This window comes from Leucoraja erinacea, chromosome 30, assembly GCF_028641065.1.
Source record: "Leucoraja erinacea ecotype New England chromosome 30, Leri_hhj_1, whole genome shotgun sequence".
Lineage (NCBI taxonomy): Eukaryota > Metazoa > Chordata > Chondrichthyes > Rajiformes > Rajidae > Leucoraja > Leucoraja erinaceus.
In genome coordinates, this window is record NC_073406.1 from 25,227 (window position 1) to 97,315 (window position 72,089).

Below are 72,089 nucleotides of genomic sequence, written 5' to 3' on the forward strand. Positions count from 1 at the left end.
AGAGCTGATAAAGATGTACAAAACAGTCAAATTAATAAACCACAAATATTAAACTCTACTTCCACATAGAAACATATAAAATATGTGCAGGAGGAGGCCATTCGGCCCTTTGAGCCAGCACCGCCATTCAATATGATCATGGCTGATCGTCCCCAATCAATAACCGGTATCTGCCTTCTCCCCATATCCCTCGATTCCACTAGCCCCTAGAACTCCAACTCTCTCTTAAATCCATCCAGTGATTTAGCCTCCACTGCCCTCTGTGGCAGGGAATTCCATAAATTCACAACTCTCTGGGTGAAAAAATTTCTCACCTCGGTCTTGAATAACCTTCCCTTTATTCTAGGACTGTGGCCCCTGGTTCTGGACTTGCCCAACATTGGGAACATTTTTCCTACATCTAGCTTGTCCAGTCCTTTTATAAGTTTCTATAAGATCCCCCTCATCCTTCTAAACTCCAGTGAATACAAGCCTAGTCTTTTCAATCTTTCCTCATATGACAGTCCTGCCATCCCAGGGATCAATCTGGTGAACCTACGCTGCACTGCTTCAATCACAAGGATGTCCTTCCTCAAATTAGGAGGAACAGGAGCCAACTACAATTACTTTAACCAGGGAACACGGCTCGGTCTAAAGACAAAGTGCTGGAGGCATCCAGCAGTTCAGGCACAATCTGCCTGACTGCAAGTGGAATGGACAGATGACACCTCAGGTCATCAGCCTTCCTCAGACTGATGAAAGAGTGAAATGAGGCAGAGGCATGCAGAACAAAATCGGCAAGTAAATAGGTGGCACATGTGAGGCGTGATGAGCATATGGATGGAGTGAGTGAGTGCCAAAGGCTCAAGGTGAAAGGGACAAAATGCCAAATAAGGACAGAAATATGAAACTAGGAGAGATGGGTGGAAGGGATAGAGGGAATATGGGACTCCTGGTTGAGAGATGAGTGTACAGTGGAAGGGAAAGGACTAGTGTTAGTTGGTTAGTTAGCGAGTTCATTAGTTAGTCAATTAATTAGTTAGTCAATTAGTTAGTTAGCACACCAGAGTGTTTTGGGGGGGGGGGGGGGGGGGGGGGTGGGAAGTACACTCATCTCTCAACTCCTTGTCCATATTTCCCTTTTACCTTCCCAACCCACCTCCCTCTGGCTTTACATTTCACAGTTCTTGTCCTTATCCAACACGTTTTATCACTTTCACCTTCAGCCTTTGTCACTTACTCCCTCCACCCATCTACCCATCACCCACTCACCTGTATCCACCCACTCACCTGTCAGGCAGTGCCCCACCCCCACCTCATTTCCAGCTTTCTCCCGTATTTCAGTCTGAAAGCTCCCGACCTGATTAGTCATCTGTCCATTTCTTCAGAGATTGTCAAACCCACCAAGTTCCTCCAGCACTGTTGTTTATGCTCAAGATTCCAGCGCCCCGAATTGAAAGAACCGTGAATAAAAAATAATTAGAGATAGTGTGGAAACGGGCCGTCTGGCCCAGCGAGTCTGCACAATCCAGTGATTACCCCGTACACTAGCACTATCCTACACACTAGGGACAGTTTACTAAAACCAATTAACCTACAAATCTCCGAGCCAGCCTGCAGATGCTGCCTGACCCATTGAGTTCCTCCAACTCTGCTTTTATTGTTAAAGATCCATCATCCTGAATTATAAAACCCTTGACCAAAAATAAATAGGAAACCCCATTGATTATCTTTCAAAAACTTATCCCCACTGAAACCAAAAGAGGGGCCTTACCCTCACACCATCTCCATGAAGATCAAATCCAGATAGACTGGATAAGGTTGCAGGAACGTTACAGGGCGAGCAGCAGTTCACAATATCAGAGGAAACCCGACCGCAACAGACCAGACTCTACTTTAACCGACAAAAACATTAAATGAGACGCGTATCAGGAGAACAGCAATGGGGAAGAAGTTTATTCCATCTCACACCAACATTTGGCAGAACGGGAAGAGACAGTAACCCCAGTAGACACTTCCAGCAGCACAGGTCCAGTCCTTGGAGATCTTGGGTGGAAACAAACACAAATTATTCAGAGCAAACAGATTGCAGCAACACAGACACTCGCCAAACCAAATATAGATTTACACCAACTCTAAATAACTACAGTAGGGTGAATGGAAGGGGCAGGATTAGTAAATTGTAATAAGACTCAAGAGCCATGACTATTAAACTCACTTTCCCTCAGATAACTTTAACCAAGGAATAACTAGGTCAGAAACAGTGCTGGAGGTACTCAGTGGGTCAGGCACCATCTGCCCGACTGCAAAGGAATGGACAGATGTTTCAGATCAGGACCTTTCTTCAAACTGATGGAGTTCGGAGAAAGCTGGAAAGAGATGGGAGCAGGACAAAGCCTGGTGAGTGATGCTGGATACAGTTGGGGGCTGATTAGCAGATAGGGGAGTAGTGACAAAGGCTAGAGGTGAAGAGGAGACAAAGTGTCAGACAAGAAGAGGTGTGACATGCAAAGCCAGAGAGGGATCTGGGAAAGAGGGGAATGTGGGACAGGGATGAGCGTACATTAGAGGGGAAAGGAGTAGGGTGTTGGAGTGTTGAGTGAGGTGCACCAGGGTGGGGAGTGTAGGGAAGGAGGGGGTGTCCCTTCATCAGTACACTCATCCCCATCTCCAAATCACATTCCGTTTTATCCCTTCTGGTCCCATTACACCCGGATACCCGGCCCATTGCACCCGGCCCATTGCACCGGCATTCCTCGCTCCAACTTTACATTTCACACCTCTGGAATGTTTTGACATCTTTTCACCTCTAGCCTTTGTCCTTTTCTACACCATCTGCCCTTCATCCCTTCACCTGTATCCACCCATCACTTGCCAAGCTTTGTCCCATTTCCCTTTTCCAACCTTCTCCCACTACTCCAATCTGAAGGCTTCCAAGCTGATAAGTCATCTGTCCATTTCCTCCACAGATGTTGCCTGACCCGCTGAATTCTGCCAGCACTGTTTGTTCCATGCATGGTTAAAACCCAGAATAAATCCCTGTTAGGATGAAGGCCAAAACAATGAGGAAGTGGGGAGCCTAATGAAGACAAGTGGATTTGGACAAGGGTAATGATCTCATGGGTCAGACCAAAGTAGCCGTTCCCCAGACAAGACCTCAGATTGGACGAGTCTTCAGGCCACTGTATCCTCAAGCACAAGTACACACCATGCAAAGTCCAGAGACAGAAGGCAGCGCCGTCCAGTCAAGTGGTGTCAGGAGAAGGTGATCACTGGTATCATGCTGGTGGAGGGGAATACAACACATTGGCATGTGGAACCAATATCTCACCCCCCCCCCTATATATCCCCCTCACTGTCCATACACCCCCCCCCCCCCCCCCCCCCATACATCCCTCTCACTGTCCCCTCCTTGGAAGGTGATCACTGGTATCATGCTGGCGGAGTAGAATCCACCACATTGGCCAGATGGAACCAATACCTCGCCCTCATACATCTCCTTCACTGTCCCCACCCTGACCAACAGCCCCAGGTACAGGCAAAAACTCACTACTAGAGACACATACCAGTGGTCCCTGTTAAACTCCTTCAAGTAGGCGCAGACAACTTTAGTGAATAAACCCTAATTAGAGGGGGGGGGTGGAGGGGCGCAATGTAATCTGTAAACTAAAGTGGCCCCAAGCCGGGACAGGCTGAGCCCAATTAGAGAAAACTATTGTTGATCTTTCCCAAACCTTCATCCAGATTGAAGCCCAAGAGAAGGTTCTAAACAGTTTGTACCAACTCCATAACCATATTCACATAGACCAAGTTATATACAAAACAAACCAATGTCACGTTAGTGATTTGAAGTCTGCTGACATCCTCCTTCTCACTGGACACCTAGAGAGGAAGAGATTCCAATTGAAATTAAATGTCATGAGACACAGGATTGAAAGGATTGTAGTGAACCCTACAGGGTAGCAGAAACATTGACTACTGTAATTCACTGGCACAGCAACATGCCAGCTTTGTTGAAGGACAGCACAGTGGCACAGCAGTAGAGTTGTTGCCTTACAGTGCCAGAGACACGGGTGCTGTCTGTACGGAGTTTGCACGTTCTCCCAGTGACCAAGTGGGTTTTCTCAGAGATCTTCACTTTCCACCCACTATCCAAAGATGTGCAGGTTTGTAGGTTAATTGACTTGGTATAAATGTAACCTTGTCCCTAGTGTGTGTAGGATAATCTTAATGTGCAGGAATCGCTGGTCGGTACGGACTCGGTGGGTCAAAGGGCCTGTTTCCGCGCTGTGTCTCTAAATGTGAAACTTACCATATCACATGAAGTGTTCTCCCCAACACTGCCCCTGATACCATACCCTTTACCATGGACATTGAAACCCTGTGCACAAACAGAAACAGAGGAGCATACAGGCAGTTCAAATATCTGGAGAAACACACCATGACAAACCAGATACTACTTTAACCGACAAAGAAATACTTTGAATTAAATGAGACGTACAAGTAAAGGAACAGTAGTGAAGTTTGGCCCAGTTTATGCAACGTTTGGCAGAATGGGGAAGATAGTCTAACCCTGGCAGACTCTTCCAGCATCAGAGGACCCAGTCTTTGGAGATCCTGGGTGGAAACTAACACTAATTGGTCACCCCTTTAGAAAGGAGCAGAGAGGAGAGGAAATTGATTCTGGCAACACAGACAAACATACTAAACCAAATATAGATTTAGACCAATTCCAAACAAAGCTACAGTTGGGTGAATGGAAGGGGCAAGATTACTTAATTGTAATGAGTTAAAAACAAGTGTCATGAACATTAAACTACTTTCCCTGCAACAGGAGGTAACTAGGATGACTTTAACCAGGGGATGTAACCTGGTCTAAAACAAAGTGCTGGAGTTACTTGTCAGATCAGGCACCATCTACCCGACTACAAAGGGAATGGACAGATGCTGTCGTTTCCTGTTGGGACCCTTTCAGACGGATGGAGTCAGGCAGAGAAAGTGGGAAAGAGGTGGGAGCAGGACAAAGCCCGTTATGTGATTTGTGGATACAGGGGAGAGGGTGTGATGGTTTGTGACATTGGCTAGAGGTGACAAGGAGACAAAAGATGCAACAGATGAGATGAGTGAAACGTAAAGCTGGAGGGAGGGAGACGGATACGGGTGGAAGGGGATAGAGTGAAATATGAGACGGGTTTGGGAGGTGAGCATAGAGAGGGAAGGAGCAGAGTGACCAAGGTGTTGAGGGAAGTGTTCACACCAGGGTGTGGGGGGGGGATGCAGGGAAAGAGGGGGTTCCCATCGCCAGACCCAACTCGGGGAATGTAACTAGGTCTAAAAACAAATAGCGGGCGGTACTCGCAGATGAGGCAGCATCTTTGTCACCACAAAGTGAATGGACAAGCATCATTTAGATCAGGACCCTTCTTCAGATTGAAGATGCAGATGGGAAGAATGCTGAAGAGATGAGGTGGGCCAAACCCTTGCAACTGGTAGATGGATATAGGCACTTTGTACCTATCCACGTTCTCCACAGATGCTGCCTGACCCGCTGAGTGACTCCAGCACTGTGAAACGTCACATAGAAACATAGAAAATAGGCGCAGGAGTAGGCCATTCGGCCCTTCGAGCCTGCACCGCCATTCAATATGACCATCCAACTCGGTATCCTGTACCTGCCTTCTCTCCATACCCACTGATCCCTTTAGCCACAAGGGCCACATCTAATGCCCTATTAAATATAGCCAATGAACTGGCCTCAACTACCTTCTGTGGCAGAGAATTCCACAGATTCACCACTCTCTGTGTGAAAAATGTTTTCCTCATCTCAGTCCTAAAAGATTTCCCCCTTATCCTTAAACTGTGACCCCTTGTTCTGGACTTCTCCAACATCGGGAACAATCTTCCTGCATCTAGCCTGTCCAACCCATTAAGAATTTTGTAAGTTTCTAAAAGATTCCCCCTCAATCCTCTAAATTCTAGCGAGTACAAGCCGAGTCTATCCAGTCTTTCTTCATATGAAAGTCCTGACATCCCAGGAATCAGTCTGGTGAACCTTCTCTGTACTCCCTCTATGACAAGAATGTCTTTCCTCAGATTAGGTACACAATACTCCAGGTGTGGTCTCACCAAGACCTTGTACAACTGCAGTAGAACCTCCCTGCTCCTATACTCAAATCCTTTTGCTATGAATGCTAACATACCATTCGCTTTCTTCACTGCCTGCTGCACCTGCATGCCTACTTTCAATGACTGGTGTACCATGACACCCAGGTCTCGTTGCATCTCCCCCTTCCCTAATCGGCCACCATTCAGATAATAGTCTACATTCATGTTTTTGCCACCAAAGTGGATAGCCTCACATTTATCCACATTATACTGAATCTGCCATGCCTTTGCCCACTCACCCAGCCTATCCAAGTCACCTTGCAGCCTCCTAGCATCCTCCTCACAGCTAACACTGCCCCCCAGCTTCGTGTCATCCGCAAACTTGGAGATGTTGCATTCAATTCGCTCATCCAAATCATTAATATATATTGTAAATAGCTGGGGTCCCAGCACCGAGCCTTGCGGTACCCCACTGGTCACTGCCTGCCATTGTGAAAAGGACCCGTTTACTCCTACTCTTTGCTTCCTGTCTGCCAGCCAGTTCTCTATCCACATCAATACTGAACCCCCCAATACCGTGTGCTTTAAGTTCGTATACTAATCTCTTATGTGGGACCTTGTCGAAAGCCTTCTGAAAGTCCAGATATAACACATCCATTGGTTCTCCCTTATCCACTTAGTTACATCCTCGAAAAATTCTATAAGATTCCTCAGACATGATTTACCTTTCATAAATCCATGCTGACATTGTTCAATGATTGAACAATGATTTCATTACAAATGTGCTGCTATCCCTTCTTTAATAACCGATTCTAGCGTTTCCCTACTACCGACGTTAGACTAACTAGTCTGTAATTCCCAGTTTTCTCTCTCCCTCCCTTTTTAAAAAGTGGGGTTACATTAGCTACCCCCCAATCCTCAGGAACTACTCCAGACTCCAGTCACCTATCCATGTTCTCCACAGAAGCTGCCTGACTCACTGAGTTACTCCAGCACTCTGTCTTTTGAGCAAGACCATCCAAATATCTCTACAACAGTCTGTCCAGTCCACAGCTCAATGAATGACCACTCCACACATCATTCCTTTCACCTGAAAGTCCTTCACAAGAACTCATAATAAACAAGCTGTGATTAAGGTAGTTAACATTAACCATTTCACACCAGTGGTTAACAACTAGTTCACATTAACTTTCCTCAACCAAGTACAATGTAGATTCCACTTTAAATTCTTCGCTGTCTTCTTAATCATAACAATTAGTTGTCAACTGAAAACCAGTCTTCATAAAGTGAGTGCCCCAATTAAAACACAATTGGACAACTATCCAGGAGACAAATTCATTCTTGCCACTGCCTTCATGAAGTAAATGGAACCACACCTAGAAATCAGTCTGAAGGCACCCAACCCAAAATCTCACCTGCCCATGTTCTCCACAGATGCTGCCTGACCCGCTGAGTTACTCCAGCACGTTGTGTCTTGTTTTGTCAACCAGCACCTGCAGTTCCTTAATTTTCACCCCAAATCTTCCCTGGTTTCAGGGCTTTTACTAAGTTCGGCATCTGGGCAATGGGTGCATTACGGGTAAAGGGTCACACAGCAATAAAGAAGCATTCGCAGTAAAGAGCACAATATCTAATTTGTAGACAGCGCTCCCAATGTGCAGTGAATGCACACAACAGGTCGTTCCAATTTGTGGTCAACACTACCACCATGTGGTGATCCACCGTACTGCAGGACCGTCCAATTTGTGGTCAACACTCCCACCGTGTGGTGATCCGCCGCACTGCAGGCCCGTCCAATTTGTGGTCAACACTCCCACCGTGCGGTTTAAGAAAGAACTGCCGATGCTGGAAAAGTCGAAGGTAGACAAAAATGCTGGAGTAACTCAGCGGGTGAGGCAGCATCTATGGAGAGAAGGAATAGGTGACGTTTCAGGTCGAGACCCTTCTTCAGACTACAGTTGGGGTGGGGGAAAGAAAGGAAGGGAAAGGCAGAGACAGAAGGCTGTGGGAGAGCTGCGAAGGGGAAGGAGGGAGAAACCACTGAAATTGGAGAATGGGAAGGGGAGGCCAGTGGTGGGATCCCGTTGGAGGTGGCGATATGTTGGAGGATCATCTGTTGTATGTGACATCTGGTAGGGTGGAAGCCAAGGACATGGGGGAATCTGTCCTTGCTACGAGTAGGGGGATGGAGTAAGTGCGGAGCTGTAGGAAATAGAAGAGACAGATAAGAGTGCTGGAGAAACTCAGCAGGTCAGGCACCATATCTGGAGGAAAAAGATGGGTGATATTTTGGGTAAAAACCCTTCTCCTATTCCATCCTAAAATCTATTGTTTCTCCAGAGATGTTGCCTGACCCACTGAGTTACTCCTGGAATGTGTCGATCTTTGGTATAAACCAGCATCTACAGGTCTTTGTTTCCACATTTACATCAGCCAGATTCAGTTGTGATACAGTTAGGGTATCATAACTTTAGTAAACATAGAAAAAAAGTGCAGGAGGAGGCCATTCGGCCCTTCAAGCCAGCACCACCATTCATTGTGATCATGGCTGATCGTCCCCAATCAATAACCCATGCCTGCCTTCCCCCCATATCCCTCGATTCCACCAGCCCCTAGAGCTCTAATTCGCACTTAAATCCATCCAGTGATTTGGCATCCACTGCCCTCTGTGGCAGGTGATTCCATAAATAAGATTTCAAAGCTACATCCTTTTATTCTGACACTGTGCCCTCTGGTGCGAGACTCTCCCACTAGTGGAAACACCATTTTAGTTCTGAGATACAGCACAGAAACAGCACAATTCCAGTTGCACCAGAAAAAATACTCATTAAAATCCCTGGAGACTTAAAATGACAACAATTGAAAGGAAAATTCAGCAGAATTAATCAAAGAAGCAAACACAATTCAGTAGAAAGCTGTAGTGTTCTCACCAACCTCATGCCCTGGAGATGTAGATCCATATCAGACACAAGGGGAGACTCCCTGTCTCTAACTGGAGCTCTGCTCCCATCCACAGCCCAGGACCACTGCTCCCATCCATTCACAGCCCAGGACCACTGCTCCCATCCATCCACAGCCCAGGACCACTGCTCCCATCCATCCACAGCCCAGGACCACTGCTCCCATCCATCCACAGCCCAGGACCACTGCTCCCATCCATCCACAGCCCAGGACCACTGCTCCCATCCATCCACAGCCCAGGACCACTGCTCCCATCCATCCACAGCCCAGGACCACTGCTCCCATCCACAGCCCAGGACAACTACACTCAGACACTTCCCACAACTCCGCCTTTTATACACAGCAGCTGACAATTTCCTAATCAGCTTCAATCAAGCCAATTACCACATTAACCCTTTGCCCACCAGTGGCCAATCAATGTGTGTTGCACACATCATGATATCCACCTGGGGCAGTAGTTGTCTGCGGGACAATAATTGCCCTCCGACTCATTGCTTTTTGCATAAAGTGGCTGCTTGCATTTCATTAAGTCAGAGAAGACCATAACACACAGAGTCAGAATTAGGCCATTCGGCCCATCGACCATTCAATCATGGTTGATCTATCTCTCTCTCCTAACCCCATTCACCTGCCCATAAACCCTGACACACATACTAATCAAGAATCTATCTATCTCTGCCTTAAATATATCCACTCACTTGTGGCCTCCACTGCCGTCTGTGACAATGAATCCCACAGATTCACCACGCTCTGGTTGAAGAAATTCCTCATCTCCTTCCTAAAGGAATGTCCTTTAATTCTGAGGCTGTGCCCTCTGGTCCTAGACTATCCCACTAGTGCAAACATCTTTTTAGTTTAGTTTAGAGATACAGCACGGAAACAGGCCTTTCGGCCCACCGAGTCTGTACCACCCAGCTATCACCCCGTACACTAGCTCTATCCCACACACTAGGGACAGTTTTACAATTACCCAATTACCAAAGGCAATTAACCTACAAACCCGTATGTCTTTGGAGTGTGGGATGAAAACCACTAAGGGTCAGTAAAACCACTCCGTTTAGTAGACATGTGTTCAGTGTTATTCACAGCTCAGACTGAGAGACGTGACCCTCTCACTCCCTCTTCTTGCAGAGACTGACTGAGGCACTCAACACTTCTGGGTTTTATAGTCCCTCTGGAAGGGGCATGGCCTTCAGGAGAGAGAATCTCAACATTTTTTAAACACTAATAACTCTTTTATTTTTCATCGATGGGAAAAATCATCTTGTGCGCAGCGACGAGGGACTTTGAGTAAGATATAATTATGAATATATGCTTATATAAATATAATTGTCTTTATGGTTTATGTACATCATGAGAAATAAGATGAAGAGAAATAGGAGAAATAAGATGAAGTTTTATATATATATATTCCCTAAACTGTTACCTTACACCGTTAATGGGATGTATTTAAGTTTCAATGTGGCAAAGTATGAAGTCATTAAATTATTCACTCATGTAATCTCTTTCTTTGCTGAAACATTTCTCCTTTTTGTCAAAAAATAAATGTAAACTCCCTGATTTAGATATTACTGCACAGTTTCTCCCCGTCATTAATACCCTTTAAAGTATCTCAGTTTTGCCACTCCGCAGATTTTAGTGACATTGCATTAGCCAATGTTCTTTACATAATGCCTTCTTCTCTCGAGATGAATTTGGTAGATGAGCTTTATCGCTCACACATACTGTTCCCCCGCAACGCTGATTACACTGCAAGAGCATAACGGAAGTCAGGTCAGGTTTCCCAAAACCATCTTGCTCCGCTCTATCATCTTTGCCTTGCGGTGCTCCTGTGCTGAAGGTTTGCGGGTCCGAGATGTGCTTTCCCAGCCTGACATGCTGCTTCCTGTATGTTAGGAAGCTGGTGATCCACTGACAGAGGGGTTCGGTCACAGTAAATTTGGAAAGTTTGGAGTGTAGTAGCTCTGGCACAATGGTGTTGAATGCAGAGCTAAAATCAACAAACAAAATCCATGCATCGATCCCCTGGCGGTCTAGGTGCTGGCGGACAGAGTGCAGGCCTAGGTTGACTGATCTATTTGCTCGGTATGCAAACTGTGGAGGGTCCAGCAAGGGGTTAGTGATATTTTTCAGCTTGGCCAGCACGAGTTGACCCTCTTACCTTATAGCTAATCTCTGGAATATCTGATATTTATATCCTAGGTAAAAGGCTCTCAATGTCCATTCTATCTATGCCTCATAATTTAAGTATTTCTATCAGGTCTCCCGTCAACCTCCACCATTCGTGATGTTGAGCAATTATGAAAAGATTACGGGATGTAGGATGATTTTGCCCTGCCCTGTCCCACCTCGCACTCCCCCTGTCCAGTCCCACTGGATCCTGCCCTGCCTCCCCCCCCCCAATTGCCCATCCCAGCCCCCTCCCTCCCCCCCCCCCCCATTGCCCATCCCAGCCCCCTCTCCCCCCCCCCCCCCCCTGTCCAGCCCTCTCTCTTCCCCCCCCCCCCATTGCGTATCCCAGCCCCCTCTTGGTTCTTGGTTACTTGGTCCTCCAAAATATTCAAAATGGAATTTAAACTGGAGGTGGTGGAGGGAGGACTTAAGCCGGAAAGGGTTATTGGGATGAAAGAGATACTTTAAATGTAGTTGCATCTGGTTGGATAACTATAGTAGGGTGGAGATTATTCCATGCTTTAATTGTGCGGGGGAAGAATGAATTGCTGTACACATCTGTCTTTGTAGCTGGGATCACAAATTGGATCGAATGCCCTCGTCTGCTCCTAATTGGTTTGGGTTTGGTGTAGGTCTTGTAATCTATGTCTAGCTGACCATTTAACATTTTGTAAAAACAGGTCAAACGGTGAGCTTCACGTCTGTCTTGGAGAGGGTTCCACCCCAGAGAATTCAGAAGTTTGGTGACACTCGCTTCTCTCTCATAGGTGTTAGTAACAAATCGAGCTGCCTGTCTTTGGACACGTTCGATGGAAGAAATGTTTTTATTTGTGTATGGGTCCCACGCTGCAACTGCGTAGTCCAAATGAGGTCTAACGAGGGTGAAGTATAGCTTCTCCTTGACAGAAGTTGAACAATGATGAAAGTTGCGCCTCAGAAAGTTTAGGACACCTGTTGCTTTCACCGTTGCATGATGAGTCTGACCATTCCAACGCAGATCATTCTGCACTTTGATGCCAAGATACTTGGTTTGTTTGGATTGTTCAAGGGTGGCACCAAGTATATTGTAAGGTTTCACCTGGATTCCTCTTTCTGGTGACACGCATAGTTTCACATGTTGAACTGCTGCCCCATTGTTGACTCGACCATAGTATTGACATCCTTTTGGAGATAATCTTCATCATCAGCTGCCTCCATTAGACGGTGCAGCAAACTCCCGCCCTCCATTAGACGGTGCAGCAAAACTCCCGCCCTCCATTAGACGGTCCCCCCTCCCCCCCCCCCCCCCCCCCCCTCCTGGTCGCGCGCTGTCTGAGATCAGTTGGTGAGGCTCGAGCCGGTCGGCTCAGTGACGAGGACGTTGCCTTTAAGAGCGCGCGGGCCCTTTAAAGAGCGGTGAAGATGGCGGCGGCGACGCGGTGATGGGCGCGCGGGGCCCGGACCCGAGGCCGAGTGGACCTGAGGCCGGAGCCTGAGCCTGGGTCTGAGCCGCTCCCGGTCCCCGCTCCCCGCTCCCGGCCTCAGTCACAGCCGCGGCCCGGGGCCGGCCCACGATGCTCAGCAAGTATTTCCTGATGGGTCTCCGCAGCTTCGTGTGGTTCACGGCGAAGGTTTGGAGCGTTTGTGTGGAGGCGGCGCGGAGGCACGGCCGCTCGGTGAGTGTGGGGGAGTGTGGGGGTGAGTGGGGGGGGGGGGGGGGTGGGGGGGGTGAGTGAATGTGGGGGGGTGATGGGGGGGTGAGTGGGGGGGTGGGGGTGGGGGGGTGAATGTGGGGGTGAGTGTGGGGGTGGGGGGGGTGAGGGTGAGTGGGTGTGAGTGTGGGGGTGGGGGTGAGTGTGGGGTGGGGTGGGTGTGGGGGTGTGGGGGGGTGGGGTGGTGAGTGAGGGGTGTGGGGGTGGGGGTGAGGTGAGGGGGGGGGGTGAATGTGGGGGGGTGGGGTGAGGGGGGGTGAGTGTGGGGTGGTGGTGAGTGGGGGGTGGGGGGAGAGTGTGGGGGGGGTGAATGGGTGGGGTGAATGTGAGTGAGGGGGTGTGGGGGGGGTGAGGGTGGGGTGGGGTGGGGGTGAGTGTGGGGGTGAGGGTGTGGTGAGGGTGGGGGGGGGTGAGTGTGGGGGTGGGGGGTGAGTGGGGGGGTGGGGAGTGTAAGTGTGAGGGGGTGGGTGTGGGGGTGGGGGTGTGGGGGGGGGTGGGTGTGTGGGGGGGTGGGCGGGGGTGTGGTGGGGGTGGTGTGGGGGTGGGGGTGGGGGGTGTGGGGGGGGGTGGTGTGGGGTGGGGGTGAGTGGGGGGTGGGGGTGAGTGTGGGGGTGGGGGGGTTGGTGTGAGGGTGGAGATCTGGGGGGTGGAGGGGGATCTGGGGGTAACATCTGCCGGAAGGTAGGAGTTCGAACAGTCCATTACAAGGGTGTGAGGAGTCTTTGTGGATGCTGACGGCCTTCCTGAGGCACCGTGTGTAGTAGATGCCCTCCAAGGCTCGTAGCTGTGTCCCAATAATCTTCTGCGCTCTGTGGACGACGCACTGAAGAGCTCTCCTCTCCGAGATGCCATACGTTAATATGCTCTCTGTGGTGCAGCGGTAGAAGGTTGTCAGCAGCTGTTGGGGCAGACCAGTACTTTTCAATGTTCTCGGGAAGAGCAATCGTTACTGTGCCTTCTTGACCATCGCAGCGGTGTTGGTGGACCATGCGAGGCCTCTGAGATGTGTGTGCCCAGAAACTAAAAGCTGGACACTCTCTCCACATTGTCCCCGTAGATGGAGATTGGGGCCATTATGTCCTCCTGAAGTCGATAATCAGCTCCTTGGTCTTGGAGGTGTTTAGTGACAAGTTGTTATATGAGCACGAGTCCGCCAGGTTCTGCACCTCCGCTCTTTGCATGGTGACTTTGCATGGATGTAAATCATCAGATATTATACTGTTAGATGTCCCATTTACCCTTTTAATATACTTTTTCTTCCTCATCCATTGTTTTTCTTGAAAGAAAGAATATGCTCCCTCAGCCTCTCCTGCTGCAGGAGCCATTTACTCCTCTAATTGCTGCGAGTCTAAATTTAGCTCACTGCCAGCGTGCTTTTAAAATGCTGCAAGGCACATTCACTTTGCCAAAGCTGCTGCTACTTGCAGGTAGCAAGTACATGGAGCGAAGGAAATAGGCAACGTTTCGGGCCGAAACCCTTCTTCAGACTGATGTGTGGGGGGGGGGGGGGTAGAAGAATGGAAGAGGAGGAGCCAGACGGCTGAGAGAGAGCTGAGAAGGGGAGGAGACAGCAAGAGCTACCAGAAATTGGAGAAGTCAATGTTCAAGCCACTGGGGTGCAGACTGCCCAAGCGGAATATAAGGTGCTGCTCCTCCAATTTCCGGTGGTGTTCACTCTGGCCATAGAGGAGGCCCAGGATTGAAACATAGAAAACATAGAAATTAGGTGCAGGAATAGGCCATTCACCTCCTCGAGCCTGCACCGCCATTCAATATGATCATGGCTGATCATCCAACTCTGTATCCTGTACTGAGGTCGGATTCGGAATGGGAGGGGGAGTTGAAGTGCTGAGCCACAGGGAGATCAGGTTGGTTAATGCGGACCGAGCAGAGGTGTTTGGCGAAACAACGCCAAGCCTACGCTTGGTCTCACTGATGTAAATCAGCTGACAACTAGAGCAGCGGATGCAATAGATGAAGTTGGAGGAGGTGCAGGTGAACCTCTGTCGCACCTGGAACGACTACTTGGGTCCTTGAATGGAGTCGAGGGGGGAGGTAAAGCGACAAGTGTAGCATCTCCTGCAGTGCTCCATCCCCTACTCTCAATTCCTCTGCCTACGCCGCTCTGCTCCCAGGATGACGTGTTCCACAGCAGGGCATCGGAAATGTCCTCATTCTTCAGGGAACGGGGGTTCCCCTCCCCTACTATAGATGAGGCTCTCACCATGGTCTCTTCAATACCCTGCAACACTGCTCTCTCTCCCCATCTCCCCCACTCAGAACAAGGGCAGAGTCACCCTAGTCCTCACCTTCCACCCCACTAGCCGTCACATACAACAAATAGTCCTCTGTCATTTTCGCCACCTCCAACGTGACCCCACCACTCGCCACATCTTCCCATTTGTGGAAAAGTAGCTGTTCTCGAAACTGGAGGTACCAGCTTTCAAGCATTTGTATCATCTGCCTGACAGAAGGGGGGAGAATAATTAGATGATGTGGTGGGGGAAGACTATTGGGCGAATAGAAGATTGGGGGGGGGGGTGGGGGTGCAGCATTAAAACAAACAAAGATCAACACAAGAACAGGCCCTTCGGCCTACAATGTCCATGACAAACATGATGCCAAACCATCTCTTATCTCTCTGTGCATTATTCATACCCCTAATTCCCTGTCCATCCATATGCCTATCCTAAATCTCAACTGCCACTTTCATATCTAGCCCAAACATCAACCTTGACAGCACTTTCCAGGCACTTATCGACTTCATGTAAAAGGAAAAGCTGCCCCGCACATCTCCTTTAAACTTTACCCCTGTCACCTTAAATCTCTGCTCTCTGGTACAGTACAGCCAGGGGTAGAGTTGCTGGGGTCGGAGCTACAACCGACGGCGGCCGGACGCCCGCAGCCCCAGCTCCGCGATGTTGGCAGTCGGCGGCCACAGCGCTCCAGAGCTTACTGCACGGCGACCCGGTAAGGCATTGCCCGCTCCCCGCCTCTCCGACCAGGTAGGAGACTAAGAATTAAAGTTTCCCCCTTCACCCCCCCCCCCCCCCCCCCCCCCCACATAAAAGCCCTCCAAACTAACTGACTAACATTTAAGCAATGATTTACAGATGTTTAAGTGTCTCCCCGGTCTCCAGAGAGGAGGCAGCCGCTACAGTAGTACAGACCTGGGTTCACCGTGGGTCATTTCGGGTCAAGTTTGGCGCCAAACGCGAGGTTTGGTGTGCAGACGACATCCTGGAAAAAATGTCCGGTTTTCGGAGCTATTCGGTTTCCGGAACTCTGGATAAAAGGTTGTGCACCTGTATATGGCAGGCAGACAATGAGATCAGTTTAATTTAGCATCATTTTTAACACAAACATTGTAGACCAAATGGCCCATTCCTGCACTGTGCTCTATGTTCTAAGTCATGCTGGAAGTAATGTAGGAATAATAATGCCTCAACAGAGGTAGCATTTTGTAGTGCACACTTCTGAGAAACAATTCAACATTGGAAGGAGGGGAAAAAAGAGGGATAAATTGAATTCTGCTTCATTCTGTTGCAGTATGTGTCATGCTGAAATAATTTACCATTATACTTTCACTTTCTGAGAGTTACATTCAAAGTTTATTTGCTGCAGGTAGAATGAATGGAACAGAGTAAATTGCATTTCAACATTTGAAGTGATCAGAAGACCTTCTATCAGAGGTCCCCAGTGAAAACATTTTTAAAGAAGAACCCGTAACTTGCATCTGAAATGTATAGTTGTGACTGAGGGATTGATTGTTAATCTTTGCAGTGATATAAATGGTGCTTTGCCTTTCCTCTCGCAATGTACTGAAAGCATGTAGATGTTATGCTGCCTACACTATTTTGACCAATTTAGTTTAGTTTAGTTTCGAGATGCAGCGTAGAAACAGGCCCTTCAGCCCACCGAGTCCGCACCGACCAGCGATCCCCACATCCTATCACTATCCTACACTCGGAACAATTTTTACACTTGTACCAAGCCAATTAACCTACAAGCCTGTACGTCTTTGGAATGTGGGAGGAAACCGAAGATCTCAGAGAAAACCTATGCAGGTCGCAGGGAGATCGTACAAATTCTGCACAGCAAGCACTCGTAGCAAAGTTTGAACCCGGGTCTCTGGTCTAGTAAGCACCAACTCTACTGCTGTGCCACCATGCAGCCCCTAATTTTATTTGAACTTCTGAACTTGCTATGGAGGTTCAAACCATCTGTTCAAAGTCAGTGCAGAATGCTGTATGGTATGAAATGTACTGATTGCTGCTAAAACATTTTACTGTTGTTTAGGAGAATGAGAGGCAATTGCATTAAATTTTTAAACATTATTGAAGGACTGAACAGGCTAGGTGCAGAAAGGATGTTTCCTCTAGCTGAGGAATCTAGAACTCAAGTGCACAGGTTTGGTATAAGGAGCAAGCCATTTAAGATTGAAATGAGGAGAATGTTTTGAGTTGGAGTGGTGACTCAGTACATTCGAGTGACAACGCAATAAATCCTTGGATATTAAAGAAATTGTGATATGGGGTTAGTGCAGGAAAATTGAGTAGTGAAAATATCAGTCATGATCCTGATGAATGATGGAACAAGATTAAAGTGGCAGATGACCGACACTTGTTCCTTGTGTCCTTATGATCTGGCTGAACCGACGGCATGTGCATTGGCTGACAGGTCTATTTTTTAAGGTATATTCTGGCACAGAGAAGCCAACATGGCAACCATTTTTATTGAAATTGAACTGCTGTGGGTTCTGCATTCAACCACATTGGGTTGTCAGTTCTGGCCTTACACTGTTTTGATTAAGCCATGTGGACTTTTATTGATTGTTCTGCTATCCTGCTTTGGACCATTTAATATTGCTCAGCTGCGATCTTGTTTAATGACGGAATGGGCTCGAGGCCACATGGCCTACTCCCTGCTCCTATTTATGTTATGTTATCTAAATTTAAAGTAAGTGTAGTTACGCAGAGTGAAGCAACTGTAAACTGGTGGCCTGTCAGTTACTGGCATGTTGTATGTTATGCTCGTTTGGAACATAATCAAACCGTTAGGTACACTAACATATGGGCTAACCAATTTGAACCTGACTCTTGGACCAGAATTAAGCACCACCCCTGTCTACTAAATCATGATTTGTTTTTTTTTGTAGAAATTGACATTGGTTTTGGCCCTCAGGCTGTGGAGAGACTTGGGCACTGAGGTGACAACGTGTATTTTTTATAGGTCAGGATTGGATTTGATTGGCATGAGGCCTAATCTAATAACTACCTGAAAAGAAGAGGGTATGATGGGAAATGCAGCTCCATTCAGAGGGCAAAACGGCAGACATGCGTACAATTTCACAGCTTGCCATTCGGGCATTCTCCGATTGCAGTCCGCCTGTCATGACTCGTAATGATGCTTCGCCTTTATGTCTGAAAATTAGATTGCATTGAGGACTTCCAACGTATTATTGGATTTTTCTCATGGTAATCTGTGTGTGACGGTATTCTAGCACAATTATTACCAGGAAGAATGAGTAAATGAAAGCAGGGGTATCCGGTATCCATCTTAACTAATGTTGCTAATTTTGTCTTGTAGATAATCCAATACCAGACAGTTCGCTATGACATTTTGCCTCTATCTCCTCTTTCCCGCATCAGAATAAGTAAGTACTAATCCAGTGATCCAGTTATACTGTTTGTCGAGCTCAAGTAAAACTTTTTATGTGTCTGCAGATTGAGACATGCAAAACTTCATTTTAAAAATCTGTATGTTTTCTGCACAGCTTGTGACTCTTGCATATTGGCAGGCACAAGCAGAACTTGTCCACAAGTTCAGTTGTAAGAAGCATAGAGTTGAGTTGGGGAGTGTAGGAGAGTGACGTTTGAATAATATTTGGATTGGATATGTTGGCAGTCTGTTCCGGAGATTGAATATTACTTGATGAGTACTTTATTTGCATAATGCTTGGTGTTAAATCGTATGTTTGCTCGCATTTAGAATTTTGATTTTCCATATGCTTCGAACATGTCTTATGAGTTGAATTGAAAGATACAGCATAGAAAAAAGCCATTTGGCCCACTGAGTCCATGCAGATTTACAGTGGCCAATTAGCCGTCAAACCTGCATGTCTTGGGATGTGGGAGGAAATGTGAGCACCCAGAAGAAACCCACGAGGTCACAGGGAGATCATGCAAACTCCACACAGACAGGACCTGAGGTCAAGATCAAACCTGGGTTTCTGGGACTGAGGCAGCATTTCTTCCATCTGCACCACCGTGAGCATGAATGATCTGAAAGTTTTTTTCTTTCTCTATGGTTGCTGTCTGAACTGTTGAGTATTTTCAGCAATTTCTGTTCATATTTGAGATTTTCTGTATCTTGGAGAGAATTGAAAGAAAATGGGCTAATTAGGGATAGCTAGCACAGCTTTGTACGCAGCAGGTCGTGTCTCACTAACTTGATAGAGTTTTCTGAGGAGGTGATAAAGGGGATTGATGAAGGTAGGGCAGTGGATGTTGTATACATGGATTTTAGTAAGATTTTTCATAAGGCCCCTCATGGTGGTTTGATCCAGAAGATTAAGATGTACAAGATTTGCGATGACTTGCTCATATGGATTCAGAACTGGTTTATTCATGGTAGACAGAGGGTTGTGGCAGAAGGTAGATATTCTGCCTGGAGGTCTGTGACCAGTGGAGTTCTGCAGGGTTCTGTGGTGGGACCTCCATCGTGTTGGAGGTTGAGGGGAGACTTGATTGAAGAATATAACATTTTGAGACGCATAGATAGAGTAGACAGTCAGAACCTTTATCCCAGGGTGGAAATGTCCAGTACCAGGGCATAGTTATAAGGTGAAAGGGAAAGTTTAATGGAGATGTGCGAGGCAGCACAGAGAGTAGTGGGGGGGTCTTGAACACACTGCCAGGAGTGATGATGGTGGAGCCAGATATGATAGTGGTGTTTAAGAGGCTTTTTGATTGGCAGTTAATAGAGGATGTGGATCATGTACAGGCAGATGGGATCAGTTTGTCTTGGCATCATGTTCAGCACAAACATTGTGGGCTGAATAACTTGCTCCAGTCCTGTTCCGTGTGTGATTTTGTATTGTTCTATTTTCTCTGTAGGGTCTTGGGTTGTTAATGTGAGTGCTGAGAGTGAATGTTAGCAGACAGTTGGTTGATTGTGTGATTTTTAACCTGGTATTATCTTGGAATCTTGACTGTTGGGAAAGATTGTGCTATCATTATTTTTCATTACAATATAACAGGAGCCCAAAAATAAAGGAATATATTAATCTGAACAGATGGGGAAAGGGCAAAACTGGATAAGTAAATTAATTTGAGGCAAGCTACGGTATTAGAATGTGGATTATTCATCAGCGAAAGTTTATTGGTCACGGATGACTAATTATGGAAGTTCACAGATAAAAGTACAAGGATAGTACATCGTAACTGTGGATGAAGTAGAATAAAAATTAATGATTTAAAGGAAATTGAGGATGATAAGGAGATCAAGAGTTGCAAAATTTGTACACTAATTGCTCATGGCAACTATTTGAATGTTATCCAATCATTTAGAATGCTGTGTGTGTGATGTATTTGTTTGCATGATAGGAAAGATTTGATATGGAAGACTTTTGTTTCCTGTCAATTGAATTTTCTTGTTATATGAATTTTTGGAATATAGATAGATAAAGCTGAGTTTGATTAGAGAGCTCGGCTTCTATGCCAAGGTGATTTGTGTTCATCTAGACATTTAAAAGCTGTCAGCCACCCTGCTTCCTTTATTTTCTCCAGGTACTCGACACTCTGGGTGAGAGAGGCCTCTCTGAGATCCTTTCTAACTTTCTTACCCTTTGTGTTCCCTAGTTTTATCTTCCTCTTGTGAAAAGGTTTCATTCAGTCTACCCTATCTATACCCCTTAATCTCTGCCATGTTAGAGAGAGAAAAGGCTTAGCCTGTTGAGTCTTTTGTCATAACGAAAATGCGCCATTTCGAGCAACATTTGTCTAAAGAAGTACCGAATGAAAATTTCATCTATATTTTCTTCCACAGATGCTGCCTGACTCACTGAGTTCTTCAGCAGTCAATTTTTGGTTAAGACTCTGGTGAATCTCCTCTGCACTCTCCCACACTTAACATGTTTTTTTTCTTTTCACATATGATGAAGGAATGGGTGGAACGTACTTCTATTCACTGGAATTTAGAAAGATGAGAGGGAATCTTATAGAAACATAAAATTCTGAAAGGATTGGACAGGCGAGATGCCGGAAAAATGTTCCCGATGTTGGGGGAGTCCAGACAAGGGATCACAGTTTATGAATAAGGGGTCGGCCATTTAGGACTGAGATGAGGAACAACTTTTTCAGCCAGAGAGTTGTGAATCTGGAATTTTCTGCCACAGAAGGCAGTGGAGGCCAATTCACTGGATGTTTTCAAGACAGAGTTAGATTTAGCTCTTGGGGCTAAAGAAATCTGAATGATCATATTGAATGGCAGTGCTGGCTCGAAGGGCCGAATTGCATACTCCTGCACCTATTTTTCTATGTTGCTAAGGTGTAGTGAGCAGAACTGCATGCAGTACTCCAGCTGGGATATGACCAATGTTTCATAAAGTTGGAGCACAACCTCCTGCTCTTGTATTCAATACTGTCCTCGACTAATGAAGGGCAGCAATGATATGGGTAGACAAAAATGCTGGAGAAACTCAGCAGGTGCATCAGCATCTGTGGAGCGAAGGAAATAGGCAACGCTTCGGGCCGAAACACTTCTTCAGACTGAAGTAGGGTGCAGGGGGGTGGGGAGAAGAAAAGAGAAAGGAGGAGGAGCCAGAGGGCCGAGGGAGAGCTGAGAAGGGGAGGAGCCAGGCTACTGGAAATTGGAGAAGTCAATGTTTATGCCGCTAGGGTGCAAACTGCCCAAGCGGAATATGAGGTGCTGCTCCTCCAATTTCCAGTGGTGCTCACTCTGGCCATGGAGGAGGCCCAGGACAGAAAGGTCAGATTTGGAATGGGAGGGGGAGTTGAAGTGCTGAGCCACAGGGAGATCAGGTTGGTTAATGCGGACTGAGCGGAGGTGTTCGGCGAAACGATCGCCAAGCCTACGCTTGGTCTCACCGATGTAGATCAGCTGACATCTAGAGCAGCGGATGCAATAGATGAGGTTGGAGGAGATGCAGGTGAACCTCTTTTGCACCTGGAACGACTGCTTGGGTACTTGAATGGAGTCGAGGGGGCAGGTAAAGGGACAAGTGTAGCATCTCTTGCGGTTGCAAGGGAAAGTGCCCGGGGAGGGGGTGGTGCGGGAGGGAAGAATTGACCAAGACGTTACGGAGGGAGCGGTCTTTGCGGAAAGTAGATGTGGGGGGGGGGGGGGGGGAGGGGGAGGGGGGGGGGGGGGGGGGGGGGTGGGGGGGGGGGGGGGGGGGGGGGGGGGGGGTGGGGGGGGGGGGGGGGGGGGGGGGGGGGGGAAGATGGGGCGAGTGGTGGGGTCACGTTGGAGGTGGCAAAAATGATGGAGGACTATTTGTTGTATGTGACAGCTAGTGGGGTGAAAGGTGAGGACTAGGGACTCTGCCCTTGTTACGAGTGGGAGGGATGGGGAGAGAGAGCAGTGTTACAGGGTATTGAAGAGACCCAGGTGAGAGCCTCATCTATAGTAAGGGAGGGGAACCCCCGTTCCCTGAAGAATGAGGAAATTTCCGATGCCCTGGTGTGGAACACCTCATCATGGGAGCAGATGTGGCGTAGACGGAGGAATTGGCAGTAGGTGATGGAGTCCTTACAGGAAGCAGGGTGGGAAGAAGTGTAGTCTAGATAGCCCTGGGACTCAGTGGGTTTATAGTGGATGTCGGTCAGATGTCTATCGCCTGCAATGGAGATAGTGCAGTCAAGAAATGGTAGGGAAGTGTCGGAGGTAGTCCAGGTGTATTTTAATTCTGGATGGAAGTTAGTGGTGAAGTGGATGAAGTCAGTCCGTTGTGTGTGGATGCAGGAGGTAGCACCAATGCAATCATCGATGTAGTGGAGTTGGAGGTCAGGGATGGGGCCCTGGTATGTCCCGAACAAGAATTGTTCGACATACCCTACAAAGAGGCAGGCATAGCTGGGGCCCATACGCGTGCCCATTGCTACACCTTGTATTTGGAGGAAATGGGAGGAGTCAAACGAAAAGTTATTAAGGGTAAGGACCAGCTCTGCTAGGCGGAGGAGAGTATCTGTAGAAGGGGATTGATTAAGCACATTATTTACCTGTGCTCCTTCAAGGATCTTTGGACTTGTACATAGAGGTTCCTCTGTTTCTCAATACTCCCCAAGGCCTTACCATTCATGTGTAGGAAGGAAGTGCAGATGCTGTTTTAAACCGAAGATAGATTAAAAAAAATGCTGGAGCAACTCAGCGGATCAGACAGCATCTCTGGAGAAAAGGAATGGGTGACACTTTGGGCCGAGGCCCTACCATTTGTGGTCTATATCTAAACCTTGCTATACTTCCTAAATTCAATACCACACATTTTATCTAGATTAAACTCTGACTGACATTTTTTTAGCCCATTTCACCAACACCAATATGACTAAGTATATCATCTATATTATCAGTAGCTCTACCGATCTTCGTTTCATCTGCGATTTCAGTGATCATGCCTTCTGTATTCACATTCGTCACTTGCATATATTATAATTCGTATGGGTCCCAGCACTGGTGGGTATAGAACAGCACTAATTATCAGAATCAGAATCACACTTTATAGGAATCCAATCATGAAATGTCTTGGTGGTGAATGATTGAAGGATATTATTTTCTAGACTGAAGTTCTTTCACCCAACTCTTTGCAGATCAAATGAAAAAGAAGATTCTTGTTTTGGATTTAGATGAAACATTAATACACTCGCATCATGATGGCGTTTTGAAACCAACAGTGAGGCCAGGAACACCACCAGATTTCATGCTCAAGGTGAGGCAACTTACCTCATTAGAAATTAATTAATCCAATTAGAAATGGATGCAGATTTGTATAAATAGTTTTGTTGTTTAATGTCTGAATATGTACACCCCAGTTTTGATGAGAAACTAGCTTTGTACTGCCATGTTTTATTTTGGCTTGATTTTTGATTCCATTAATTTCTAGAGAAATGTTTTTAAGTCACTTGTGAAGGATAATTTAAGATTGCATGAAAAGTTAATGGTTTCTATGACGAGTTGGTATCTGAATTGGTCCCTCTGTGTTAACAGATTATTACAGCTGATTTTTAAAAGGTCCATTGAGTAATTGTTATGGACTTAGACAGCACAGAAACGGGTCCATCAGCTAACTCATCCATGCCAACTAAGTTACTTTAATGCGATACTCCCACATGCCTGGGCCGTTCCATCTACCATCTAAATGTTGTTTTAAATGTCATAATTGTACCTACCTTTACCACTTCCTCTGGTTGTTAATTCTATGTATGCACCACCCTCTGTGTGGAAAGAGTTGCCCTTCAGACCCCTTTTAAATTTTTTTTTTTGTCTTCCACCTTAATCTGTGCCCTCGCGGTTTAGGAGGATGCGAGTCAAACAGGAGCAGGTGGGACATTGGTCGGCATGGGCATGTTGGGCTGAAGGGCCTGTTTCCATGCTGTATGACTGACTATATGACTATTATACTATCCCTTTAAAATGGATTTCAATAATTTATCCACCACTGAGTAATGATCTCATTTCTCTTTTAAGCAGTGCAACCAAGTTAGCACTTATCATGAAGAATTGGAAAGAACTGTACTAAGAGCTTCTCCAATTTCCTCACTTGCAGCTTTTAATAGCCTAGAATGCATTCCCTCTAACTAGTTAACAAAAAAAACCGCAGCTGCTGCAATCCGTCTGAGGAAGGGTTCTAACCCAAAAAAGTTCTGTCCATTTCCTGCCACAACACACTGCCTGATCTGCTGAGTTCCCTTGGCAATTTGTTTATTGTGCTAATAATATAACTATTTAGCAGTATTGTAGCAACATTTGAATGGTGTAATATTTTTATTGAACAAAGGGAGGATTTTTCTTGTCGGCAGGTAACAACCGTGCACAAAACTGAGAGACAGAATACCCAAAGGATGTCCCCAACTAAATTCCATTCTTATTTCCTGATTTCAAACATAAGATTTTGATGCAAACAAGACAGTATAGGAAGGGTTTTGGACTTGAAATATTATCTCTATTTTTCTCCACATATGCTACCTGACCTGCTGAATGGTTGCAGTGATTTCTGTTTCTGCAATAGTACAAGGGGCCACATTCCACAGCACTTGCAACAGGCAGATATGGGAAGGACCAACAATAAATATTAATGTGCAGAGCATAAGCTGCTGCTTCCTGCCTTTTTTTAGTTGTACAACATTTTAAAACTTTGGAAAGTCAATTGCCTTGAAGAATTCAGCCCCAAGTTCAGAAATATAATATTTAAGAATAGAGGAACTGCAGATGCTGGTTTACAAAAAAGGGCATAAATTGCTGGTTACACAGTGGGTCAGGCAGCATCTCTTGAGAACATGGATAGGTGATGTTTCGGGTCGAGACCCTTAAGATAAAGAAGGATCTTGACCCAACACGTCACCTATCCATGATCTCCCGAGATCCAGCCAGATCCACTGAGTTACTCCAGCATTTTGTGTCTTTATTTGATATTTGAGAATGTTTTGTTTCAGATTATTTGGGGTTTGCTATAACACAAATGGATATGTTCCTAATGGCCGGTTCTCACGGTGCGACCTGACGCAAGATGTCACCAGAGTGAAGTGGTCGTGGTCCAGCACGAGTTCCGCACGATATAACGGGGGGTAGATAAAGAGTTCCCACGGTACTCGGCAATTCTGTCATTTGTGCAAGTGACTTGTCCGTCTCCCGATCTTTCCCGTTAATTGTGAACGAACATTGTGGACTGTATAGTTAATCACGTGGCACAAATGATGTCACTTTTTTTCACACACTCTATAAATATCCTCCGTTCGTAGAATTGGTTCATTTGCAGACATGCCTATACAAAGTTGGTTCGAGTACAGGCTGGTTGTTATTTTCATTGACGCGCTGTATTAGAGACGTGATTCCTACTTCAAACATAGAGGGTGTAAAAGCTGTCTGCCTCTACTTTTACATTGCAGCTGCAGGGAACAGACAGACTTATAAGATAAATTAAAGGTAACTGCAAAAACAGCACTTTTACATATGTAGCATTGTATGTTTATAAATCATGGATAACATTAAATTGTTCTCCTGAACATAAACTAATATATTGTTATAGATACTCGCATGAGCACCCGGGATACTCCGCAGCCTTCGTCTCCAGCAGGTTGCGCTTTCTCTCCCTATTTCTATAATCCTCTCTGGATTTGTCATAGAGAATCTCTATGCATTGGTACCACTCCACCAGTTCCCCCTCTTGTTCCCTGTTGAAGTTATATGGCCTTACCTTCTGCCATCTTCCCTTTATGTTATTGTCTGCTGAGGCTATTGGGGAGGCAACAGCTACTGGGGAGGCAATCTCAAATCCACCTTGATCACCCTCTCCCTGCTCCAAGGAGCCCACAGGCAGTGGTATCTCTGGCATCTCCTCTTGCCTCTCCACCTGTCTCTCTTGCTGAGTCTCCTCCTCATTTACCTGCATGGCTAAAAACGTTCTGACTTTCTTTGACCCCTTTCTTTGCGCTTTTCTGAGAGGCATCTCTGCAAGTCTTACTGTGAAAAAGATTCTCAAACAATGACACTTAGGTGGGACGTCCTCGATGGACACATGGTCCATTGGCGATATTGAGACCACCTTTTTTACTCCGTTCGTAGGAGTTCCCACGGTACCCGCAAGAGTCATTACGGATATCGCTCGGATATCGCACTGGCATCTGCGTTCATACAATGTTGCAACGCTCACCAAAAAGTGCTCAAGTCACTCTTGGAGAAATTCAAAAATGTTTGAATGTTCTCCCGACCGTACAAAGTTACACGACTACCTGCCGTTAGCGCCTCGGTGGTCCACGAATGCCGTACTTTTATCGCAGGAGGTTCCCACAATGTTAAACTCTTGTTAAGTCTTGTGTCGGGTCGCACCGTGAGAAAGCCCTTTTAGAAAGCTTGTATTGGAGAAAATTGGGTATGAAGGCTATTGTGTCAGTGGTGGAAAGAGGATTCAGGGCTAGATAATTCAGACTTTCATAATGGATATTTTTCCCACGGGAATTCTCAAATGGAAGTCTTTTAATAGCTTTAAGTTTATTTTTGTTATTGCAAGATAAACATCTTAAAGGCTATATGTTACATTGTTTAATGGAGTAATATTGCACAAGTGTCAATAAAAGCTGTTGCTTGTCAATTCAATGGCTACCTGCAGTTAAATTAGCAACTGTATATTGGTGCCTGATTACTCCAGGCTGGGTACATGGAAACATTCTGAGTCAAAATCACATTTTAACCAATTTGGCCCATGTAATGCAAATATGGTTCCCTGATTCATAGTTTGTGTTATATTTAACTTATGTTACAGCATAACGGCCTCGGATTCAGAATTGTTGAATCACTTTTCTGAATTAAATTGCCTTCGCTATTTTCTGCGCAATTATATCTCTACCATCTACCTAATCTTGCTGTCTGAAGTCTTCTCCTTCACAGCCATTGTTAGTTTATGCTGCATTTCTATTGGTCAAGTACATGGATAAGAAAGGTATAGAGGGATACAGACCAATAGCAAGTACAGGGCATCTTGGTCGGCATGGACAAGTTGGGCCGAAGGGCTTGTTTCTTTGTGTATGACTCTATGACTTCATAATGTTTAAATCGCAATCACTAAAAAAGTGTTGCAAAAATGAGAGGACTAGATCAGTTAAACACTCGGTCTCATGCCCAAAGTAGAGCAATCGAGAACTAGACGACATGGGTTTATGGTGATGGGCGAAAGATTTAATGGGAACCTGAGGGGGTAACATTTTTACACAAACGGTGGTGGGTGTATGGAACAAGCTGCTGGAGGAGGTAGTTGATGCAGGTACTATCGCAACTTTTAACAAGCATTTAGAAAGGTACATGGATAGGTTTAGAGGAATTATGGGCCAAAATCAGGCAGGCGGGACTAGTGGAGGTGGGCATGTTGGTTGGCATGGGCAAGTTGAGCCGAAGGCACTGTATTACTCTGACTCTGAAAGCTAATCAATTCTTTCCCTCGGACTACCTAAAAATCTGAAAATGTTTTATCCTGGATTAAATATTCTTACTAAATAGAAGCTAATTTTTGAATAGTAATTTATACTCAGGATTTGTAGTAATGCAATAAGTCATTAAGTGTAGGAAAAGAGCAGTAAAATGTAGTTACCTACAGAAAGTGTTGTGCTGTTTCAAAATCTGAAACTGTTGAGTTATCACCATATTTGGAGATCAATTGTTTTTTGGGTTTTTTCAAGTTCAAGTGAGTTTATTGTCATGTGTCCCTGTATAGGACATTGAAATTCTTGCTTTGCTTCAGCACACAGAACATAGTAGGCATTTACTACAAAACAGATAAGTATGTCCATATACCATGATATAAATATATACACACATGAATAAATACTTGGAGGACAAGAAGTATTTTGTGTTGAGAATTAATGATCTACTGGTTTCAATTTGAATGTTAAACACAAATGTTTCCTGTCCTCGATCTGCATGAGCAAAGAAGAAAGATACTTTTGTGTAGACATGAATAATTGACCAAAGTATTACAGGAATTTAGTATTTGTATGAAGTGGACAAGTGATACTTTTAATAAGATGGGCATTAGATATCAAATTATTAACCTTCGCGAAATATTTTGAAATCTTCCAAGTATTCTTCTAGATCAGCTGTTCTTTGTGTAGTCCTATATATTGACTATTTTTGAGGAGCTCGGACCTTACATATTATGGTTTGAGATAGATTTTGCATAGAATGGAGATGGAATTACAGACGTGAAAAGGTTCGGAAAAGGAAACTGAGTATTAGGGTGAAGTGCAAAAGAAAAGAGAGTAGGTTAAGCAGGGAAGAGGGCTAAGGATGGTTGCTTGTAAAAAATCTTGAGTTGACGAGAGGGTGAGCAAAGACTTATTGCCCGATGTGCTTTAGGTACAATTAACAAGGTGAAAGATCCATTTAGTAACGAATGTTAACATGTGAACAACACAAGTGGGACATGAGTATTGGGCAATAGCAATACCATTTTCTTTCATGCTTGACCATAGTACTAGAACTATTCCTCTTAATGAGATCTCTAGGTGAACAGATTTACTTTTTTTAAAGTTGTTTTTGTGTGTGTGACATTAAATTTTAATTGTAATAAATGGAATGAATTACTACTGGAAAATAGACCTCATTAATGGATTTTGAGTTTGGCCAGGAGATCATTTGGCTGTGATCATTAATCATAACATGAGTTTTATATATGGACTATTATTTAATGATGCTTTTTTTATTCAGGTGCTAGTTGACAGACAACCAATCAGATTTTTTGTACATAAAAGGCCTCACGTTGACTTCTTTCTGGAAGTGGTAAGTTAGTTGGAAACATTAAACGTTCAAATTCAAGACTTTAGTTGCAGTAATCTGCCTAAATTATGTTCCTGACAAGAAGAGAAAGGTGTTGCTTATTTTCAGCAAACTTTCTCGCTTCGGAGATTGACTGTGTTGCTGGAATTCTGATCCATGCATGCTAATTTATGCTGAGGCTTAATTACAAGGGAATTGCAAAGTGATTGCGTATGTTTTCTTGAAAGAAAATGGCAGCACGAAAAGGAGAGGGCAGGGTGTGAGCTGTGGGGCCACCTTAACTGCTGTTGCTACGCAAGATTGAATTGGATATCTTCATACTTAAGTGCTTCAATACTACAAGCATAAATGAATGGGCTGCAGTTTCAGTGGTTTAAGTACAGTGATTCTACAGTTTTGCAAGTAGCAAAATAATTTGATCTGGCCTCTCTCATAAATAAAGGGGAGGTCATTCTCTTAGAATAAAGTGGAGGTCATTTAAGACTGAGGTGAGAAAATACTTTTTCTCCCAGAGAGTTGTGAATTTATGGAATTCCCTGCCACAGAGGGCAGTGGAGGCCAAATCACTGGATGGATTTAAGAGAGAGTTAGATAGAGCTCTAGGGGCAAGTGTAGTCGAGGGATATGGGGAGAAGGCAGGCACGGGTTATTGATATGGGACGATCAGCCATGATCACAATGAATGGCGGTGCTGGCTCGAAGGGCCGAATGGCCTCCTCCTGCACCTATTTTCTATGTTTCAATGTTTATAGGCAGCTATCAGCTCACTACATAATATCCAGAGAATACCAGAGGATATGTTGCTACATTGACGGTGCCATGGTAATGAGGGCTGTTGTGGTTGGATGTGAGTGACTTATTAAAGTTGATTCAGCAGTCATGGAAATAACGGTTATGCTGAGTGGAAATGACTGCTTTTGAACTATCTAATTTTCAAACAAGCTTTCTGAAGGTGTGCTTCTTCTCACGTGTTTGCGCACACGTGACCGTGCGCTTACGTAGATCATAGTAAATTTTATTGATAGCAATTAGCTACTTCTGAGCAGTTTATTGTTGTATTTTGCGAATATTTTCTGAGACATTCATGTTTGGAAGCGAGCCTTGTGGATCATTTAAAATATTGAGTAACCTTTAATCAGTATTAAAACCTTACATTTTCCATTATAACACGGGTAGTTTTAATTTAAATTGTAAATTGATTTCATAATCAAATGACTTATTTTCTTTACCAGGCCAGCCAGTGGTATGAGTTAGTGATTTTCACTGCTAGCATGGAGATTTATGGTGCAGCTGTAGCAGACAAACTAGACAACAACAAGAAGATATTAAACCGTCGCTACTACAGACAGGTACGGAACAGCACAGCCTCCATAACAACGTAGAAAGTAAGGATACGTCAGAAACATTTTCTTGCCTAACGTATTGCTCTTGTGTGTGGTCTATTTTCCTGTGCTTATGGTTTTCTCTTTAAAACTAGATATCATCTCTCTTTTATTTTTACTCATTCATTCAAATTATTGTTAGTGGCATTGTTTAGGCATTTGTTTCTAGTGCTGAAAATACTCAAAAATGAATTGGGATGTGGATAATTTTTGAATCAGTAACTAGTGAGGTGCCACAAGGATTAATGTTAGGGCCTTGACTATTTATAATTCATATTAATGATCCCATGAAGGGACTGAGCGCATCATAGTAGGGTTTGCTTATGATACAAAGGTAGGTGTGTTAGCAAGTGTTGTGGCGGGTGCATAGTGTCTGCAAAGGAATGTAGATAGGTTAAGTGAATAATCAAGATAATGGCAGATCCAGTGTGGTGCAGGAAATGTGAAGTGATCCACTTTGGTGGAAGAATGAAGCAACAAATTATTTGAAAAATGTGAGACGACAAAATGCTGAAGTACAAAGGGATGGAGCAGTTACACAAAGTACAATGAGTTGGCATGCAGGTACAGCAAGGAAGGTGAATGTAATATTGATTTTTATTACCAAAAGTAAGGCCAATAAACGTGGGGAAACTTTGGTGCAAATTTACAGGGCATTTGGGACTGGTAATACTGTAATAGTTTGGGATCTGTATTTGGATTTAAGGAAGAATGTGCTTGCATAGGAAATAATGCAGAGAATGTTCATGCCTTGATCCCTCAGATGAAGGGGCCAACGTGTGAATGAAGTTGTCTTATTGAAACACGAGTTGTTGAGTTTTGAGTATGATGCAAGACAGGAGGCATAGTTTCAGAGTAAGGGGTTGTCCACCATAGGAGTGTCATAGTCACGTAGCACAGATACGGGCTCCTCAGCCATGTCAGCCAAGATATCCCATTTGTTCACATATGACCAATATCCCTCTAAAGCTTTCCTACCCACGTACTTGTCCAAATGTCTTTTTAAATGGTATTGTATCTGCCTTAACTACTTCCAATGGCAACTGGTGCATATACCCACCACCCTCTGAAAAGTTGCCCCTTGGGTTCTATTGGTTCTTTTCCCCCTCAAGATTGTGTACATTCATCCTATCAATGCCCCTCATGGGTTTATGCACCTCTATAAGATCACTCGGCCTCCTGCACTCTAAGGAATAAAGTCCAAGCCTGCCCATCTCCCCCTATAGCCCAGGTCTTCAAATCCTGGCAACATCCTCATAAATCTTCTCTGCAATATGTCCACCTTAATGGCATCTTTCCTACAGTAGGGTGACCAAAACTGAACCCAATACTCCCAGTGTGGTCTCATCAGTTAATTTAGTTTATTGTCACGTGTACCGAGGTGCAGTGAAAAGCTTTTGAGTGTTAACCAATCAGTAAAAAGACAATACATGATTACAATCGAGCCATTTACAGTGTATAGATACAGGATCAGGAAATAATGTTTGGTGCAAGGTAAAGCCAGCAAAGTCTGATCAAAGATAGTCTGATGTTTCACCAGTGAAGTAGTTCACGACTGCTCTCTGGTCGTGATGGGTTGATTCAGTTGATGTAAAGAAACTGTCCCTGAATCAAAATATGTGTATTTTCACACTTCAATACCTTTAGCCCGATGGGAGAGAGGAGAAGAGGGAGTGGCCAGGATGTGACTTGTCCTTGATTATGTTGCTGGCCTTGCCGAGGCAGGGTGAGGCAGAAATTGAGTCAACGGAAGGGAGGTTAGTTTGTGTGATGATCTGGGCTGCGCCAACAATTTGCTGCAATTTCTTGCAGAAAGGTTGTTGTCTCGACACTATGACACAAGGTTCTTGATCTCCTTCCTGTACCCATCTCAACATTATTTGATATCCGGCCCACAATTGATGGACATTGACCATGGGATTTGAGGAGTATGGGAAAAGAACAATAATCTGATGTGGATGCCAAAACTAGATCAGCCGCGTCTTATAAAATAAGACATTACTTTTTCCTGCTTTTTAAAAAAATATTGCTTATTTCAGTACGAAGTTGTGAACATGACAATTTAAGTTTGTATTCCTGGAATAAATAAAACCTGTGGAAATCTTTCCCCAGAGGTTTAGTGGGGTCCTCCAGTGACTAACAGAACTGCATTGCCAGTTTGCTCCTCATGTGAACTACTTTGGCTGAATTTGATGAAGATGGCTGTGTGAATCAGATTTAAGCAGATTTAATTTATCTGGACTCCCAAGGGTTAAATTGAGAGGAACAATCGTGCAATCTTCAGCATTCTCCATAATTTGTGTCAAGAGTAGCTTTAATCTAAGTGTTCAACATATCAAGGAAAAAAAATATTTTTTCTATTTACATTTGGAAAATCTAGGACTATAGACATTACCTGAAAACTAGAGATAGTCTTTTCCGGAATGAAGGTAGGAAATGTCAGTATACTGGTTTGTAGCGTTGCTTCCTTTGCAGGAGCTACAGATATATTGTAACCAAGGTTTGTGTACAGCTGCAGCATATTTTTGTGTTCTATTGGATATAAAGACTAACATTCCATTGGCAATTTGTGTAGAAACATAGAAATTAGGTGCAGGAGTAGGTCATTCGGCCCTTCGAGCCTGCACCGCCATTCAATATGATCATGGCTGATCATCCAACTCAGTATCCCGTACCTGCCTTCTCTCCATACCCTCTGATCCCCTTAGCCACAAGGGCCACATCTAACTCCCTCTTAAATATAGCCAATGAAATGTACCTGTCCTTTTATCAAGTGGGAGGTGTTAATGTAAAATTGAGGACATTTGGAACATTGTGGCATTTGACATTGAGTTAATTGTTCATTTAAAACAGTTTTCCTAAATAATTATTAAGGGACTGGTGCACAACGTCTGTTTGGCCCAGTGACAGGGATAGATTATCAGCCTAAATTTCCTCTAATGTCTGTAACCTTGTGAAAGGGGTAACTAATTTTAAGTCACTTTAATACCAAACATTAACAAAGTAATTTCTGTTTGGATTTCTGCTATCAACATCCAACCTTTTCAAGATATTAATCATGCTGAGCTGCTTCCATTCTGTATGATAAAGCACATTACCATACTTAACATTAATTTCCTCACAAAGACTAACTTGATGTATAATATCACAAGATATTATGATGTTAGCTGTGGATGATGCAATTTCCACATGTGCAATGATAAGAAATGAGTTTTACCACTGCTTTGCCCAAATCAATATAGAATGGGGGTACATTATGCTTTCCTGTAATTGAAAAAATTGAAATGCTAATTATATTGAAATGCCATCTTTTTCCATGCCTTTTTTTCCCCCATGAAATTATGCCAGTCTCACTGGTTTGTTGTATCTGCCTTCCATTTTTCATGCCAGGTTACCTCTCAGATCTGATACAGGGCAATTCAAAGTGATTTTCTAAACATTGGGAGCTTCAGTAGGATGGTTTTTGCATGATGTTTACAAGACAAAAATCAGAAATTCTGCCAACGTGTTGAGAATGAACATAGTAATATTGTACTTTGCCTCTGACAAGTTTTTTATTTCTTTCTCCTTTTGCTGGACATATGATATTTTCTAAGACCTGCAACATTTTGTTTTTTTCAGCTATGCTGTGAACTAGTTAAAATGTTGTAGTACTTCAATCATTGGCACTGCAGATTTTACTGGTAGATTAAACCTATCCTAAAGTAAAACATTCCGCTGTCCAGTTGGACCTGCTGAAAGAAATGAAGAACATTTTGGTTCAATTACTTCACCAGGACTGAGACTAGTAAGTGGTGTTTTAAGTGTAGATTAAAAGAGGCGGGTAAAATAAATGAAAGAGTAGATCTGTGATAGGGTGGAGGGGAGAGTGATGATATTGTTGGCGCGAGCTGAGTGGTTAGTAAATTATATGCAGAGGTGCATTTGTGCTCATTGCCTCTCATGCAGTACGGCTATCTCCCAGTTTTGTGTTTTTGTTTGCACTTTCTGGGAACTCTGAATATGAGAATAAATCAAGTTGGGGTGTACAATAATGCATTAAGTTTAGTCCCAGTTTGTAATCTTATGTTTGGTCCTCGTATGTAATCAACAACACCAAATGAAAACACCATTATCCTCGTCTGATGTAGGTCATCTTTTTGATACATCGTTCAGCTGACAATCGGCAGTCATCTCATCGCCCACGTCTTAACTCTCTCAGCTGCCTCTAGTTATTCACAGCTTGCTTTGGATTGCATCATTTCTGCTCCATGTGTATGCATGGACCATGTACTCCAATACGAGCCAAATGTTTCAGCATTGAGATCTTGGCAAAATAATAACTTCCTGGGAATACAACAGCAGCTGCTCAGAGTATGTAGAGAGAGTTTAGCATCCAAACTAGTCCAACTATGACAGACCTTCCAACGGAGGGGAAATAGACAATATGTGCAGGAGTAGGCCATTCGGCCCTTCGAGCCAGCACTGCCATTCAATGTGATCATGGCTGATCATCCCCAATCAGTACCCCGTTCCTGCCTTCTCCCCATATCCCTAAGAGTAAACCTAAGAATTTCTAAGAGTAAACCTAGCAATTATAGACCTGTTAGTTTGACTTCAGTGGTGGGCAAATTAATGGAAAAGATACTTAGAGATAATATATATAAGCATCTAGATAAACAGGGTCTGATTAGGAACAGTCAACATGGATTTGTGCCTGGAAGGTCATGTTTGACTAATCTTCTTGAATTTTTTGAAGAGGTTACTAGGGAAATTGACGAGGGTAAAGCAGTGGATGTTGTCTATATGGACTTTAGTAAGGCCTTTGACAAGGTTCCTCATGGAAGGTTGGTTAAGAAGGTTCAACTGTTGGGTATAAATGCAGGAATAGCAAGATGGATTCAACAGTGGCTGAATGGGAGAAGCCAGAGGGTAATGGTGGATGGCTGTTTATCGGGTTGGAGGCAGGTGACTAGTGGGGTGCCTCAGGGATCTGTGTTGGGTCCTTTGTTGTTTGTCATGTACATCAATGATCTGGATGAAGGTGTGGTAAATTGGATTAGTAAGTATGCAGATGATACCAAGATAGGGGGTGTTGTGGATAATGAAGAGGATTTCCAAAGTCTACGGAGTGATTTAGGCCATTTGGAAAAATGGGCTGAAAGATGGCAGATGGAGTTTAATGCTGATAAATGTGAGGTGCTACACCTTGGCAGGACAAATCAAAATAGGACGTACATGGTAAATGGTAGGGAATTGAAGAATACAGTTGAACAGAGGGATCTGGGTATAACCGTGCATAGTTCCTTGAAGGTGGAATCTCGTATAGATAGGGTGGTAAAGAAAGCTTTTGGTATGCTAGCCTTTATAAATCAGAGCATTGAGTATAGAAGCTGGGATGTAATGTTAAAATTGTACAAGGCATTGGTGAGACCAAATCTGGAGTATGGTGTACAATTTTGGTCGCCCAATTATAGGAAGGATGTCAACAAAATAGAGAGAGTACAGAGGAGATTTACTAGAATGTTGCCTGGGTTTCAACAACTAAGTTACAGAGATAGGTTGAATAAGTTAGGACTTTATTCTCTGGAGCGCAGAAGGTTAAGGGGGGACTTGATAGAGGTCTTTAAAATGATGATGAGAGGGATAGACAGAGTTGATGTGGACAAGCTTTTCCCTTTGAGAATAGGGAAGATTCAAACAAGAGGACATGACTTCAGAATTAAGGGACAGAAGTTTAGGGGTAATATGAGGGGGAACTTCTTTACTCAGAGAGTGGTAGCGGTGTGGAATGAGCTTCCAGTGGAAGTGGTGGAGGCAGGTTCATTGGTATCATTTAAAAATAAATTGGATAGGCATATGGATGAGAAGGGAATGGAGGGTTATGGTATGAGTGCAGGCGGGTGGGACTAAGGGGAAAAAAAGTTGTTCGGCACGGACTTGTAGGGCCGAGATGGCCTGTTTCCGTGCTGTAATTGTTATATGGTTATATGGTTATATCCCCTGATTCCACTATTTTTAAGAGCCCTATCTAGCTCCTTTCAGGAAACGTTCTATCTTTCTATCTAGAAACTTTCACAACCAACTCATCTCGCTATTTAAACTGTAACACAGGTGGCACAGCTGAATCACGTGGCAGTAACATCAGCAACTTTTTCAGAGAGAACTTTTAGCTAAACCTTTATTGTGTTTCTTCAATGCTGAAGTTGATTTAATTGGCCATTATAACAGGAAACGTGACTTTATTTGAGCTTTCCCATGCTTTGGAGCCTTTGGCTTGGACCAGGGGTTTTTCTATTATGGATCTTTGTAATAAAAGTTATGGGTCAAAGGTGGGTACATGGAGGAGAGTTACAGACCCATCACTGCTCTCATTGAATAGCATAACACAGTTAAGGGCTTTGCTACACATCCGTTTCATTGTAAATAATGCTCCCTGAGTGAGTATCAAATGGTGTCAGCCGAGTCGGTGCAAGGCCTGTTAGCTTGAGTGAAAGTAAATTGGTTAAAAAGCTGTCAAATGAAAATGACGTTTGTTTTTTTGTTAATTAATGATGAGTGCAACCTGATAACGTACTGAAATCCTTTTTTTCCTCAGCATTGTACACTTGAATTGGGCAGCTATGTGAAAGATCTTGCAGCCATTCACAATGACCTCTCCAGCATTGTAATATTAGATAATTCGCCAAGTGCGTACAGGAGTCACCCAGGTAAGATTGTTACTTTTTAATTCTTCAGTAATTTTTAGCTTCTCCTGTTGAGCTCTTGTTGTTTGTGGGATTTCCATGAAATGAATCACTGGGGATATAATATTTTAAAAGTGCAAATCGCGCAGAATCTACTCTAGCTGTACTATGTTTGATATTATGTCAGCGTGTCTTCCTTCTATGTGATGGTAGACAAAAATGCTGGAGAAACTCAGCGGGTGAGGCAGCATCTATGAAGAGAAGGAATAGGCAACGTTTCGGGTCGAGACCCTTCTTCAGACTGATGAAAGGTCTCGACCTGAAGCTGCCTATTCCTTCTCTCCATAGATGCTGCCTCACCCACTGAGTTTCTCCAGCATTTTTGTCTACCTTCGATTTTTCCAACATCTGCAGCTCTTTCTTAATCATTCTATATGATGTTCACTTCTGGTAAAATGCCAGGATGAGACTTGGTGGACATGTTGCACAAACTTGATTCCCATTCCTTTAAGTACAAGAAGTGCGGCAATTGAAGTATTTAAAATATTAAAAGGATTTTAAGGGTTTGATACAGGAAAGAACAAATTAATTGTATAGGATAGTAAAATGGGCAATGGAAACCAGAGCCTGTCAAGAAGTCAAGTCAAGACAGTTTATTGTTATGTGTCCCAGATAGGACAATGAAATTCTTGCCTGCAATAGGCTGTTATAGTTCAGAGTTTGTATGAAGGTGTGTTTAACAGTGATGGCTGTACGGAAGAAGCTGTTCCTGAACCTGGATGGTGCAGATTTCAGGCTCCTGCACCTTCTACCTGAAGACAGCGGAGAGATGAGTGTGTGGTCAGGATGATGTGGGTCCTTGATGATGTTGGCAGCCTTTTTGAGGCAACGACTGCGATAGATCCCCTCGATTGTGTGGAGGTCAGAGCCAATAATGGACGGGGTAGTGTTTACAACTTTTTGCAGCCTTTTCCGCTCGTGGATGCTCAAGTTGCCGAACCAAGCCATGATGCAACCGGTCAACATGCTCTTTGCTGTGCACCTGTAGAAGTTCGAGGGAGTCCTCCTTGACATACCGACTCTCCGTAATCTTCTCGGGAAGTAGAGGGACTGATGTGCTTTCTTTATAATTGCATCAGTGTGCTGGGACCAGGAGAGATCCTCGGAAATATGCACGACCAGGAATTTGATGTTATTGACCCTTTCAACCATCGACCCTTTGATATAAATGGGACTGTGGGTCCCCATCCTACCCCTTCCGAAGTCCACAATCAGTTCCTTGGTTTTGCTGGTGTTAAGAGCCAGGTTATTATGCTGGCACTATTTGGTCAATCGTTCAATCTCACTTCTATACTCTAGTTCGTCCCCATCAGTAATACGTCTGATAACAGTGGTGTTGTTGATGAACCTGATGATGGAGTTCGCACTATGACCAGCTACGCAGTCATGAGTATAGAGTGAGTACAGCAGGGGGCTGAGCACGCAGCCTTGAGGTGCTCCCGTGCTGATTGTTATTGAGGATGACACATTTCCACCAATACGGACAGACTGTGGTCTGGGAATGAGGAAGTCGAGGATCCAATTGCAGAGGGATGCGCAGAGACCCAGATCTGAGAGCTTGGTAAACAGCTTGGAGGGGATGATATTAAATGCCGAGCTGTATTCAATGAATAACAGCCTGACATATGTTTTTGTTACCCAAGTGGTCCAGAGCAGAGTGGAGAGACAGTGAGATCACATCCACCGTTGATCTGTTGTGGCGGTAAGCGAGCTGCAGTGGGTCCAGGTTTTTGTCGAGGTAGGAATTGATTTGCACCATGATCAGCCTCTCAAAGCACTTCATCACCACAGACGTTAGTGCCATTGGTCGATAGTCATTGAGGCACGTCACCTTGCTCTTCTTGATGCCCTTTTAAAGCAGGTGGGAACCTCAGACCTCGGAAGTGAGAGGTTGAAAATCTCCGTAAAAACTCCAGCCAGTTGGTCCGCACAGGTTTTTAAAAACACGCCCGGGTATACCATCAGGTCCAGGCGCTTTCCGAGGGTTCACCCCTCTAAAGGATCTTCTGACGTCGGCCTCTGTGACTGACCAAAATACCATCACGGCGAATGGGGGCTGGGGAAGGCACATCAGTGTTCTCCCTATCAAAGCGTGCGTAGAACGCATTGAGCTTATGAGGGAGTGATGCTTTGCTGACATTTGAGCTGCCTCATGATTTCACCTTGTAGGAGGTGATTGCATTCAGGCCCCGCCACTGTTGCCGAACATCCGTCTCATCCTCCAGCTTGGAGCAGAAGTCCCTTTTGGCCTTTATGATGGCCTTTATGATGGCCTTACCAAGGTTGTATCTGGACTTGTAGACCTCTATCTCCATACCTGAATGCCCAGGATCTGGTTTTCAGAAGAATGCAGATCTCATGGTTCATCCAAGGCTTCTGGTTAGGAAACACTCAGAAGGTTTTTGTTGGGATGCAGTCGTCCACACATTTCTTTATGAAGTCTGTAGCGACTGTGGCATATTCATTCAGGTCCGTTGCCGAGTCCCTGAACATTGCCCAGTCTACCGACTCCAAAGAGTCCTGGAGTTGTTCCTCTGCCCCTCTGGGGGCGAGGACTGTACGAATATACCTCAAATCAGAATATACCTCAAATCAAAAGAACTGTAAGAATGGTGCAAAGATAACGCTAAAGTTCTTTCTCTGAATGCATATGACTTATTACAGTACAGCACACAAAAATGTGACATGGGGTCAAATTTCAAATTCCTTCAAAAAAGTTGACAAGAGCTTTATTGGGTTCATGACAAACCTAGTATCAACAACAAATATAAGAAAAGATAGCATATTGAATGAAAGTTTCTAAAAATGGCATCGGAATACACAAATACATTTTGTATAATAATTGGCACAGTAAGTGCGCATATTTCTTATTCCTTTCTATGTTTATGAATACCACATGGAACAATAAAAATGCAAACACCGTTTCCACTTCATTCACCTGATCATGTAGTAGAATACTGCATCCATCTGAGTGGAACCGCAACGCGCGTTACACAAACGTTTGTTGCAGTGGACGCAAATGTTTGGTGTCCCAGAAAACGAACATTACATTATTAGCGAGAACCAAGCGTTTTCTGCAATGTGATCTAAACGCTACATTACCTAATGTATTTGAGCTATCGACGGCCGATAATTTGCAGGTCGTTTGATTTGGGCTGATTTTTATTTGTAAGTAAAATGTCTCTGTAACGGTCGTTGCGGAACTTCCGGAAGTTGACATGAAGGAATGAAGTTAGCGACTTGGTCCGTACGAAAGGTAAACAAGAGACAGTGTGTTGCCAAATTGAAGATTGGCTCAGTTTCTTAATTTTGATGACCGATTTATGTCCAAAAACATTTTGTTAAATTTTTTTTTTTTTTTTTTTTTTAATATTTAATTTTATTAGAAGTAAGCACAGTCATATGGCACCAAAGTGCCTAATATATATTTTCATAATACATTTTATGTACAACTTCTTTTTTTTTTTTTTTGTTACATTGAAAAAAGATGAGAATAAGAAAAAGAAGTTAGATAGTAAAGGATAGAAAGATGTGAAATATATAGTGTGTGAAGAAAGAAAACGAGTAAATGAAGAAAGTTGAGAGAGAAAATAGTGAAAAGGAGATCATTATTTATAATCTTAAATTGATTTTAAAAAGTCGGAAAATATATCGTAAACGGCCGTTGCGTTTTTGACACCATGATGTTTTTTGATATTAAATTGGAAATTATTAACTCGCACAAAGATCGCTACTTCCATAGGATACCTCTTTGGGTGTTTGAAAAGCAGTAGAGGTTTGGAGCCTCCGTGATTTAACTTACGGAGGTTCCGACCCAGATAACGGTCATTATGACAATGGACACCAAGCACAACGACCGTAAACGGGATCTTTACTGTACTATATTATCTTTACGTTGCTGTATTTTTCTCCTGGTATAGATGAAGATATTTCCCTAGATCACTATCAAAACATATATGTATGAGGGTCCATATGAACTTTATTTATGAATTAAATATTCATGACTAAATGTGGCAGAGTTTTTAATGTCACACATTTGGTGTCCAAACTGGTGGAAAAAGGTGTAAATTATGAAAAAAGTTTTTGACTTTCGGTCTTGAAGTTATCTAATTTATATCTGCTATTTATAAGGTTTCACATGATGGGTAGACTTTTGTTAAGAACAGTGTATTGGTGTAAAAAAGTGAATACTGATCTTGTTCGTCAAAAACTTTCCAGTATTGTAAAAAACACATATAGGATTTGTGAAAAGATAATAAACTAATGCCATAAATAAGAGTAAATGGGTACAGTATAATAGCCATTACATAGATATAGTTGTAAAGTGTGGAGGGAGAATCTTAGCTCAGAAATCAGATAGAAGATTTGCCGAGTAGAACTAAGAAACAGCCAAGGCAGAAAACATTGATGGGAGTTGTACATGGCCTTTGCTGCCCCCGTCACGTGCTAATACAGGCTATAGTGCAAGTAAGGAAATCAGAGGTGAAAGTAATGAAGTTAATTCAAAAATGATATACTAGGATGTAGGTTGGGCAAACAAAATTAGCGGTGAAAATGTATGGAGGATGGATTGGTTTTGTAATACAGTACATTGAGAAACTATCATGGGAACAAGCTATTTTGGATGTAGTATTGTGTAATGATAGAGAATTAATTGATGACCTGGTAGTTAGATGGCCTTCAGGGAAGGGTAATTATAATGAAGAATTTTACATAAAAATTGAAACTAGTTCAGTTTACTCTGAAACTAAGGGCTTAGTTTTGAATAAAGCAAATTGAAAAACCGTGAGGGGTGAAAAGGTATGGTAGTTGCGAATTTATATTCAAGGGTTTGACAGTAAATAATGGTCAATCTTCGAAGAATTGTGTGTCGATTGCAAGAAACTTATATCCATTTTTTAACGCAAAAACCAAACGTGTGGTCCAGCTGTGGCTAAGAGAAGAAATTAAAAGTCAAAGTTAGATCAAAGGAAGTGGCTTATAATATTCCCACCATAAGTATTAGCCCAAGGATTGGAAACATTTCAGAAAGAAGATCAAAATATTTATACGGAAAAGAAAAGCAGAATATAAAGGCATTTGGAACCACATGTGGGGGATTTTATAACAACAAGTGGCGAGATGGTGGAAGAAAAGCAGAATATAAAGGCATACGGAACTGTTGAGACCCATGGGTAAGGGTATTTCCTCACTTCCACAGTTTACACTTTTCCCGGGATTATGTTGCTGACAGATCAGGCAACGGCAACAAATCCTCTGAGCCAGAGTCTGCAACTTCGGATGCCACCATGTAGCGAATAGCGTATTGTTCGTTACTCTGACACCAAAGTGAGTTGCAAAGTGTACACATTCAATGACCCATGTAGCTAGTTCGTCAGACATACATGTTTGTCTCACAATCCTGATAAACAATCAACCATACAACTAAGTTGTGCCAATATTTCTACATCTCGCTCAGGAGCATCCTCCTGTAACCTAGTGACGTCTTGGATAGTTGGCATTGGCTTTTCCGAGGCAGACTTGTCTTTATCTACACGTTTAGCCTATCTCATCATTTTATGTACAACCACCCTGCGCTCCCGGGACAATGGGGATATCTATTTGGCACGGACTAGAAGGGTCGAGATGGCCTGTTTCCGTGCTGTAATTGTTATATGGTTATTTCTTTAGCTTCTTGGTCAGCATGACGATATCCTGTATCTACTGGGGTCTCACCTTTCGTATCGGCGCTACATTTCATCACAGAAATTTGTTTTGGCAACATAATGGCTTGTAACGGGCCTGATGCCAATTTCTGGTGGGATATCTGAGTTCCTGCGGAAGTCAAGAATCCTCTATTTCTCCACAACTGGCCAAAGTCATGGACCAGTCCAAAGGCATACCTAGAGTGGATGTAAACATTCACCCTTAAATTCTCTGCTACAATACAGGCTCTTATTAAGGCAAACAGTTCTGCTTGTTGGGCAGAGAATGGTGTTTCAAAGGCAGCTGCTTCTATACTACCTCCTGTTTGATCTATAATGGCATATCCAGAAAGCCTTTCTCCTAGGGGTCCAATTGATGCACTCCCATCTACATACAGGGTTAGGTCAGGGTCTGCAATGGGGATATCTATTAAATCTTCCCTAATAGAAGTGTCTTTCTTGATTACAAATAGGTAACCATGCCCTGATTCTATCTGTTCTTCCGGTGGTTTATCGAGAAAGGATGCTGGATTGATGGTAGTGTAGATCGCAGTCAAGATCTGTGTGCAAATGGGATGTCCTCGTGCCACAGAATCAATCTTGGAGGAGCAGTGAGCCGATGTTGGTGGATGTTTGTCTCCATGTTTCTGTGTTAAAACTGCAGTGGAGCAATCGGAGAGGATTGTGCCGTATAATTGAAATGGCCGATCATAAAGTGGCCTTCATAATGCTGATGCCTACATAGAAACATAGAAAATAGGTGCAGGAGGAGGCCGTTCGGCCCTTCAAACCAGCACCGCCATTCATTGTGATCATGGCTGATCGTCCCCTATCAATAACCCGTGCCTGCCTTCTCCCCATATCCCTCGACTCCACTAGCCCCTAGAGCTCGATCAAACTCTCTCTTAAATCCATCCAGTAACTTGGTCTCCACTGCCCTCTGTGGCAGGGAATTCCATAAATTCACAACTCTCTGGGTGAAAAAGGTTTTTCTCACCTCGGTCTTAAATGACCTTGCCTTTATTCTCAGACTGTGGCCCCTGGTTCTGGACTCGCCCAACATTGGGAACATTTTTCCTGCATCTAGCTTGTCCAGTCCTTTTGTAATTTTATATGCCTGTAATAGAGACTTCTTCACATTTTTAAAGGCTTCTTGAGCTTCTTCAGACAATTGAAACTTGCCCTCCATGCTGGTGTATGGTGTCAATTTTTTAGTGTCCAGAGCAATAATTTACCATGCTGCGCCACTGTCTCATTTGCTTTGCCTCCTGTGGTGCAGGGAATTCCCAGATTGGTTCGACTCGGCTGTTCTCCAGACTCTGCTCTGTTGCTGATAGTATCACACTAAGGAACTTCACCTTCTGCTGGGCCATTAACACCTTTAATTGGGAGACTACATATCCCAATGCTGATAGATGATTCAATAATTGAGTGGTATCTTTGCGGTTGCTTTGTTCATCTTGGTTGGCTACAAGTAAATCATCCACATACTGAACTCGGGTGGGGCCACATCGAAAGCTTAAGGTTTGCAGCTGTCCCTGCAGATATCTAGAAAATAATGTTGGAGAATTCACAAATCCCTGAGGCAATCGAGTCCATGTGTACTGTTGTCCGTTGTAGTTGAAGCCGAAGATGTACTGACTGTGCTGGTGCAGAGGTAGTGAGAAGAAGGCATGTTGTAAGTCCACAATTGAAAAGATCTGTGCCTGTGCTGGAATTTGGCCTGAAATGTGAGCTGTAATGTAAGCAATGCATGAAGTGGTTCTATGATGGGATTAATGGACTGCAAATCCTGAACCAATCTATATTGATCCGGTTTCCCTGCTTTGTGTACTGTGTGGATAGGCGTGTTACAATAAGATTGACATTTAACCAGAATGCCCTGTTCTAGCAATCCTTGAATTAACTTATCAATGCTTGGTATTGCCTGCTGCTTCAGTGGGTACTGTTGTATAGAAGGTAGTGTTACATTTTTCTGGAGAGCTACCTGGATGGGATCAATCTGAAATCCTACCAGATTAGGGTCTTCTGCCCACAACTGTGGGTCCACATACTCTTGTAGCTTACTCCCCAGATGATGGTGTAACTATGTTGTAACCTTCCTTGATGATTGATGAAACTGAACAGAACAATTATTAGGCAGTTCTTGTTCCTGGCTCGCGTTTGAATTTCCCAGACTGCCTTTATCTACTGTCTTTTCCGTTGGGTATTCACAACCCGAGTCGCCTGTAGTTGTGTTGTTTGATCTGAGGAGCTAGAATTGTTATTAGAACCAAGGTGTTTGCAGTGGGATGTGTTGAATTACTAAAATTATGACTGATAAAGATAGTAGATAAAGGCAAACTTTTTTATGCAAATCCCTGGGATTTGTTCAAGAACCAAAAATGATGGGGTTTTCTTTGAACACAATGAGTGCTTCTTGTTCTGAAGATACTGTTGGGTGTAGTATTGAAGGCAACTTGAATAATGGTTTACAAAAGTGATCTGACTGCATATATGAAGGGATAGACTTTGGAGGGCCATGGAGAAAGGAGGGGAGTGAGAATAGCATTTGGAGCAGCTAGAGACCCAACAGGCTGAATGGCCTCCTTCCACGCCATAACCATTTTGTGTGGAACGACTAATTTACAAGCATTTGCCAATGTTTGTACCCACTTCCACGATCACAGTTAACCTTCTACTGGAATCTATTGTGTTATGGTATTTTGCAATTAAGCTTGTAACCTGCAAGGAACAAATTGCATTAAACCTTGGCAAGAGAAAACTACCTTTTTGTGAATTGGTAATGTCTGTTGCTATAAATGGCACTTTGGCATTGGTTACAATAAAGTGAATGGTACGTGTATATATGGGTGGGTGGTTGGGGGGGGGGGGTTGCAGGGATTGTGGAGGGGGAAGGAAGTATATTTAGATGGCAGATCATCTACTGTTCGGAATGAGATAGAGTACCCTGGCCTTTATCCTTTCGGGAAGCTATAAATTCATACGTGATAGGAGCAGAATTAGGCCATTCGGCCCATCAAGTCTACTCTGCCATTCAATTCTGGCTGATCTATTTTTCCCTCTTAACCCCATTCTACTGCCTTCATGACCCCTGACACCCTTGCCAATCAAGAATCTATTTATCTCTGCCTTATAAATGTCCATTGACTTGGCCTCCACAGCCTTCTGTGGCAATGAATTCCTAAGATGCACCACCCTCTGACTAAAGTAATTCCTCCTCATCCTGAAGGAACGTCCTTTAATTCTGAGGCTATGATCTCTGGTCCTAGACGCTCTCACTAGTGGAAACATCCTCTCCACATCCACTCTATCCAGGCCTTTCACTATTTGGTATGTTTCAATGAGGTCCCCCCCTCATTCTTATAAACTCTGGCAAGTAGAGTATATTACACATGTTTGTTTCTCCTCACTCTCACAGATAATGCTATTCCTATCAAATCCTGGTTTAGTGATCCTGGAGATACAGCTTTATTAAATCTTTTACCCATGCTTGATGCATTAAGGTAGGTTGACTGAATTTTGAAATATAGAATGTTTCGATTTTGTTTTGTCAAGCTACCTGCAGTTATTGGAATTTGTGTTTATTTAAAGGGCATTATGGGCCTACATTTGGCCCATATCCTTCTAAACCTATTATATCCATGTACCTGTCCAAATGTCTATTAATCATGATACTACCTGCCTTAACTACTTCTGGCAAATTATTCCATACACCCACCACCCTTTGCATATATATATATTTTTAAAGTTGCCCCTCGGGTTCCTATTAAATTTTTCCCGCCTCACTTTAAATCTGTCCTCTGGTTCTTGATTCTCCTACTCTGGGTAAAAGACTGTGCATTTAATAATAATAATAATACATTTTATTTATGGGTGCCTTTCAAGAGTCTCAAGGACACCTTACATGTTTTTCCTCTACCTGCTAAATTTTTGTAAGGGGAATGAAATAAATAGTAGAGACATGACTAGTACACAAAGTAAAGACAGAATTCAATTCAAAACACAATATGAGGCAATTAATGCACAGATGAAAAGGGAGGGGGACGTGGGGCTAAGGATAGGCAGAGGTGAAGAGATGGGTCTTGAGGCGGGACTGGAAGATGATGAGGGACACGGAATTGCGGATCAGTTGGGGGAGGGAGTTCCAGAGCCTGGGAGCTGCCCTGGAGAAGGCTCTGTCCCCAAAATTGCGGAGGTTGGACTTGTGGATGGAGAGGAGATCGGCTGATGTGGATCTGAGGGACCGTGAGGGTTGGTAGGGGGAGAGGAGGTCAGTGAGATATGGGGGGGCCAGATGATGGAGGGCTTTGTAGGTGAGGATAAGGATTTTGTAGGCGATCTGGTGGGAGATGGGAAGCCAGTGAAGTTGTTTGAGGACTGGAGTGATGTGATGCCAGGATTTGGTGTGGGTGATGAGTCGTGCGGCTGCGTTCTGGACCAGTTGGAGTCGGTTGATGTAGGTGGAGCTGATGCCAAGGAGAAGTGAGTTGCAATAGTCCAGTCGGGAGGAGATGAAGGCATGGATTAGTCTTTCAGCAGCGGGAGGTGTGTGAGGGTCTGAGTTTGGCAATGTTGCGGAGATGAAAGAAGGAGGTTTTAATGACATGGTGGATGTGAGGCTCGAGGGAGAGGGTGGAATCAAAGAGCACGCCAAGGTTGGGGAGATGGGGAAACAGTGGTGTCGTCGATGGTGAGAGTGGGGTTATTGATTTTGCTGAGTGTGGCTTTGGAGCCTATGAGGAGGAATTCTGTCTTATCGCTGTTGAGTTTGAGGAAGTTATGTTGCATCCAGGCTTTTATAGCTGACAAACAGGAGTTGATATGGGAGAGGGGGGGGTTGTGGGGGGATTTGGTGCCGAGGTAGATCCGGGTGTCATCGGCATAACAGTGGAAGTCCAGGTTGAAGTGGCGGAGTATCTGACCAAGGGGGAGGATGTAGATGATGAAGAGGAGGGGGCCGAGTACGGAGCCTTGGGGAACGCCTTGAGTGACTGTGGCTGTAGCAGAGGTGTGGTTGTGGAGAGAGATGAAGTGGGATCTGTTGGAAAGGTAGGAACGGAGCCAGCTGAGTTCAGAGCCTTCAATGCCGAGGTCTTTGAGTCTGGTGAGCAGGATGTTATGGTTCACTGCATCGAAGGCTGCGTTCGGGTCGAGGAGGATGAGGATGTTGAGGGAACCAGTGTCAGCAGAGGTGAGGAGGTCGTTGAGGACTTTGAGGAAAGCAGTTTCTGTGCTATGGAGGGGGCGAAAGACAGATTGGAGGGGTTCAAGTAGGTTATACGCAAGGAGGTGGGAATGAAGTTGCAACGCAACGATACGCTCCAGGGTTTTTGAAAGAATGGTGAGGTTTGAGATTGGGCGGTAGTTAATGAGAGAGGAGGGATCAAGACCAGGTTTCTTTAGGATTGGTGTGACAGCAGCGGTTTTGAAAGTGGAGGGGACTATTCCTTGGGACAATGAGGAGTTGAAGAGATTAGTGAGATAGGGGCAGAGAACAGGGAGGCAGGACTTCAGCAGGGGAGTGAGGAGAGGGTCGAGGGAGCAGGTAGTGAGTTTGGAAGAGCTGAGGAGTTTGGAGATTTCAATAGGGGTGACCAGGTCAAACTGGGAGAGGAAGCAGTGTGGAGGAGGGGTAAGGAGGTCAGTGGAGATGTTGAAAGGAGGGGCCTTGGTAGGTGGTGGAATAGATGCTGGGGAGTCGGGTACAGGGGATAAAGATTGGTAGATGGTGCTGATTTTATCAGCGAAAAAGTGGAGGAATGTGTTGCAGAGATCCGGAGTAGAGGTAGGGAGAGTGTTGGCTCGAGGCTTGAGGAGGTTGCCCACTGTGGAGAAGAGGGTTCTGTGGTTTAGGCAGGGATTAGTGGATATGGAGGAGAGGTAGGCAGATTTTGCAGCAATGAGGGCATCTTTGTAGTCAGTGAGGTGGAGTTTGTAAGCTTCAAGGTGGACTGTGAGAGATGATTTATTTGTGAGTCGTTCAAGTCGGTGACTAGTCTGTTTCAGTTTACGAAGTGCAGGTGTGTACCAGGGTGAAGATGTGTTGAAAGTTACGGTTCTTGTTTTGAGGGGGGCCATAGTGTTAAGGGAGGTAGACAAGGTGGAGTTGAGATGGTTTGTGAGATCATCAGGTGAGATATGGGTTGAGTCCAGGGGGAGAGTGGTGGAGAGCAGGTCAGAGAGATGGTGGGGATCAATGGATTTTAGATTACGGAAGGTGATTTCTCGGAGGAAGCGGGGGCGAGGTGTCGGAGAAGGGATGGTGAACCGTATAAGCTTATGATCGGAGAGGGGGAAGAGGCGTGGATGGAGGTCGAGTACCGGTTGATTTGTGGAGCAGACCAGGTCAAGGATGTGACCTTTGTCATGGGTGGGAAAGGTGACGTGCTGAGTGAGAGAGAAGTTGTCAAGTAAAAAGGCGAATTCAGAGACGAGCTTGCAGGTGGGGGAGTTCATGTGAATATTGAAGTCACCAAGTAGCAGCAGACGTGGGGAGAGGGATGAGGCAAGTGTGAGGAGTTCAGTGAAGTCAGATAGGAAGGAGGGGTTTGGTTTAGGTGGACGGTAAATGAGGATGACTGTCATGGAGGAAAGGGCTTTGAAGGCGAGGAATTCAAATGATGTTACTGGGGGGGAAGGTGAGTTCAGTGATCCGAAAATTTACCCAATCTATTCCGCTCATGATCTTATACACCTCAATAAGACCATCCCTCCTGTGCTCCAAGGAATATAGCCCTAGCCAGCTCAACCTCTCCCTATAGCTCAGATCCTTAAGTCGTTGCAACATCCTTGTAAATCTTCTTTGCACCCTTTCAATTTAATAACATATTTCCTATTACAAGATGACCAAAACTGAACACAATACTTCAAATGTGGCGTTTCCAATTTATTGTACAACTGTACCATAACTTCCCAACTTCTATACTCAATACACTGACTGATAAAGGTCAATGTGCCGAGAGCCTTCTTGACCACCCTATTTACCTGTGAAGCCACTTTCAAGAAACTATGTACCTGCCCAACTGGTCAGGACCCTGCTGCAATTTTTGAAAACCTCCTTCACTATCTGCGATGCCCCCCACTTTGGTGTCATCTGTAACATGACACAACCCACAAACAGCGAAAGCCCCAACACTGATCCCTGAGGCACCCCATTAGTCACTGGCGTGCAATCCAAAAAAACAGTCTTCCACCATCACCAACTTCCTTCCATGAAGCCAGTTTTCTATCCAGTCTGCTAGCTCTCCTTGGATTGCATGCGATCTAACCTTCTAGAGCAGCCTACCAAACGGAACTTTATCAAATACCTTGCTGTACTCCATATTGACAATGTCTACAGCTTGGCCCTTTTTAGTTACCCCATCAAAAAATTCAGTCTGATTTATGAGATGTGATCACCCATGTGCAAAACTCTGCTGATTCTCTCTAATCGGCCCCTGTCCATCCAAATGCATTTATATCTTATTCCCCGGAATACTCTCCAATAACGCCCACCTTAGACGTTAGGCCCACTGATCTATAGTTCCCAGGCTTTTCCTTGCAGCACTTCTTAAATATTAGCCATCCAGTCCTTGGGCATCTCACCCATACCTAATGATGATTCATATATCTCAGCTAGGGTCCCTGCAATCTCTTCTTTGGCTTCCCACAGTGTCCTCGGATATATCTGTTACTGAGTTTATTCCTGCATGTTTTATTTAAACAAAGATTTAATATTTGTAATTTACACTCTTCAGGCATCATCCTGAATCTATAGATGTTTGGAGGATTTTCACCAGAACCTCTAATTCTCTCTTCCTTCCCTTAAAAAAAACCACGCTGCAGCCCATCTGGACCTTGTCTTTCCAGTATTTTTATCCCATCGATACATTACAGCTTTTTGTCAAGACTCCTTCAGCATTTTACTTGGTGAAGACTAATGTGAAATGTTCATTTCGTACTTTAGCCATGTCCTTTGCCCCTTTGTCTCTGGCCTACTTGTTACCTTCTTTCAGTTCACATACTAATACATTTTAAGTTTTTTTTAGGTTTGTTGCCCGTTTTTGCTCATGCTCTCTCATTTCTGTTTTTTACTTTGCTTCTGAATATTTGGTAATTAATTTATTTCTCACGTTACTTTTCTATGCAATTTTATTCTCGGCCATTCATAGATTTAGTTTCCCTATCATCGGGGCAATGTGCCAAGCTGAAAAAATGTTCAGTTAATGCCTGCCAAGCTTTGAAGTGTCTTGTCTCATTAAAACTGCCCTTCGTAACTATATCCTTTACCGTAACTGCTCTTAGCCATCATGCTTTGTTAGTTACTCTATCGTAGATGAAATACAAAGTGCTGGGTTAACTGAACGAGTCTGGCGACTTATCTGGAGGATTTGTGTGTGACATGTTCCGTGTAAGATTCCAGCACATCCAGTTCCTGATTCATAGAGTGGAAACAGGCCCTTCGGCCCAACTTGCCCACTCCAGACAATATGTCCCAGCTACACTAGTCCCATTTACCTGTGTTTTGGCCCGTATCTCTCCAAACCTGTCCTATCCATCTATCAGTTTAACTGTTTCTTAAATGTTGGGATAGTCCCTGCCTCAACAACCTCCTCTGGCAGCTTGTTCCTTACACCCACCACTTTGTATGAAAAAGGTATCCCTCAGATTCCTATTAAATCTTTTCCCTTTTACCTCAAACCCATGTTCTCTTTTCCTCGATTTGCCCACTCTGGGCATGAGACTGTACATCTACCTGATCAATTCCTCTCATAATTTTATACTGCTTTATAATATCACCCCTCATCCTCATGCACTCCAAGGAATAGTCCCAGTCTACTCAAGAGCTCAGACCATCTAGTCCTGGCAACATCCTTGTAAATCTTCTGTACCCTTTCAAGCTTGACAACATCTTTCCTATAACATGGTGCCCAGAAATGAACACAATATTCTAAATGTGGCATCACCAATGTCTTATACAACTGCAACATGACCTCCCAACTTCTATACCCAATACTCTGACCGATGAGGGCCAGTGTGCCAAATTTCTCTTTGACCACCCTATTTACCTGCGACTTCACCTTCAAGGGACCATGCACCTGTACTCCCAGATCCTTATGCTCTACATCACTCCCCAAAGCCCAACCATTCACTGTGTAGGTCCTGCCCATGTTAGACTTTCTAAAATACTGCACACTACATTTCTCTGTATTAAACTCATCAACCATTTCTCAGCCCACCTGGCCAATCGATCAAGTTCCTGCTGCCATTTTTCACAACCATCTGCAAAACCACCTACTTTTGTATCATCTACTTGCTAATCTTGCCCTGTCTGTTCTCATCTAAATCATTGATATAGATGACAAATAGTAACAAGTCCAGGACCGAACCCTGAAGCACACCGCTCCAGTCACAGGCCTCCAGTCCAAGAACAACTTTCCACCATCACCCTCTGCTTCCTTCCATTCAACTATCTCCTTGGGTTCCATGCAGTCATACCTTCCAGAGCATACATAACTACCATGCGGAACCATGCTTTGCTTGTCCCTATATACAACATATGCAGCTCTGCCCTCATTGACCTTTCTAGTCACATCTTCAAAAAATTCAACCAGATTTGTAAGACACGACCTCCCACGTACAAAACCATGCTGACTGTCCCTAATCAGTCCTAGTCCGTTTAAATGCCTGCATATCCTATCCTTCAGAATACTCTCCAGTACCTTTCCGACTACATATTTTAAGCTTACTAGCCTATAGTTTCCAGCATTTTCCCTGCAGCCCTTCTTGAATAGACGCACACCATTTGCCACCCTCCAGTCGTCCGGCACCTCTCCTGTATTTAAAGATGACTCGTAAATTTCAACCAGGGCTCCAGCAGTTTCCTCTTTGGTTTCCCACAATGTCCTTAATACCCCAAAACCAAATCCAGAAATGCTGCTTTGTTGGCCAGAAATTAATCGACGATCTGAACACATTTCAGAGCCTCCTTCCCATTGTTATCTTGCTACTCCCAGTCTACATTTGGATAGTTGAAATCCCCCATTATCAGTACATTATCAGTCTTGTTTGCACTTTCCCTGCAGCCTTCCTCCTTGCTAGTTAGCAGCCTAAGGAGTAGTCACAGTGATGTGATCAACACCTTTGCTTAATTCTAAACAGATTCTTTATTTCTTCCTATGGCACAGGAGGCGATCATTTGGTCCATCAGGCCCATGCCAGTTCTCAGCCGAGCAATCCTATCAATTCCATTTCCCTGCAGAAATGCAACACATTGTCTTGTGCAGGCTCATCAACTTCCCTTTGATTCTTTTGCCACTTACCTACATGGTCATGGGAAGAGTGTACAAACTCTGCTAATTCTGCAATATTTTCCAGCACTGCAGAATTCTCTACATTCGGTGCTACCACTCCCCATCTTTTCTTCTCTATTGTTCTCAAACATATTGTATTCAAGAATATTTCGTTCTCCTTTTTCAGTCCAGTTCTTTTATCACAGCTTCATGCTTGCTTATGCCTGCAGTTCTCCAAACTACTCAGATTCATGGAGTTCTCCCCCAAACCACCAGCATATCGTATGAAAACGTTGATCTTATCTCTGTCAGGTTTTGTCCTGAGCAGCTCCCAAGAATCTAATGCATTCTAGCTGTGTAGGCTGTTATCTACTATTTCTGTTTCACTAGTGTGTGTGGTACATGGAATAATCAAGAGTTTACTAACTTATTGAGGTCTCTTTCCTTTGCTGCTGCTTACTACTAATACTGTTGCAGCTGTGACCTTTGCCTACTCACTCTCCACATCCAGACTTTATGCCACTGCTCTATCCTTAACTCTGGGATCAGGGAGACATTACAGCATCCTACAACCATAAACTACCTGTCTTTGGGTGAACATCTCATTAAACAATGCTCAGCCATATAGACGCCAGCTGCTGTTTCATTGTCAAAACCTAGAACTCTGGCTCTTCCAGTTGACAACCTGTTCCTGTGGTTGTCTAGGACAGGGGTGCAGAATATAGGCTTCATGGGTCAGAGGTCTTCTTCCTTCCCCCTTGCCTTCCACCTACAAGTTTTCATCTCTGGCCTTTATCAAACCCCCCTTCACATCTGTCTTTGTCTTGTCCCTTCCTCTCTTCCCACCTATCCATGTTCTCCAGAAATTCTGCCTGACCCACTGAGTTACTACAGTGGTGCTGATATTGTTACATGTGAAGTTATTGTTCTTACAAACGGTTCTATGGAGAATTTCCATACCTCTAATCCTCTATTTGCAAGTGTCCAGAAATGGTCTACAGCACCAGCTAGAGGCACCATTGTTCCAGGCAAGTCCCAGTTTGTTGCCACCTTCAGCCATCTCCTTCATTAGATGTCTCGTGACTCTCCTTGCCTCCCACAGACGACCACAATGGCGCAGTATCCCTCTCCCTCTCTTACCCGCCTTGCTTCTCGCTCCTTCCTCCTGGTCTATTGTCTGGGGATAAGTAGGGGCCGGCTCGGTTGTTTCATCCTCAAAACCTAGATGTTGGCTCTTCTCCTGGCTCCCCTTCCAGGCCGAGGGTTCCCAGGGTCCAACGAGCTTGGCGACTTCCTTGTGTAGGCCGCAATCCTCCAGGGAGGACGGGCTTGACCAGCTCACCCTGAAGCTGGTTTACAACAAAACACAAAATGCTGGAGTGACTCAGTGGGTCAGACAGCATTTGCAGACGGAATGTAGAGGTGATGTATAGTTTCCTTGCTCTCTGTTTAAACCAAATGCTTGTTTAACTTTTAATTTTTCTTTCCTGCAACTTTTCAGGTTCACATCAGATGTCCGGTCGGTCCTCAGTCGGAACTTGCACCAACACAGACTATGGTGATGTTGAAATAGGCTTTTCCTAATGGTCTCCTGTGGGCATTTCTTGTCATGCCCTCCTATACTTTGAACATTGTAAAAACTGAACTTCAGGGAGGGGATCTGAGTGTGCATGAAGTGACACAAGCTCAGTGGAACAATCAAGACAATCTGGTTCACCTGTAGATCTATGTGTGAATTTTACACTTGTTGGATACAATGGTGCATCATGTGATACATTATCTTTTTGTTTATACAATCAGTTTTGAGCTCTGGTTGCCTGAGATTGTGTCTTTTGTTAAAGACTGTCCGCCTTTAAGATTAGATAATGGCTTTTTTAAACAGAATATAAATGACTTTCACTCCAAAATATAATAATGTGATCAGGCTGCTTCCTGGTGAAAAGGAAGTATTTTCATTGTAAACTACTCCGTCCTTTCTATATGATGCCAATTTTCACTGCTGTTTGACCAGGAAAAGAAATCCCAAGCCTGACCCTGTCAATGGTGCTAAACCACAAACCTAAAACCAGGCTTTGTTTGGAACTGGATTTTTTTTAAAGAGCTGATCCACAATGTGAATAGTTTGTCAATGCCGTATTTCTCAACAGTATTAATAATTGCATATCAAATGAAGAATAAAATCTCATTTATATTACAATAATGGATGATTTGTATCATATTTATGGCCTGCTAGAGCACAGATTAAATATAATGAATCCTAAAATCTTTTCTAGTAATTATTGGCTATGCTAATTTTCCTGAAACGTGTAATTGAGGGGATGGAAATTAACAAATGAAGGTAGGATTAATGGTCAATTGACCACAGCTGAACCTCATCTTTGCTTACACAGTGTTGTTTAGTGAGAATTTTTAAGTTTAGAAAATAGTTATTCTAACCATTAAGATATGAAATGTTTGTTTGTTGCTGAGATCACATTGTAAATCATTGTACTTCAAGTGGAATTCTGCAGCTGGTGACAACTCTTTTTGTCGGTCAGAAAACTCTAATTTCAGGTAACATTGTACAGTTTGTGTCCATGGTGCATTTTTAGTAATTGTATAATATCCTTGTTCGTGATTGTTCAAGATCTTCAGTGTCTAATCACAAAACACATATCTTTTAAATATGATAGTAGATGTATGTAGCAGTGAAACAAACTGCTTCATGCCAGTAAGGACAGGGACTTTGTTTAACAGTTAAAGACTGGAATCGGTAATATGTTCACTGCATTCTGATTTAAATCTGGGCATTTTATAAATGCACAGAATTTCCAGTAGCAGAGGTAGCCATTTGATTTTAAATACCTCTGTTAGCAATGGTCCCATATTGACAGTGTTTAACCAAAAGCTGGGTCCAGGCTATTAATCATGGTCTCTTATGGTGGGCTGAATCCAACACAAATGCTGCTATGCACTGACTGGTTTAAAGTCTATGGCCCTTCCTGGTCACTGGTGCTTGATATAATGAATCATTTTTTTGCTTGCCCTGTCCGTAAATGGGAGCTTGTAGTATCAGTAAAAGGCATATAATTTGCAACAGGAATACGTTATTCTAGCAATTCTTGTAAATAAAATGCCACTTTCATAACATGACCAGAAAAATTGGAAAATTAAAATAAAACCAGTGAATAGTGGAAATTCTCAGTAGGTCTGGCCATGTCTGTGGGAAGCGAAAAAGTTAATGTTTCTGGTTAAAGAGCCTTCATGAATGAGGCCCATCACAAACATGAGGAGCAGCATGTCATCTTTTGTTTGGGCCATCTGAGTATTTCCAGCATGTTCTGTTTTTACTTTGGATTTCCAGCATCTGAATTGATTGTTACTCGATTCATTTATAAATCTGGATGTCTTTAATTGTAGGAACAGGTAAGATTTGTAATAATTATCTGGCCTTGGTAAACAAAAAAAACCCACTGGATCTGAAGAAGGGTCCTATCACTTATCGATTCCCTCCATACATGTTGCCTGACCTGCTGAATTCCTCCAGCACTTTGTGTTTTGCTGAAAACTGCAGGTGCTGGAAATGTGAACTAAAAACAGAAAATGCTGGAAACATTCAGCAAGTCAGGCAGTATAAATGGAGAGAGAAACCAAGTTAATGTTTCAGGCTGACACCCCCTTTTCTGACAGATTTCATACCTGAAATGTAACCGTTTCCCTTTCCACTGAGTGTTTTCAGCACTTTCCATTTTTATTTTATAGCCTTTCTTTAGGTTTGCATTAATTGTCTTATGATGAATGAAGTGTCTGCTGGAGCACAAAAGAGCACCTGCAGTCTGCAGTTCATCAATGCCTCTGTTTTTTATAAGAATAATGCAATGGCTTGTTTTGTAACTGACCTCAATTTAGTCATTCAGTCTTTGAGTTGGGTGTAATTTGTGCATTTCACTTTTTGAAAATGCATTAACGTTTAAGATTTTCAATAACATATTTGATTCTACTGTTTTCTGAAATATCAGGTAACATTTTGGTGAAGACTTTAAAAATTTTTTTTTTTTTTTAATGCAATCAATTTTCAGGGAAATTATATATGTGCATTATAATTAGAATTATTTTCCCACTGTTTATCATCGACATTTTCTGGGTTTTAGTTTAAAACCACATCAGCAATGGGTGGGGTTTAAAGCTGGGTTTATGAAGATGGTGGTGATAAAAGAAAGCGGCCAGAAAGCAAGTTACAATGTGGAGCAAGTGCACACTGGTCCTGCACAGAGGCTTTGAGTCTCCCTAACTGTGAGCCACCCCTCTTCACGGGCCACCGTTCACCTGAAGAATTGCTGCTACTTCACAATCCAGACATTTGGTGTTGGTCTAAAACTTTCACTGATGTTCTAGTGAGAATAAAGGCTTGCTGTGCTTCATTGGACTTGAGCCATACCGATTTTATAAATTGATTCTGATGGCTGAAACTACTGGTCACCTTTTTGTATTTGAGGATTTATAGATGTAACTCTGACCTATATCAGGATTAAACACAATCCTTGAGTGGATCTGATTTTATGGTGACCTATCAAAGACTCATTAAAACGTTATCTTGTGTGAGATGAGTTGAAAGTTAAGACTTTAATCGATTTAGAGGCTCAAGGGCGTCTAATCATAATCTGTCTGGGTAATATTGCCTAGATAATTTAGTGGGTCAATGCATTGTCTACATTGGTACTTCCACAAAGCAGGAGGACCACCAGTTCAGTCTGATCTTGGCCAGAAGTGTTTTAATTGTCTTCAGCTGTCTTGGTAGTGAAAAGGGAGAATGGTCCTGATCCTGATGATTCATTGCTGGCAAGTGCACTATATAGATGTTGAGGCACTTTGGATTGTCGTTCAGTGTTGTTGCTGCTCATAAACACGAGCACCTGTAAAACCTAGCTTTAATGTAAGTGGGTAAGCCAGATGATGGATGTGGGGAGGGTAGGAGAGAGCTTGACTTTCAATAACTTCATGTAATTTAATTCCCCTGGTGCTGGCTAGCTAGTATTGTCTGCCATTAAAGCAGCTGGTTGCTGATGTTAGATCAGTTAATTGGCTCTTAAAAGGTGCTCAAAATGTATGTAACTTTTTTAAATTAATATAATAATTTGAGTAAATCTAAACAAATAACTTCATATTTTCCTTTGACGAATTATAAAAATTGCAGTAAACTTTTCCAGTGCTTGAATAATGTAAAAATAACAAATTATCTCTATTTTCAAAGTCTCACGTGATACTACTAATGTATTTTGGCACAGTCTTTTGAATTTTTAATGCAAAGGAGAATGAAGATGCCTATCCTCGCAATATCCTCCGTCTCCAATTTTTCTGATGAGGTAAAGAAATACTTTCGACCTTACTTCAGCACTTTAGTCCTAAAGTACGTACAACGTCCTTGTGTCCCAAACTTCTGTACTCTTTCATAATTTGAATCTGTGACCTCATCTGGAGTTATCTTCTTTGTCAGTTTTAACTGCAATTTATTTTCCATTGATCATTGAGGATGAATCAAAGAAGTTTTTTTTTGTGCAGTTAAGATAAGGTAGACAATCTGGCAGTAATTCCAAGTGGGATGTTGAAAACCTCCCCATACGTGCACCTCTGTGTTATAGGAAGCTACATATCCAAGTGTCTGATTTTAATGCCTTGTAAAACTGTTCTAATTGGTTTTGACATCCAGATAAAGCCAAACAGCTGCTGAAAATATCAAAAACAAATGCTGACACTGTACAGTGTGCATTAGTGTACAACACTACAGTGTGCATTAGTGTACAACACTACAGTGTGCATTAGTGTACAACACTACAGTGTGCATTAGTGTACAACACTACAGTGTGCATTAATGTACAACACTACAGTGTGCATTAGTGTACAACACTACAGTGTGCATTAGTGTACAACACTACAGTGTGCATTAGTGTACAACACTACTGTGCATTAGTGTACAACACTATTGTGCATTAGTGTACAACACTATTGTGCATTAGTGTACAACACTATTGTGCATTAGTGTACAACACTACTGTGCATTAGTGTACAACACTACTGTGCATTAGTGTACAACACTACTGTGCATTAGTGTACAACACTACTGTACATTAATGTACCACACTACAGTGCATTAGTGTAAACAGTGTGAATTAGCGTACAACGCTGTGCAGTAGATTGATGAATCTTTTCAAAAGTGGGATGTGTGTTTTAATGGAGATCCTTATCAGAGTTGGGTTTAGAACCAGGGTGTCACCTGGAACAGGAGAGATCTATTATTGGTAAAATTGCAACACCTTGCTGCTTTTTATTACAACATTTATTGCTTTTGTATTTTATTGACTAGCGATCTTGCTTCCTATTTTAAAATTTTAATAATGAAAAGCGATTAATAGATGGGCTCTACAAAAATGCAACTCTTCTGGATTTCTGCGACTTGGTCTTCCACAAAAACCTATCCTTATAAACTTGCTTCTGAAGAAACATTAATCTTCATGAGGTAGATTTGTCATACCCAAGTCAACAAGCAAGCATACTAGATTAATTAAATTATGTGAAAATCTTCAGTCAAATAAGCGAGTTCGGTATTCCGAGTGCGCATGCCCAGGTCATAGGTCACTAGCTATAAGCAGTCTCGGTAATGGTGGTACTGCATTGTGTGCAGGCTTGCATTTCATCCATAGTCAGGGTCAGGCCCGGCTCTCTGTCGTTGCGGGTGCTGTTCAGTTGCTGTTGGGCCATCCCCGTCCCATGCCCGGTGTCCCTGTCCGGAGTGGCCCCGGCTGGTGGGGTGGCGCTGCAACCGCTGGCACCAGCGCGGCTCTGCCTGTCCCACCGGCTTGGCCAGCAGTCCTCCACCTCCATTCCTCTCCCCTCAGTCCGACACCGAGATCCGGCTGAAGATGGGCAGCCGCCGGCCCTGCTCGAAGATGGGCGACTCTGAGCCGCTGCTGCTGGAGTCGTCCTGGTTGGAGAGAGAATCTGTGGACGGGCTCCTGCAGGCCATGGGTAGGCCGAGCGCCCACTGGAGCTGCTGGTGCTGTTGGTGATGGTAGTGCTGGTGGCAGCAGCAACCTCCTCCCCCTCCCTTGCCCAGCCACAAGCCCAGAGTCCCGGCTAGCTCCAAGTCCAGGTCGGGGCTGAAGGCCACCTGCAGCATAGCCCAGTTGAGCGCCGGGCCTGAGGAAGCCGAGCCCAGGCTGGCACACTGGCGCAGGCGAGGCCGGGGCCCTCACTCCTCCTCGGGGTTATGGATGAAGTGGCAGCGGGTACCGTAGGGGCAGAAGCCTGTGGCGTGCAAGGTGCGGCACGGCTCCGTCCTGTATTTGGGGTGGCGGCTGAGGGGGTGCAGCTCGGCCAGGCTGTAGCGGCCCATCGGGGAGCGGGTTCCTCTGGAGTTGGAGCGGGGTTGGGCTGGAGTTGCCGCAGTTGTGGACCTGTGGGCTCTCCGCGCTGGCTGCGGGCCGGTATCCCGTCGGTCCGGACGTCTCCGGCTGCCCCCTAGGTGGGGATGGGGCACTCGAGTGGGGTGACGAGAGCGCTCCAGTGGCGGTTAGGCAGCGTTTGTGGCGCCGGGGACTCGAATTTGATCCTGACTGCGAATGAGGCGCATGTCTGTGCGTGTCTCTGCCGGTCGAGTTTCAGGTTCATCACTAGCGACTAAATCATCAATGGGTCTATCAACTTGTATGTACTTTTTCCGTTCAGATAACAACATCAATATGTTCAAACTGATGAAAATACTAAATATCGACACAAAAGCTGGTGATTTGAAGTCCTCCTGATGCTTGTGGTTTGTTCCTCTGTAGCTCGCGTTCTGTTTATATTGAGATCTACATGCAAAGAGCGCAAAATATTTTTGTATGTTTAAACATGACCTAATTATGCTGATAACTATTAAAAGCCATTGGCTGGATATTAATAACTGTGTTATTACTTGATGAATGGAGGCAGTGTTTCTTTTTAAATTATGTATTTTTGAATTTATTTACAAATGCCAAAACCCCCAAAAAATTGGTTCTTCAAGTGAAGAATAAATGAAAAAAAAGAATTACTTTTTCCTGTCATATTTTGTATTGCAGTGTGAATTGATTGGTTAATACAAAATCGAATATCTTTTTTGGTAACTTACGGATTCTGAATGTGGATCTTTGGTTAGTGCTGCCTTAATCTGGTATAATTCGCCTGAATTGTAGGAAATTGTCAAACCACGCTTGTTATCATGCTTTGAACATTGGTTCAGGACAATGTAATTATCACAGATAATCGGTTGCTCATCAGTTCAACAGATTCACACACAGCATTTATACAGGTCAAAAGCTGTAGGCAACGATGATCACTGAAACTTGAGAGAACCAATTTCAATCCTAATATGGAAAGGAACGCAAGGTTTGGTTGGCATCTATTCTCATTAATATTTTCAAGTGTGTTTAATCTTAAAGTTTTCAATATACTTTCTACTACAAATAGAAAGTTTAGTAAAAAACATTGGCGAGGTTGCATTTGGTGTAAACATGTCAGTTTTGGTTAGGAAGGATGTTAGGCTGGAAAGAGCCGAGAAGATTTCCAAAGTAATTGTCAGGATGCCACCAACATCCCAAAGAGAAGTGGATTTTTGTGTTAGGTGGGCACTTAATTGTCCTCTCTCGGGCACTTTTCCTGCAATCACAGGGAATCTTAATCAGTTTGGGGGGGTGGGTCGAGGAATCGTTGATGGTATTTAATACAGAGAAATGTGAGGTGTTGCACTTTGGCAAGTCTTAACATGGACATGACCTATACAGGGAATGGTAGGGTTGTGGGGTGTTTTGTAGAGCAGAGGGATCTAGGAGTGCAGGCACATAGTTCCTTGAAAGTGTTGACTGGTAGATCGGGGGATCATAAAGGCTTTTGGCACATTGACATTCATCAGGCAGAGTATTCAACATAGAAGTTGGAAGGTCATGTTGCAGTTATATAAGATATAGGTGAGGCCAATTTTAGTTCAGTTTTGGTCATGTAATCAGAAAGATGTCATGCTAGAAAAGGTGCAGAGAAGATTTACAAGGATGTCGCCAGGACTTGAGGGTCAGAGCTATAAGGAGAGGTTGTGCAGGCTAGGACTAATCCTTGAAGTGAAGGAGGATAAGGAATGATCATATAGAGGTGTACAAGATCATAGGAGGAATAGATTGGATAAACGCACAGAGTTTCCAGAGAACCAGAGGACATGGGTTTAAGGAGATGGGGGAAATTATTTAATAGGAACCTGAGAGGTAGCTTTTTTTACACAAAGGTGGTGCCTGTATGGAATGAGCTGCTGGAGGAGGTTGTTGAGGCAGGTACTATCACAATGTTTAAGAAACATTTAAACAGAAACATGGATAGGACGGCATTAGAGTGATATGGGCAAAAGGCAGGCAGTTGGGACATATTGGTTGGTGTGGACATGTTGGGCCAAAGGGCCAGTTTCTTTGGTGATTATCTTTGGATCAATGGAAGATGGGAATAAGCTAAATACGTTTCAAAAATCTCTCCTTAATTATGGTTTAATAACGGCAAAAAAACCTATACTTAAATTTTGGGAAAATGTGCCAACACCAACGCTTAAAATGTGGATTTCAAATATGTCAGAAACGGCAGATCTTGAAGAAATGCAACTCCTCCTAACAGGTAAAGCAGACCAATTCTTAGTGATTTAGTCTCCTTTTATCGACTTCTTACAAGCATATGGTGCAACACAACCATAAGAATAATATGTTTCAGAATCAAGTGACGGGTGGCCAAGAACATAAAATAGGTACCACATTATTGTACTTGCTTCTAACAAAAATAAAAAAAGATAAAACATGGATAGGACGACATTATGGGCAAAAGGCAGGCAGTTGGGACATATTGGTTGGTTGGGCCAAAGGGCCAGTTTCCATGCTGTATGACTCGATGTAACACCTATCTCTACACCTCCTCTCTTATTTCCATCCAAGGAACTCTGCAACCTGTCCCAATGCAGCTCTTCCAACCTCTGTATACCCCGAGTGGCCTCCTCTACATGATGAGACCAAGAGTAAAAAAGGCGACCGTTTTGTTCAACACTTGCGCTCGGTGCACCAAAGCATACTGGATTTTCTGGTTGCTAACCATTTGAACTCCCACTCCCACACCATTCTTTCTGTCCTTTTGCCCTCCATAACCAGAGGAGCGATATACAGACTGGAAGAACAGCACTTCATATTCTGATTGGTAACTTGGAACACAATCGTATGAACATTGAATTCTCCAATACCCATAAACTCATCATTTCAGATACATTTCTCCAACCATCTCCCAGCACCTTATCACCCTGTGTTTTTCACTCCTCCGTACACTCATCTCCCATTCCTGACTCTCATATTTTCCTTTTACCTCCTTTCCCTTCTCCCTCTTTCAACATCTAATCCGTGTCTTTCAAATGTCACTTTGGGCTGACAGTCACTAGACCTCAGTCTGTGACTCAAAAGCAAATATAGGGAGTAGATGCTTTCATTAAAAATAAAACATGATAATGATGGATGCAAATTAATCAATTGGAAACATGTTATTGATAATTATTTTAATTGAGATCATGAGCTGACATTTATCAGCAATGCTAACCATTAAATAAACAATAAGCATTTGCTGCTCTGCCCTTCAGCCAAAAATTGAGTATTAACAGCTCAGTAGAAATAAAAGGAGCGGTTCCATAATCACACTCTTTCTGACTGCTCTGGTTTTCCTGGGACCTACTATCTGTTCACTCACAAACTGAGCAAGCTGTTTACAATGATCAAAGGCCAGGTCTAGGTGAATACGCCTACTTTGCATGGCAGAGGAATCAATAACCAGGGAGCATTGATCCAAGACACAATCAAGACAAGCTGAAGTAATTTCTCTTCATTCAAAGAATGTTAAATGAAAGGGTTCACAACAATGCCTGAATGTGTGGCAAACAGTGGAAATACCAAGTGATGGGCCAAATGGCCAAAGTCTGCTATATTTATGAATTTATACCCCTATGAGTACCTAAAGAGACAGAATTTATAGAAAGCAGCAGGAGCAACTTTTTGTTGCGGTGCAGAATGCCCCTTGCTGTCAATGCTAGTGATCCTGTGACAAATGAGCGTGGTGTTGAAGTTACTCTGGCAGCTTCACGGCAAGCATGAGGACAGTGACACTCTCATGAACCACGGGAAGTGTTGGGTTCCAGGGAGGCAATCTGAGAGTATAGATGAGGTAAGATTGGGTCATCCATGCATTCAGAGTTAGCCTTGGGGTTACTGAATGGTAGAACAGGCCTGAGGGGCTGAATTATCACCTTTTATGTTGAAAGGAAAAATAAAATATAGAAAAATAGGTGCAGGAGTAGGCCATTCGGCCCTTCAAATGAAATGGCAACTGGAGTACTTCTAGAATCCGAGAGTAATACAGCGTGGAATAAAGCACTACGGCCCAACATGCCCATCTATACTAGTCCCACCCCTGCTCCAGTTATTGCTTGGTTGTCCTTAGCTCTGATTCAAATGATATTGATTCATGTTGAGGTCAGGTGTCACTTTCCTCGGGGTAATTCAAGGGTCCAATCCTCATGTGAGCCTGGCGTATGAGTTTCTGATCATGAACCAAGTCAAGAAACTCATTTGTGCAGTGGCATATCCTGGCAGTGCCATCAACAGACACTTGAGCTGATATTCCTGACAGTAACCAGTGCTTTCAAAACTTCACCATTGCTATTGCTGGCAGCAACTTGCCATTGACTGGAATTGCTTTCCCAATGTCTAAGCTGATGTGGTTTCACACTGAGCGATTGGATAAACAGTAGTTGAAGGGAGAAGCAGCCGGTAACGGTGGTGAGATGGAACCTCTCTCATCCACACGCACTTCGATTACAACAGTGAACAGACATGAGTCCTTTTGCGTTGAAAAAACCATGAATTGCAATGATACCTCTCCACTGCTGAAAGCAAAACCTCAGCTCATTATGATCTGCACTAACTCGTTCTTTCCCAGCGAATCAAGTAGCCATTCTTTGCTCCCAGTCTTAATTCACCCGTCTAAAATATGTTTGGTAGACAAAAGTGCTGGAGAAACTCAGCGGGTGCAGCAGCATCTATGGAGCGAAGGAAATAGGCAACGTTTCGGGCTGAAACCCTTCTTCAGACTGAAATATGTTTAAAAGGTGTTTTAAAAGACGACCTTACCACTTTAATTACTGTATTTAGGTTCATTTCAAATTCCCTTTCCTATATTTTTAGCTTTCGCCAATTTTGAACCTCCAGCTTCAAGCTTTTTCTCTACTTTACCCAATTTTAAAATACAATCCGAAAGCAATCTTTTATGAAACTTGTGGCACAACCCCAAGGTTCAAACCTTCGTTCTACCCGTACTTAGAAGGTATAATTGTGCCTTATACTATTGGTATAAATGTAAAGTGTAATACGTGTCTGATTTTATGACAATGTGGGCATGTGCTAAGACGATACGAGAGGTGGGCAAACGAGGGCTTTGTTATACGATGCTATCTTAAAAAGAAAAAAAAATGGTAAAATATGTTTAAAAGTAGCAAAGGCAATTTAAAAATGGGCTGGGAAAAGTGACCGGTCCATACGTCTCGTGATGACTACTATAATGAGTGTAGATTTATACAAAAATATATGTGTGTGTGTTATACTCCGTATGTATGTGCATACTGTCGGTAAAATGCCTGATCAATGCAGTCCCTACTATTAATATGCCTAAACGAAGGGAATTTCGGAACACAGAAAAGGTGTACTAGGTGATCCATAATGCTCTACACTTTAACCGGTGATCCCGTGTTGCTGAACTACTTAATTGTATGTGCTGAGTGCTATCACCCCGAGTGGACTTCCCCCTAACGTGGAAGTCTGAAGAGGAGCCCGTCAACAACCATCCGATGGCAGACAGTATGCAACTTACAAGTGCCTGTCAGAAGGAGGAGGAGAAACAGGACAATTATTTTCATATTTGTGTCAGGTGGTGTTTCTGATGGGCAAGGGAGAGACCTGATTAAAACTGAATGACGCATTCGTCCCGCCATTCTTGTCATTTTCAACAGGTGTTTTGAGAACACTCAAGCACCAGTTTAAGCTTTGAATAAACTCAGCTGCAGGAAATACAACAAAGGCACTGAGGCATATGTTTTGTTGAATGCACTTATGCACGAGTTTCAGTACAGTGACGCTCTACAGCGGATTTTGAAAAAACCCATCAAACGGCAGCGGTGCAGTGACACCATTTACTCGGAAGACTAAGAATGAAAGGCTAACTACGTTGCACGGCCATAGGGTCTTGCGCAAGCGCAATGGCGGAGCAGTCGGTCGGACAAACGTAGTGACTACACATGCCTGGACGGGCCAGAGAAAGCGAGAGTTCGATCCGAACACTACGGTGCGCTGAAAGGTCTGCCGCTTGCACAATCTGTTTTTTTTTTTACAGAGCAGTTTGAAGGGTTCCCTGTGACCGGCGTGGGTGTTCCGCCCGCTCGCGTTCCCACCACACACTCAAAGTGTAGCGGGTTTGTAGGAGTGAGTAGGGAATGCCTAAATATTCGAATTATTCCCGAGTGTGTGGCTAATGTGGGGGGAAGTGGTCAGCGTAATGAACTTGGTGGGCCCGAAGGGCGATGTCACGTGGTATCTCTAAGTGTAAAACAAACATAGACACGTTGGATTGCAGCTTTCGATTTTTAGCGCTGAGTGTTTTTTTTTAATTTTTACAACATGAATAAGGAACCAGAGGGGTTCTTTTCCACAAAGGGGAGGGGTGCATGGAACGAGTACCAGAGAAGAAAGAAGAGGAGAAACGAAGGAAAAAGAAGGTGGGGGGGGAAAAAAAGCGAAGGGGGGGGGCATGAAGGGAGCAATCTGGCAAGTGTATACTAAACGAGCATCGTCAGTAGAAATTGACGGGCGAAGGAGCGTGTGAGAAGAGAAGCGAAAAGAATTCCTATCACATATCACCACTCTCTTCGGAGCTGGCGACTGGCGGGTTTTTCCGAGTGACTGGATAAAACGCTTGACTATGCGTTCACTGCACAAAGCTGAGACACTGTTATTATCAAAGGATCAAGAAGGCAGGGGCTAGAGTGAAGACGCCAATGTACTTTGCATAGGTCTAGAGGGGCGGTCAATAACACAGGAGCATTGATTCCAAAGAATCCAATGCAATACACCTGAATTAGATTAATCTCTCATTCAAAATAAATGTTAAATGAATAGGTCAGCAACAATAGCCTGAATGTGTTGGCATAAAAAACTGTGGAGAATACTCAAGTGATGGGGTCTTACCTAAATACGGCCAAGAAATCTGTCTGATATTTATGATTTATTACCCCGGATATTGATAGCGTCTGAAAATGAGATGCCGAATTTAATAATGAAGGGCTCTCATTGCTTGGCAACTTTTTGGGGGGTGGCGTCTGCAGAATGCCCCATTAACCGCTGTACTGCTAATGATCCTGATGTACAATGAGGCGTAAGGTGTTCAAGAAGTGATTATAACTGGCTAGCTTCACGGCAAGCATGAGGATCTAGTGACAACTCTCACTGAATAGGAACAGGGGACAGGAAATAGATGTGTGGAAGAGTTTCAACAGAAATCGGAGGCCATCTAGCTAAGTATATACATGAAGGTAAGATTGTGTGTGATGGCGATTAGGGCGACCATAGCATAAGGGTCAGATGTAAGGGCCTAGGTGTTGTGTATACACTGAACGTTGGTAGAAGGTGCAGGCGCTGGAGGGTGGGGTCAACCATAGAATTATCACCGAGCTTTAGACTTGACACAGGGTAAAATAATGAGAGGGATAGAAAAATGGTGGGGGCAGGAGTAGGCCAAAATCGGCCGGTGGGCTTCAAATGAATGGCCAGACTTGGGAGGATACTTCTTGGAAGCAGAAGTCCGAGAGTGAAGGACAGGCCGTGGATATAAAGCAAACTAACGCTGCCCACATAGGCCGGCATCTAAGCTAGTCCCCACACGCGCTGGCCTGCCAGGTATATGCTTGTGTCGCTTAGCTGGCTAAACTATTCAAATAGATTATTGATCTCCTGTTGAGGTCAGGTGTCTACTTCGGCTCTGGTTAATTCAAGGGTCCCTAATAGCTGCCTTCATGTGAGGGGGGCGCCTGGCGGTATGAGTTTCTGATCATGAAGCTGGCAAGTCAAGAACACTCATTGTGCATGTGTGCATGTATCCTGGCAGTGCCAATACAATCAGACAGGCTTGAAGCTGATATTACCTGACAGTACACGCAGTGGCTTTCCAAAAACTTCACATGTGCTATGGGCGTGGGCATGCAACTTGCATGACATTGAATTGCTTTGCTCGCAATGTACTTAAGCTGCTGTGGTTTCAACTACTGAGGAATTGGAGTAAACAGTAGTTGAGGGAGGGGAAGCAGCGGTAACGTGGTGATTATGTAAGAGCCTCATAGGCTCTCTGTTGCATCCACTAATGTGACCAGCTATCATACCATGTCGATTTAGGCATAACAGTGACATGACATGAGTCCTTGGCGTTGAAAAACCATGATTGCTCAATGATACGTCTGCTCCACTGTCTGAACGCAAACCTTCAGCTCATGTGATTGACTGGCACTAAACTCGTTCTTTCCCAGCGTAATCAATGTAGCCATTCTTTGCCTCCCAGTCTATATTCACAGCTTCTAAATAGTTTGTAGACAAAAGTGCTGGAGAAAGTCTCAAGGCGGGTGGGGCAGGACTAGCTCTATGGTAGGCGAAGAAGTAGGCACACGTTTCGGGCTGATAAACGGTCTTGCTTCAGACGTGAGAATATGTTTAAAAGTTGTTTTAAAAGGACGACCTTATCTGTCACTTTAATTCCTGTATTTAGTTGTTCATGTTCAAATTCTTCTTGGCCTAAGTTGTTAGGGCATTCGGCCAATTTGAACCTCCAGCGTTCACAGGGGTCTGTTTTCTCTACTATTAGCCAACTTTTATAAATAGCAATCGCGAAAGCATCTTTTATGAAATCTGTGGCGCAACCCTATTATGAGTCTTTGCCCTTGACCATAGGGTTCAAACGCTCGTCTACGCGCTCATGGTGGCCAGCGATGTTGATTCCGAAAATATTCTTTACTGTTTAATTACGCTCACGCTACTCAGAGAGTTCGCTTGAACAGTTAGTGTGTTCTTTGATTCATATTTATCTTGGTCAGGCAGACTAGAGATTGCAGTATGAAATCTTATGCTCTTTCAGCACTTCGGCAAAGGTAGGGCTATTTGTAATTCTTTTTGCAACATCGTCGCAGCTGAAGCTTTTCATTGCAAGCTCGCTATGTAGAAGGTTATTAGGAACAATTCGCTATGCTCTAATAATATTTGTTGGCTCTCTATCAATGATTTCGCTTAGACAGCAGCTGACACTTGATGCCTTCTCGTTGGGATTCAGAATATCACAAACAAACGTGCATTTAGAAAGGAGGCATTAACAATTAAGACGCAGCTACACCGATGTAGGCCTTAATCTACGCGTTTTGGTGCATATATGTCCTTTGGATAACTCCAGTGAAAGTGTTTGGTCATTTCGATCTTGTCTCTCCAGTTTCGCTAGGAGGATGTTGTCAGACTCGTCGAATCGCCCCCGAAAGCCGCATGGGCTTATTCGATAGCATTCTTGCAGTGGCGTGTTCTGTCTCCTCCATCTGATGAAAGATAGGTTGTGTCGGGGGGGGGGGGGGGCGGGGCAGTACTAGGTCCTGCTTAATTGGGGGAAATAAGAAATAATCCAGTTCGCGGGTCACGTGCCGTCAGCCGGCGCTGAACAGGTATGTGTTTATGTGGCAATGTATGTGTGGAGTGCGTGTGCTGCATGTGTATGCGTGAGTGTGGTAGTGCTTGTGTGCATGTGTATGTTTAGATGCGTGTGAGTGTGGAGTGTCTTGGCGTTGAGGTGAGTGTCTTGTATGGGACGTGAGTGTAGGTGAGGGATGTGTCATGTGAGTACGGAGTGGGTGCAGGAGTGTGGAGTGTGTGAGGAGTGTGTGAGTGGAGTGTGGAGTGGGTGCGTGTGTGTGGAGTGGGTGCGTGTGTGTGTATGCGTGAGTGTGGAGTGGGTGCGTGTGTGTGGAGTGTGTTGGTGTTTGTATACGTTAGGTTACAAACGTTGGCGCATGCCATGTCCTTATCATCTCTGAGGAAATGCAATATGTTCATGACTTCTCGAGCATCCCCTGTACGCAGATCAGTCAAATTGAGAAGGAGGCATTTTGGAGTTATCCATTGCAGCTATGAACGCTGCATTACCTAATCTCCGAGTGTCCCTCGAGGGAGGGGGGGGGGGGGGGGGGGAGCCGCAGACTATCTCACTAACTAAGTATCACCAGTCGCTTGTCAATCATGCGAGGGGCTATCATGGGAGCATGTTTCTCTGCGTTCCCACTATTGGCCTGGCATCAGGCATCTGCTCAAGTACATGCAAAGCGAGGAATGGGGGAGATGAACATCGGCTGCCGAATGCCAAGGGACTAGGCCGGCAGAAGGAGAAGATGACTGTAAGGTCATATGAAAGTGACCTTCTAGCCCTTGCAGAGTCATGTGAGCCTTCAAGGGCCATCGATGTTTTTTGCAGCCTCGAATGTCATACCTGAAAAGATAGTACAAGCATTTGAAAATCGCCATTTTCATTCATGTTGTTTCTCTGCACACTCTGAAAACGGGGGGCTCGCAATGCCATGAGTTTCCGTTGCCTTCCTGTAGCTCCCTGTCACTTTCGGATCGATGACAGTAAGGCGCCTGCCGTCCCAGTCGGCAAATACGTTGCATGGAGAACCATGCAGAAGCGAGGTTGCATATTTGTCTTTTGCTGGCTAGTTGTGGCTGGGGCTATTGAATTTGTTCCATGCTAGCCTTGCATCTGCGGGCTGCTGGGGAGCAACTGGTTGGGTATTCTGAATATATTTACCCACGTTTCGCCACTAATCAGGTGATCTGCTCCTCATGTCCACCTACTCTGGCAACTCCAGCCGAATGTGGGGCATAAGTCTCACTCCCGTTTCCTTTGATCTACAACGGGGCGGTGTCGGAAACAGAGAATTGATAGTGGATGGTGGGGATATGCCTTACTACTCTTGAAAAGATTAAATGATCAGGCAAGTTAACAAGTATAGGAAGGCTAAGAACAGTCCTGTTGACGCACAGGCCTATACCTCGCAGGTCCAGGCGTGACCATCCAAATAACTCCGTACTGAATTTGCGCAACAGACATGCTGCAGAACCCGTGTGTCTCTTTTCTTCACGTACACATCCGAGCGGAGCTTACACCTGACCCATCATACCTTCTAACTCGTGTGGACAATGATCAGAGTGCATTGTCAGATACTTCACACTTGTGGCAGGCTGGATAAACGGCATAAAGAGGGTTGTTGCGTTTGATTGAATGCACAGCAGTTAATTGCATGGTCTCCAAGCCTAGGGGGGGAGGGAGGTCGGGGGGTTAGGGGGGTAAACCTAGCGTAGGTTGACTACATGAGAGGAGACAGGTCGCGAATAGTGCATGAATGCATGTGGACGGTTCTTTAATCAGAGTGTGCTGAAGTGATATAACTAAGGTTGAGGCATAATTTCACTTAGGGCAAAATAAACATAAA

General features: G+C 43.9%; 1 protein-coding gene across 3 annotated transcripts; it reads left to right on the forward strand.

Moving 5' to 3' along the window:
• The first annotated feature begins 12,541 nt into the window (after nucleotides 1–12,541).
• LOC129711433 (CTD nuclear envelope phosphatase 1-like) lies at nucleotides 12,542–55,676 on the forward strand. 3 transcript variants are annotated; one of them, XM_055659041.1, is made up of 8 exons: nucleotides 12,551–12,872; nucleotides 18,498–18,564; nucleotides 23,738–23,856; nucleotides 29,343–29,414; nucleotides 30,644–30,760; nucleotides 37,371–37,482; nucleotides 46,624–46,708; nucleotides 54,978–55,676. In XM_055659041.1, exons 1-8 carry the CDS (start codon nucleotides 12,771–12,773, stop codon nucleotides 55,036–55,038), a joined length of 735 nt encoding a protein of 244 aa, XP_055515016.1. In that variant the 5' UTR covers nucleotides 12,551–12,770; the 3' UTR covers nucleotides 55,039–55,676. The 3 variants fall into 3 exon arrangements, with proteins under 3 accessions (XP_055515017.1, XP_055515019.1, XP_055515016.1); XM_055659042.1 differs by lacking the exon at nucleotides 46,624–46,708 and having other exon boundaries at nucleotides 12,542–12,872; XM_055659044.1 differs by lacking the exon at nucleotides 29,343–29,414 and having other exon boundaries at nucleotides 12,546–12,872.
• The last annotated feature ends 16,413 nt before the right edge of the window (nucleotides 55,677–72,089 follow it).

Excerpts from the sequence above, each read along its gene's own strand:
- LOC129711433 (XM_055659041.1), top strand. The coding sequence starts at position 12,771 with ATGCTCAGCAAGTATTTCCTGATGGGTCTCCGCAGCTTCGTGTGGTTC. Across the intron at positions 29,415-30,643 it reads TTGACTTCTTTCTGGAAGTG|GCCAGCCAGTGGTATGAGTT; the intron begins GTAAGTTAGTTG and ends TTTCTTTACCAG. Across the intron at positions 46,709-54,977 it reads CCCATGCTTGATGCATTAAG|GTTCACATCAGATGTCCGGT; the intron begins GTAGGTTGACTG and ends GCAACTTTTCAG.